Source organism: Hypanus sabinus, chromosome 13 (genome assembly GCF_030144855.1).
Source record: "Hypanus sabinus isolate sHypSab1 chromosome 13, sHypSab1.hap1, whole genome shotgun sequence".
Lineage (NCBI taxonomy): Eukaryota > Metazoa > Chordata > Chondrichthyes > Myliobatiformes > Dasyatidae > Hypanus > Hypanus sabinus.
The window spans coordinates 11,682,726-11,754,814 of NC_082718.1; the positions used below are offsets into that span (position 1 = coordinate 11,682,726).

The 72,089-nt window shown below is 42.1% G+C and overlaps 1 protein-coding gene across 1 annotated transcript; it reads right to left on the bottom strand.

Moving 5' to 3' along the window:
- Positions 1-16,254: 16,254 nt before the first annotated feature.
- LOC132403440 (C-type lectin mannose-binding isoform-like) lies at positions 16,255-50,717 on the bottom strand. Its single transcript, XM_059986842.1, has 6 exons — positions 50,660-50,717; positions 30,756-30,826; positions 27,730-27,899; positions 25,340-25,480; positions 19,168-19,282; positions 16,255-16,454 (listed from the first exon to the last, which is right to left on the bottom strand). Exons 2-6 carry the CDS (start codon positions 30,808-30,810, stop codon positions 16,384-16,386), a joined length of 552 nt encoding a protein of 183 aa, XP_059842825.1. The 5' UTR covers positions 30,811-30,826; positions 50,660-50,717; the 3' UTR covers positions 16,255-16,383.
- Between the last annotated feature and the right edge of the window lie 21,372 nt (positions 50,718-72,089).

Genomic DNA, 72,089 nt, shown 5'->3' on the forward strand with positions numbered 1-72,089 from the left:
GGACCATGTTTATTTGCTTGAGTCCATTCTCAGTTTTTGACATGAAATAGGGGAGGCCATTGATAATTGGTGAGCTCTGTATTGTATGGAGAGGAAGATAGTAGGCTGATGAGGAGCGTGAAGTGCTTTTTCCAAGCATTGAAGGGACTCGCCCAACTTGGGCTGTGATATCAGCCTCACCCTCCTAGATTACCTCACCCAACTTCTCTTTACACATCACCGACTGATTGGTGGAAGCGAACAAACTCTACTGGTGTAGTAGAAAATTAGAGTGAAATTTTAATTTCAATGTGGTGATTTTTGAAGAGGAGGTGTGAGATGGAAGAGGAGGATTCTAGGCCTAGGCCTACTGACAATTCTGACAAGATTATTGATAAAGAATTACAATCTTCTCAGTTATTTCACTGCACTAGTGCAACAATGGACACAAAAGAGTCAGTCTTTGCAATGAAGCTACTTATCCATGGGTTTTACATGGACTGGTGATCCAAGTTGTCCTATTCCATTGTGCCTGGTCTGTGGCAAACAACAAGCGCAGTTTACACATGCTAGGCCTATATTTGATCCTGATCATGTCACTCAGGAAAAAAATGTTTTCAAACTCTTGTAAAAAGCTGTGTCTTAGGCTATTTATTTATTAATATTATTTTGGCATATGTTTTTTTAGAAACTTTGTGATTCAACATTGTCAATCAATTTTCATGACATAAATAACACTAATTAAAATTAATTTACAACCTTTATTTAAATTAAATCTACTGAGCCTACCTTTAGAAAAATTAAATCCCATTTAGGCTTAAACCAATTATTTAGCAGAAAGTTTTTATGTTTAACTTAAAGGGAAAGAAAGAGATTAATTTCAAGAAAGGTTAACTAAGCCACCTACCTGTTTTTTCAAGAAAAGTTGGCTAAAAAATCATCTTCTACTCAAAAGAGCAATGAAAATTATATTTGATTATTCTATCTACAACTTATTGATCATGCTAATGTACTGTGAGCTGTAGATATAATAATTTTTCCCTGAGACATGAAAATTATTTGGAAAAGGGAAATATCCGATTCTTTTGTTTGATTGGTTTGTGGGTGGTATTTGGCAACAATGAATATTGATGACTTTCTGGCATCGCCAGACCCGGTGTTATTCGCGAAGGCACAAAGAGTGATGTATCTGAGATTGCGAGCAGGTTGGAACTTAAAGGTATTTTGAAGGCTACAACAAGGCCTGTAATTCAGAGAAAAATCACGTTACATTATGTAGAGTCGGGTGGTTTTGAAGAAGTGGTTTTAGATATGTTTCCAATAAGTAATCTAGAGATGCAGTTACAAATCAAACAAATGAAGTTAGAACAATGTAAAGTGGACTTGGAACGAAGTAGGTTAGAAGCTGAAAAATAAAAGGAGGGAATTTGAACTTGCGATGGCGGAATTAAGGTCCGAGAATCAGTCCTCTGGTTCTTGGAAACAATTTGTTGCTAGTCAAAAAGTTATATTAGCTCCTCCATTTAATAAAACAGAAGTGGATACATATTTCTAACATTTTGAAACTGTTGCTCAGATTTCAGAGTGGCCAAAAGAGAATTGGCCAGTAATGTTACAGAGTGTAATTAAAGGCAAGGCACAACAAGTTTATACAGCTTCAACTGTGGAGCAAGCACTTGATTATGATATTGTGAAGCAGCATATATTGAAGGTGTATGAACTGGTTCCAGAAGCTTACAGAGAAAGATTCAGAAATTTGAAGAAATCCATGGAAAAAACTGATGTGGAATTTGCCTACGATAAAGCTGTATGTTTTGAGAGATTGGTTTCCTCTAAAAATGTGATTGGGGAGTATAATAAATTAAAAGAGTTGATTTTAATGGAGGAATTTAAAAGGAGCATCCCTGTTGAAGTAGGAACATACTTAAATGAGAGGGACACCGCTACATTGCAAGAGTCTGCTAACTTAGCTGATGAGTATGCTTTAATCCTTAAGAGTAAATTTCCTCAGGGTAGAACTTCTAAAAGGAAGAATAGCACAGAGAGTTAAGGTAAACTAGAAATTAAATCAGAAGTTAGTGAGAAAGGTAAGGAGGAAGGAAAACATGTGAAGGAAAGACAGTTTCGTCCCATTTGTAATTATTGTAAGAAACTTGGTCACGTAATAGCTGACTGTTTCCGATTGAAGAAGAAGGAGAATGAGGCAGTCCTAGATGCTTGAGGGCAACATATTAAAACACCTGTAAATCCACAGGGTTCAATCGATATAAATGAAGCTTTGTCTGAGTCTGACTAAGCTAAGAGGGTACATGATCATTTAAAAAAAGAAGGATTTGTATCCTTGAAAGAGGAATCCACTCTGGTGCCAATGAAAATCCTCAGGGATACTGGAGCTTCTCAATCATTAATGTTAGACAGTGTGTTAAAGTTTAGTAATGAGTCTGACACCGGTGAGGTAAACTATCTATGAGATGTTGAGAGTGCCCTTATGCCTATATATTTGCATAGACTAAATTTAAGGTCAGGGTTAGTTACAGGATCTGCTAAGATCGGACTGCAACCCAGCTTACCTGTGAATGATGTTTCTCTATTGTTGGGGAATGACTTAGCAGATGGACATGTCTTTCCTGAAGTGCATTTGGAAATAAAGTCAGAGGAACGACGGATGGATTCTAACACAGATTCTTCCTGTGTTGTAACTCGAGTTATGTCCAAAAAGCTTGATAAGCAGGATTACCCAGGACTGTTCAACTCGGGATTCGAATTTTGATGATGCTTCAGAAACTTTCTTACCTTCATTGTTTGATCAAGATTCTTGGAGTAATTCTGACCATGAAGATTTGTCTCTGTCTCGGAAGGAGATGATAACAGAGTAGAGTAGAGACCCTGAGATTATCAAAGTAAAGGAACAAGCTCTCCCGGATAATAAATTTAATAAGGTGCCCGTACGATATTATTCTGAGAAAGGAGTATTAATGAGGAAATGGAGATCACATTCAATTCCTGCAAGTGATGAATGGAAGATTGTTCACCAGTTAGCAGTTACTAAACTTTATCAAAATGAGATTTTAACTTTAGCCCATAGTGTGTCCTTGGGTGGACATCAAGGGGTAAAGAAAACTGAGAACAAGGTTTTTAAACATTTTTACTGGCCTGGTTTGAGAAAAGATGTGGCGACATTTTATAGAGCATGTTGTTCTTGCCAAATTGTGGGTAAACGTAATCATGTTACTCCAGTGGCCCCACTGCAATCTATTCCCGCATTTGGTGAACTGTCTTTTTGGTGAACAGATGGTGTAGGCCCATTGCCAAAAGCTAAAACTGGGTATCTATATTTGCTGACCATTACATGCACAGTGTCTAGGTTTTCAGAGGCAATGCCACTCAGGAATATAATGACTAAAATGTAATAAAGGCTCTTATAAAATTCTTTACTTATTTTGTGTTGTCTAAGGAAATACAATCTGACCAATGTAGTTTATAGACTAGGAGCTAAGCAGATTACCTCGTCTGCATACCATCCAGAATCACAAGAAGCCTTGGAGAGGTTTCATTCTACCCTCAAGACTATGATTAGGATGTATTGTGTAGAAAATGAAAATGATTGGGATGAGGGCATATACTTGCTTTTATTTTCAGTACGGAAGTCAGTACAGGGTTCATTATGTTTTAGTCCACTTGAACTTGTATTTTGGGCACAGAGTTAGAGGACCTTTGGCCTTATTAAAAGAACAATGGCTTAATCAAGAGATACATACTAATCTGCTGGATTATGTTTCAAAATTTAAGGATAGATTACATAAAGATTGTAGCTTAGCCAGGGAAAATTTTAAATCGGTTCAGGAGAAAATGAAAACCTGGTATGATAAAGAAGCTAGGATGAGGACATTTAAGCCTGGAGATAAGGTGCTAGTTCTTTTGCCAGTGCAACTGAATCCTTTACAAGTTAGATTTCATGGTCCTTATGAAATTATGCCTAAAGTTAATGACATGGATTATGTGATTAAAAAAAAGCCAGGTCAAAGAAGACCAACCTAGCTTTGTCATATATACATATATGATAAAACTATATTATGATGGATATAACCAGTAGTGTCAATAACTCTGTTCCTCTATCTAAATATTTAAGGGTAATAAAAAGGTTTGGGAAATGTAGATTTATCTCATATGAAAGTGTTGAATAAATGGTCTCCAGTTTTCTTCAAATTTAACCGAATGGTCAAAAATAACACTTCTGATTTTTTCTAAATTTAAAAAATATATAGTTTGGGAAAACCATTGGAATGTAGTTGGAGAATTAATTTCTTTCCAGTTCAATAGAAAGGATCTTCTAGCCATTAATGTAACAAATGCAATCGTCTGACGAGCTGAAGGGGATATATAACTGTTTTCCACCATTGGTAAGCCAGAAATTGCAGTAATAGGGTGAGGATGTAAATTAATACTCAAAACTGTTGAAATAGTACCAATATTTCTCCAAAAAAGGGCAAGACCAGAACATGTGTGTCAAAGAGGCTACTTCGAAATGGCACCTATCACAGATAGGATTAAATGTGGGAGTAAAAACGAGCAAGTTTGTCCTTAGACATATGGGCCCTATGCACCACCTTAAATTATATCAACGCGTATTTAGCACATGTAGAGAAGAAGTTAACTAAGTGTAAAATTTTCTCCCATTTCTCTGTAGGTAAGTAAAGTTGAAGTTCATTTTCTTATTCATTCTTAATTTTATCTGATTTACCTGCTATATTTTCATGATCATATCATAAATAGTTGCTACTAAACCCTTCTGATAAGGGTTTAAACCTAAAAAAAAATTCCATGATATCGGTTGGGTATGAATTTGGAGAAGTCTGTAACATATTATTCAAAAAAATTCTCATTTGTGAGTATCAAAAAATGCGATCTGGGTAAATTATATTTATTAGACAACTGTTCGAAAGACATGAAACAGTTATCCAAGAATAAGTTGTGAAAACATGTTATACCCTTGGTTTTCCATATCAAAAAGTCTTGGTCCATAACAGAGGGTGGAAAAAGAAGTTAGATATAATAGAGCTCTTACTATCTTTCCTTTTGGTTAGTCCTGACGAAGGGTCTTGGCCCGAAACGTCGACAGTGCTTCTCCCCATAGATACTGCCTGGCCTGCTGTGTTCCACCAGCAGTTTGTGTGTGTTGTTGTTTGAATTTCCAGCATCTGCAGATTTCCTCGTGTTTGCTCTTTAGATATAATAGGGCTTGATAAAATAAACTTATTCAAATAAAAACTTTAGGAAATTGAAACCATATTCGTAATGTATATTTAATTATTGGATTAACCATTTGTTTATTTAATTTAGAAAGAACAAAGGAAAGTGAAGTCCCTAAAATAGAAACCAATGAGAAGCCTTTTACAGATTTACATTCAAGGTTTATCCATTGTGGTCTTCGTATTGCCACTTAGTCTTGTGTCCAAAATATTAAATACCGAACATTAATTGCCCTATAGTAAAATCTTCAATTTGGCAATGCCAAACCACCTTCCTTTTCAGACTTCTGTAAATATTTTTTTACTTAATCTAGGATTTTTATTCTGCCATATATGTGAAGAAATTTTAGAGTCAACAATGTCAAAAAAGGATTTAGAAATAAAAATAAATAGAACATCCAGATGGTCTCTTGTAAACTGGGGATGTGCAGCAATGAATTTTTTGGACAGCAGTTGTTTCCTCTGTTGTGTCCTTCCATGAAAACCATTCATGTTCAGTTTTTTTTATATAGAGGACAGATGAACAGAGAACTTAGCAAGTTCCAGAGAATTCTGTAGGCCTTTTGTTATTACCCTTGGGTTCTTTTTCACCCGCTTCAGCACTGCATGTTTTACTTTTGGTGTAATCTTTGTAGGATGCCTACTCCTATGGAGAGTAGCAACAGTATTGGGTTTCCTCCATTTGTAGACAATTTCTCTTACTGTGAACTGATGAACACGCAGGTCTTTCGAAATGCTTTTGTAGCCTTTTCCAGCTTCTTTCATTTCTACAGTTCTTCTTCTAAAGTCCTCTGAAAGCTGTTTTGATTGAGGCATGACGCGCATAAACAGATCTTTCTTGAGAAGAGCAGGCTCCATCAGCAACCTGACTTAGTGTGTGTCTATTTTTTTTATAGGGCAGAGCACCTCTTCAACCTACACCTCCAATCTCATCTCATTGATTTCAGCACCTGACCTCAAATAGCTTTTATAGAAGGCATTACCCAGAGGATCACATACTTTTTACAAATAATACATGTGATTTTGGAACATTTTTCTTAATAAATAAATGAACAAGAACAATGTTTTTGCTGCTATTTATTTAATTGTGTTCTCTTTATCTAGTTTTAGGATTTACTTGAAGATCTGATCACATTTTAGGTTATATTTATGCAGTAATAGTAAAAATTCTCCAAGATTCACAAACTTTCTAGCATCACTGTATTGAGTATTTATATAATTATAAACTACATTTCGAGATACAGGACATTAAGAGGCCCTACTGGCCCAATGAGCTTCTGCTGCCCAAATGAACAATTAATTTACTAACCCTTATGTCTTTGGAATGAAAGTTGAAACCTGGGGCATCTGGAGGAAACCCATGTTGTCATGGGCCTGGGAAACATACAAATTATTTACATATAGCAACAGAATTGAACCCTGGCCACTGGTACTGTAATACTTTACACTATTGCTACTTAGTAGAAAAGCAGTAGCTTTTTCTTTGGGATGAAATGTCTAATAGCACAGGATAAACATTTAAGGTGAGAGGGGATACGTTTTAAGGGGATGTGCAGGGTAATTTTTGTTATGTAGTGAATAGTGGATGCTTTGAATGCGGTGCCAAGGTTGGTAACGGAGACAAATACAATGGAAGTGTTCAGGCTCTTAGATAGAGATTAAATGTGCAGAGAACAAAGGGATACGTACAATGTGGAGGCTGATGGGACTCATGTAGTGGGGTTGTAATAACTAACATTGTGGGCTGAAGGGCCTGTTCCTGACCTGTACTGTTTCATGAGGGTCTCCCAGCTCTCCGAGATGATGAGATAGTAAATGCTACTGCACATCGATCCGTATTTTCCAGTAACTGGGACTCTCGGCCAGGCAGCTGGATTACTAACCCGATGGGGAGATCTTAGAGAATTGGCAGGTGGATGAGAGGTGAGAGGAGCAATCAATGCTGCTCAGGAAGTTGCCATGATCTGAAATACACTGATTGAAAGGCTGGAGGAAGCAGAGACAGTAATAAATATCAAAGGATATGGCTAAATGTGTGAAGGAACAATTCCTTCAGGAATTCACTTTCCTTGTTTTACTCCCCAGGCTGCAGAGGAAGCCTGTTTTGTTTGAGTGTTATTTTCTCTCTCTTCCTGTGAAGACAGTGCAGCAGTTTTCCAACCCTCGTCTGTTTCCACTCTCCTTTCAGTGGGTCCCACCTGCTGCTCAATCACACTGTTTACACATTTACCTTGAATTCAATGGTGGAGCTGAAGCATTTACTATTGTCTGTGTTTATCCTTTTTTCCATTGCATGAATCTCTACCTTACCACCTCTTTAATTTTCCTTTCTTCACCTCAGTAATTATTCCTTTAATAAAACCAAGCATGAAGAGGGACAAAATGCTGTTCTCCTTCAGGCAGCCAGGCTCCCCTGCTGGCAAGACAGCAACATGACATCAAATGGCAGAATAACACAGTGAAGTACAGGTCTCAATATACTGCACTCTTCTTCTTTTTCATTCTCTCCATATATCTCTCTCTTTCTCACTAACCCTTCATCCCTTTATGCCTATTTCCCTGTCTGTCTCTCTCTGTCCTGCTCTCTCCCACTCTCTCTCTCTCATTGTCCCTCGGGCCATATTTCTTTCTATCTCTCTTTCAGTTAACTTTCCCAGTCATGTCCTCACTTGTCTCCATATCTCTAACTTGTTCTCTTTCTCTCAATAATAATCTCTATTGGAGCAATACAAAACTGGAGACAGCCCTGTGAGCGAAGCCTTCTTGTTTTACTGAGATCAAAAACAAGGGAATGATGAGGATGAGAGTAGGACCATACAAGAAATTTATGTTTGGAGTCATGAGATATTAGAAAAGTACTAAATGAATAATTTTCATCTGTTTTCTTCAAGGAGTAAGACATGGAGTTTGGAGAGATCTGTGTGGGTGTTCTGATATTGTAGGATGTTTTGAGATCAAGCCAAAGATGGATCTTCTGGAAATCATTAAAGTGCATGAATCACTAGGGTCTGAAAGGATCTATGGTGGGACTCTAATGGGAACTTTCTTTTTGAGTAGTGCTGGAGAGAATTCTTGGGGATAGGAAGAATGAGGAAGAATGTGGGTTGATGTAGGACAGTCAACAAGTTTGAGTAAATTATTTGAGGAAAATGACTAAACAGGGAATGGAGGGATATGAATTGGTGGTAATAATTATTTTAATTTGGCATTATGCTGAGCAGCTGTGCTGTTCTCAGTTATTTTCCTCCTCCAGACACCCCCTGCTCAACCAGCACAACTCAATACACTGCACATCTCCCCTTTGGCTTAAACTTCACTTAACTAAAGTAAAGAGTTCATAACCATTCATCAAACGAACAGAACAATTACTAAATCCTGTGCTGAAATAGTTGTTTCAACCATGTCAGGGAATTATTCAGAGTGTTTCAATGAAGGGTCTTTGATCTGAAATGTAGACTCTGAATCTTCTTTCCACATTCACTGCCTGACCTGCTGAGAGTTTCTACCATGTTGTGCTTTTATTTCAGGAAATTGTTCTGTCTAGTACTGAGCTTGTTGGCAAAAGGAGAAGCAGAGTCAGCTTTGTCTGATACAAAGATCAAGATCCTCGGGGGGGCTTCCATTGCCATACACAGTGTGGTGAAGAATATTGGTGAAGGGTACACGGTGCAGTGTGCTGTACAAGGATGGTGAGGAATGAACAGAAGAGTTCCTTTCTCTCTGAGTGTTACAGAACATCGGGGAAAAGTCACATTAGTAATGTTTGGGGAAGAGAAAGACTCTCTATTCTATAGAGAAACACCTGGGAATTTTTTTAGCCTTTGGGTATCTTTTGTTCAGGGATCTTCATGAATTAATTTCTTAAAAAGTAGTTTCTCAGTTGCAGAAATGCTTTGTGGAAAGAATAAAGAGGAGTCTTAATTGATCCTGTTTAGTTCCCTGTCATGCCTGCTGCAGGTAAGCACAAAAACTTGGTGCCTTTCACAGTGTCCAAGCAGTTTATGAAAATGTCAGATTTCTTGACCATGATAACACCCAGACCATTTGTTCTATCAATGCTGGTGGAGTGATGGATTCTGACCAGGACATGAGGAGAACTCTTCAGCCAGTGGATTTGTGGACATTCTTTCACAAGTGTACAGGGAATTAAGATTTCTTCAGAGCAGGTAAAATTGTGAGTAATCTCAGAATAATGGTTGATATTTATTCATTATCTGTACTGCTAATCTGCCTGAGTAATGTCTGACTCTTCATTGATTTGTGGTGGGTAAAATAACAGGGGGGCACTTCTCTCAGTACACTCTAACTGAAGCCAAACCTGCTCTCACATCGCTAGGAGTCCAAGAAACTCTTGAGGTCTTCTTGCTTTCCAACCAGATGCATTTTGCAGACACTGAGGGGGGAAGAGGTTCCTGAGATTGCAACTGGAGTCAAAACCCTAGAGCCCTGGATGGCAGAACTATACAGGGAGTAGAGAGGTCAAGGGAGCAGCAGTACTGGGAATTTACCAGCTGTGGACAGACATGTGAGTGTGTTTGGGTGCATTGTGGTTCAAGGTGGTTCACTGTCTCCTGGTGTCAGGGCTAGGACATCACAGTGACCGCAGATAGTTCTGGATGTTCAAAAAGTGAACAGTTAGAGGTTGTGGTCCATATTGGTACCAATCACATTGATGGAAGAAGGAATATATAGAACACTGCAGCTCATAACAGATCATTCAGTCGATAATTTTTGCACCAATCGATGCCAATTTTTACTAATCCTCTCCTACAGTGTATCATCCATCATCCATCTTCCTCTATTCACTCCATATTCAGGAGGCCAGCTAAAAGCCTTTTAAACTCCACCAAACTGCCTGGATCTATTACTACTCTGGTACTCCATTCCAGACACCTAACAGTAATTATATGAACAACTTGCCCGACATGTCATCTTTAAACATCTCAATGCACGTCTTCTGACTCATTATGTATTTTCTGTGGCTTTTGAATCTCTGCAATTTCTCTGCAAAATTTGCTCTTTATCATCCTTCCCTCTGGTCAATGATCTTTTGTCTGAATCATATGACCCCAGCTTTTATTTTATTTATAATTATTTTTCTTGATCATCTCCAGTGCAGGAATATTGCTGTCAGAACTGCTGCTGCCCACTGCCATCTGTTCAGAATATTTGGGACTTTTCCTTTATTTGGATGTAGCCCTGCCACAAAAACCGCATCTCTGTCTCCCCACCTTGCTTCATATGTTCTTGTGTTTAGGTCTCAGCACTGCCAAATATTTTTTTTACCTTCTTGTATTTGTCATCTAGTCTTATCTAATAATAAGTAATTTTTGCTGTGGAGCTTTTATTTCTCCTGGTAATTTTGCCCATTTCACCAAGTCAGTGCCACTGGAGTGGTCAAGAAGACCAGAGAACAGCCAATGTTGTTCCTTTGTTTTACACCATAAGACCATAAGATAATGGAGCCATTAGGCCATTAGGCCCAGCAAGTCTGCTCAGCCATTTTGTCATAGCTGATCCATTTTTCCTCTCAGCTCCAATCTCTTATCTTCCCCTGTATCCCTTCATGCCAAGATCAGTCAAGAATTATGTCAAACTTTGACTTCTAATCCTCTTGAAATGAATGCTAACATTGCATTTACCTTCCTTGCCACAGACACAACCTGCAAGTTAACCTTTGAGAATCCTGCACAAGGACTCCCATATTGCTTTGTGCCTCAGATTTTTGTACTTTCTCTCCATTTAGAAAATAGTCAACCCGTTCATATCTTCTACCAAGGTGCATGACCATATATATCCCAACACTGCATTCTATCTGAAACTTCTTTGCCTATTCTCCTAATCTACTTCAGTCCATCTGTAGCCTCTCTATTTCTTCATCACTACCTGCCCCTCCACCTATTTTCATAATATCTGCAGACTTTGCAACAAAGCTATTAATTCCATCATCTAAATCATTGACACATAGCTTTAACACAGGCCCCAGTGGAACATCACTAGTCACTGGTAGCAACCCAGAAAAGGCTCCCTTTATTCCCACTCTTTGCCTCCTGCCAAACAGCCACTGCTTTATACCTGCTAGAATCTTTCCTGTAATACCATGGGCTTGTAGCTTGTTAAGCAGCCTCATATGTGGCAGTTTGTCAAAGATCTTCTGAAAATCCAAATGCACGGCATCAACCAATTCTGCTTTGTCTATCCTGCTTGCTATTTCTTCAAAGAATTCCATCAGAATTTCCTTTGAGGAAACCATGCTGACTATGGCCTCCAAGTACCCTGAAACCACAATTGACTCTATCATCTTCCCAACCGCTGAGGTCAGAATAACTGTCCTATAATTTCCCTTCTTCTGCCTCTCTCCCTATCGAGTGACATTTACAATCTTCAGTCTTTTGAAACCATTCCAGCATCTAGCAATTTTAGAATGATCATTACTTATGCCTCCAAAATCCCTTTAGTCACTCTTTCTGAATCCTTGGGTGTACAGCATTAGCTCCAGGTAGCATATTTACCTTCAGACCTTTCAGTTTCCAAGAACCTTCTCTCTAGTAATGGTAACTTCACACAATTCATGCCCCCTGACATGGGGAATCCCACAGTGAAGACTGATGCAAAATACTTCTCATGTTCATCTGCCATTTTGTTGCCCCCCTCCCCTTCAGCATCGCTTTCCAATGGTCTGACATCTACTCTTGCCTCTTTTTTACACTTCATGTGTCTGAAGGAACTTTTGGTATCATCTTTAATCTTATTGGAAAGCTTACTTTCGTATTCCATCTTTATCTTTTAATTAGTTTTTTAGTTGCCTTCTGTATGGAGAGGTCTCACCTCCCATTTTATGGTATACTCTGAAGGCTGTCTTAAGAGGGAAAATTATAGCGATATCTCATTTAAGACAAAAATAAGGAATAAAACATTAGAGGAATTACAAAATAGGCTGAAGGAACTAGAGAAAAACACAAATTGAATTTGGCACAGGATACATGGCACAGGGGAAATTTAAAAAATTAGGAATGAATTAATATTTTGGCTACACAAGAAATCAGGAAAAATTTAATGTTTCTGAAACAGAGACATTATGAAAGTGGATCAAAGTCTATGAAAATATTGGCATGGAAACTGATTAAAAAAAAGATAGCAGAAAATAGAATTCATAGAATTAGGGACCCAAGAACGAAAATGATAAAAAATAAGGTAAGTGAAATTCAAGAAGCTTTTGAAGTGTTGTACGAAACTCTATATTCCAAAGCTCCAGGGGGAAGCATAACCCAAATTGACACTTTCTTGAATTCTCTAGAGTGACCCTCTTTAAGTGAAGAACAAAAGATGACTGCTGACATAACTGAAGTTGAATTAAAAGCTGCAATTAGTAGGCTTAAATTAAGAAAGTCACCAGGATCAGATGTGTATACAGCAGAGTGGTACCAAGAATATAATCTAGAGGGAGAGATTGCAATTCTTAAATGGTATGCATATGACTTAGATTTTACTCCAAATAAATTGGATGCTAGATTTAAGGACTGGACAGCTAAAGGAATAAAAGTTCTTTGCAACATAATGAAAGAAGGAACACTATTCAGTATTGAAATGCTTAAAGAGAAACACTTATTAGAAAAACAAGATTTTTATCGGCATTTACAGATGCAGTAATACGTTAACAAGATGCTTAAAAATGTAACCAAGGCAAGCACATACTTGATAGAGCTACTTAGAAAAGCCTATAATTCAAATAACGGTAGTAGAATCATTTCAAGCATGTACAAGGGGTTGTCAGATCTTAAAACACATTCAACTTCATACATTAAAACAAAATGGGAGAAGGAAAGAGGGATAATTACATTTGAGGAAGAAAGGACAATAATATGGAGGTATCAATGGAAGTGTACCAGTTCACAGAAATGGAAGGAATTGCGATGGAAAAACCTGATAAGATATTTTATTACAGCCTCTCAGAAATCCCATTATGATAGTAACGTCCCTGTTTGCTGGAGAAAATGTAGAAATCAAAATGCAAATCATTATCATATTTTTTGGGACTGCCCTGTTATCAAAGACTATTGGAGGGGGATACAAAATGACCTACCAGGCATCTTTAAATGTGAAATACCCTTAGAGAGTAAGACCATATATTTTGGATATATACCTCAAGAATGGTTGAAAAGAGATAAATATTTAATGAATATACTGTTGGTGGCTGGTAAAAAGACTCTTCCTAGGAAATGGTTATCACAGGAGAGCCCAACTTTAATGCATGAATGGAAATTACAATGGACATTTACAAAATGGAGAAGATAACAGCATCTGTTAATCATAACCTGGAACAATTTGATTCATACTGGGAAAAATGGTTTCACTGCATAATGCCTCATAGGGCTGATTTTATTCTCACAAATCAATGAATATGTTGTAAAAAAATCACTCCCTACTTGTACATAGTAATCAGTTCTGGCCAATTCCTTTCTCAGTCCTCTATAATTCTTTTTACTCCACTGTAATACTGATATATCTGACTTTAGTTTCTCCTTCTCAAATTTCCGGGTGAATCTAGTTATATTGTGATCAATATCCCCTGAGGGTTGTTTTACCTTAAGCTGTCTAATCAATTCCGCTTCATTGCGCAACACCCAATTCAGAATAGCTGATCTCCTCGTGTACTCAACCACGAGCTGCTCTAAAAGAACATCTTATAGGCATTTGAGAAATTCTCCCTCTTGGAATCCCCACCAACCTACCTGCATATTGAAATCCCCCATTACTATCATAACATTGTCCTTTTGGCATGCATTTTCTGTCTCCCATTGTAATTTGTAGGCCACATCCTTATTACTGTTTCAGGGTTTGTATTCAACTCACATCAGGAAGTTTTTAACCTTGCAGTTCTTTAGCTTTATCCACAATTATTCAACTCCATTTGATCCTATGTCCCCCCTGACTAATGATTTGATCTCATTTTTTATCAACAGAGACCCTCTGCCTTCTTGCTCGTCCTTTCAATACAATGTGTATCATTGGACATTAAGCTCCCATCTATCATCTTCTTTCAGCCATGATTCAGTGATGCCTGCATCATACCCGCCAACCTGTACCTGTGTTATAGTTCATCAGACTTATTCTTATACTGCACACATTAAAATATAACACCTTTAGTCCTGTATTCGCCCTTTTCAATTTTGTCCGCCTTTTACGTTGCAACTCATCCTGTCAACTGCAATTTTGCCCTTTCATCAGCCTCTCCTTGCTAGGAGTCTCACTGCACATTGCCTCCATTTGTAATCCAACTACTCATCTTCCGTACTATCACTCCACTTCCCATCCCCCTGCCAAATTAGTTTCAACCCACCTAAACAACTCAAGCAAACCATTCCACAAGGATATTGGACCTCCTCGGGTTGAGGTGTAACTGGTCCCTTTCGTACTCATCATACCTTCCTCAGACGAGATCCCAATGATCCACAAATCTGAACCCCTGCCCCCGATCTCATTCCACAGTCACACATTCACCTGACTAATCACTCGCTTCTTACCCTCACTGGTTCATGATATGGGCAACAATCCAGAGATGACTACCCTGGAAGTTCTGCTTCTGAGCTTTCTACCTAGATCCTTAAAATCTCTCTTCAGGACCTTGTCTACCTATATCATTGGTGCCAATGTGTACCAAGACATCTGGCTGCTCACCATCCCCCCTGAGAATGCCATGGACACGATCCCAGACTTCCCACAAAACCACATATCGTACAAAATATTGCCCCTGGAGCTATTCTCACTATACTATGCTCTAATAGATGAGGAATGAACAAAGATAACTTACAAGACAATTTACCTCACCCACCGCCTACTCTCACCTAAACCTGATGAGCCAAAGCCACTCTAGTGACTGGCACACTCCCAAAGAATGGCCACTCTGCTTGCACATGAATTATTTTTCTTGGCCCTTTCTAATGAATCCCTCTTGCTGATTGGTCTCTCCTGAACTTGGACATACTGCTGTGAAACTCTGCCTTTAAAGTCTCAATCACCACTCCAACTTAAAATTAGCTCTTTTTACTCACAAACAAAATAATCTGCAGATGCTAAAAATCCAAGCAGCACACACAAGATGTTGGAGGAACTCAACAGGCCAGGCAGCATCTATGGAAAAGAGAATAGATGCTGTTTCAGGCTGAGACCCTTCATGAGGACCCCTGTCAAGGTTGATCCAGGTAGTGGGAGGTGGTATGCAGATAGAACATGGGAGGGTGTGAATGTTGATGGGAGGAGATTGGAGGAAGTGATAAAGGGATGACACCAATAGGTGATGAAGGTAGAACAGGGAATAAAGTGAGGAGCTGGGGAGAGCAAATGGGAACAGAGGGAGAAGGGATCCAGTTGGAAGAAATTGAGGGTGATGGGCAGATGGAGAAGGTTAAGGAGGGGAATGGGTCATGGTGATAGGACTCAGGTAGATCTGGAGGGGAGAACTAATGGACAGAGGGAGAGGATTTGCCAGAAGGTAGAAAATTCAATGTTCATAGTACCAGGTTTCAGCATGTGATGCCCAGGCAGAATATCTGTCATTTTTCCTGCAAACTTGAGTACATGCTGTTTATTCTGTGAGTAAAGAATGACTGTTGTCCTTCAACATCTCTTGGCAGATGAGGTTTCCCTCCTGCAATGTGGTCACGTCGCTTGGGGAAGTTTTAATCTGGAAACAGGGTGATCGGAAACAGGAAAATCTCGTTGGAAGGTCAGGAGTAGAATCCTGTGAGGAGTGTCACAGTTCCTAGAATTCTATGGGAAATCATCTCTTTCACATTTCTGTCAATTATCTATTGAACAGAGATCCTTTATTTCACTCTCATGTGCTGTTGCCAGAACCCAGCACACCAATTGTGGCCAAAATGAATGGGTTAATTTTGCAAAGTCTGTGTTGAATTCCCCTCATTTCAGCATTGAGTGTTGAGGTGGTGAGGAAGCAACAGTGAGACAGGAAGGCTGCTGGAAACTGGACTCAAACAACAACAACACACACAGCTCAGGATGCAATTCTCTTTATTATTGGCTGAGAAACTATGTGAGTACAGACACCACAGACAGTGAGAGCAGCTACAAAGAAATCAGGGCACTGAATCCACTGTTTGAAATCATGAGTGGATGGTTCTGGAGTCTTCCAATTTCATTGCAGTTTGTACGAACAAACAAAACCATGTGACTCGTCACAGTCATAATCATTCCACTTTTCAGAATCTTGAAACAGGAAAAAGAAATCCAGATTGACCTGTTAGTCCACAAGCATAACATTGCAGAGGCTGAAAATCTGAAAATAGTACTTGAAATACTCAGTAGGTCAGGCAGCATGTATAGTGAGAGAAACAGGAAAGTCATTGATGAAGATTTAAACTCTGTTCTCTCTCTGTAGGTGCTGCCTCACCAGCTCAGTGTTGCAATCACAAGGTCACAGAACAATACATCATGGATAGAAGTGTTTCAGACTAGTAAGTCCACGTTAACCATGATTTCCAACCATTTGGTCTCAATTTCCTGCATTTGGCCTGTACCATTCAAAGCCCCATCCCTCTCTGTACTGATCCAAGTCCTTTTAATATGAGAATACTGACCCAGCCTCAATCACTGATGCTGGTAGCTCATTCTATATCCTCACCTCTGTCTGATTGAAGAAATTGTCCTCTGTTCTCTTTAAAATCATTCCCCTCAAACCTAATTCTCTGCCTCCTAATTTTCTCCTCCCCTAAACTGGGGAATAGACTTACCATCCATCTTTTCTATGCCTCTCATACGTTTAAACATTTTGTTCAGGTCACTTTGGAATGTCAGACTGGACTACTCAAATATTCCGAGGAATAGAGGTCCAGTCTGGCAAATCGCTCCCTTCAAACCCGTCCCTCTACTCCTGGCAACATCCTTCTAAATACTTTATCTGTCCTTTCCAATGAAGACTAGTGTGCTAAGAGCCTTTTTCAGCACTCTTTGTACCTGTGAAGCTGCTGTCAATGAACCATGCACATGTGCTCCTCTGTTCCTCTGTCCCACTGTAATCCAGAATGCCTGACCATACATAGACCAGATTGAATTTCCAAAATGAATCAGTTCTCCCTCCCTGGCCCAATTTCTGAACTGAAGTAGATCCCCCTGTAATCTATAATAACCTCTTTCACTATGATCAACACCTCCCTAATCTTGTGACTTCTGAAAACCTATTGAATTGAATTGAGGTGATTTTATTACTTACATCCGTCATATACATGAGGAGTAAAAATCTTTACATTACATCCATGTCTAAATGTGCAATGTGCAACTTGTAGCAATCTATAATAAATATTACATACAATAGGATAGTCAGTATAACATAGAAATACAGTTGCATCTGCATGAATTAATCAGTCTGATGGCCTGGTGGAAGAAACTGTCCGGAGCCTGTTGGTCCTGGCTTTTATCCCACGGTTCTGTTTCCTGGATGGAAGCAGCTGGAACAGTTTGTGGTTGGGGTGACTCGGGTCCCCAAAGATCCTTGGGGCCCTTTTAATACACCTGTCTTTGTAAATGTCCTGAATAGTGGGAAATTCCCATCTACAGATGCACTGGGTTGTCTGCACCACTCTCTGCAGAATCCTGTGATTGAGGGAAGTACAGTTCCCATACCAGACAGTGATGCAGCCAATCAGGATGCTCTCAATTGTGCCCCTATAGAAAGTTCTTAGGATTTGGGGGCCCATACCAAACTTCTTCAACCATTTCAGGTGAAAGAGGAGCTGTTGAACATTTTCACCACACAGCCGATATGTACAGGCCATGTGAGATCTTCGGTGAAGTTTATGCCGAGGAACTTAAAGCTGTTAAAGCTTAAAGCTTAACCCCGGATCCATTGATGTCAATAGGGGCAAAACTGTCTTCATTCCTTGTGCATTTGCATCCGGATAATTTAGATAACTAATGAATAACAAAGGTTCCGATATTGATAGTATAATGGCAAAATCAATCTCCAAAACAAGAAACAGACTTCAATCATCAGCCTCTACCTTCCACTACAAAGCCATTTGAATCTACCTTTCCAGCTCAGACCGGATTCAATGCGACTTAATGTTATAGAGCAGCCTACAACGCGGAAAGTTATCAAAGGCCTGGTTAAGCTGCCCAGCATTTTCAATTTTCAGATTTGTTTAAGTGTTTATTGTCTGTGAGCCATGAAGTTTCCCTGACCATGTTCCATGACGTTGCCTTGTGAATAAAGGGAATCACTTCCTGTGGACCATGTGCAGTCAGAGTGTGTGTTGCTCAAATCGGACATCATGCAATATTCACCGGGGATTGAACTGTTTCAAACTGAGTGCTCGGTTCACCCTGGTTTGGAACTCCATGTGTGAGCTGGAATATATGACTGTCCCATCAGAGATAATCTGAGCCCTCCCCATTCCATTGACCTCACATAATGGGGACAGAGTTTGTAATCCATTGAATAGTTTAATATACCATATGGAGTGATGCAGAAGTTGAACATTATATTTCAGGTTTCAATTTCACACTGATAACTTTACGCTTCTTCATGTTTTTGACTTTCTTTATCTGCAGTGGCACATTGTTGATCTTGCAAACCGGGTATTACATCCCTTATACATCGCTCCACATACAAGGTAATACTGAGTTGAACCTGACCAAGTTCTCAATGTGAAATATTAACTCTGTGTTTCTCTCCGTACTTGCTGCCTGACCTGCTGAGTGTTTGTGAAAATCCAGGTTTTATCTCAGATTCCCAGCATGGGAAGTGTCTTTTCTCATCTTCATACATGGACAGTTCCCTTATCCTTGCAATACATCCCATTTATCCTCCTCTAACTGGGCAATGAGTCCAGTTCTGCTGAGCATGGGGTTGGTTCATTCCTTCTGCAATACTGCGTCTGAAATGGACTTGAAAAAATAACATTTCTCTCACTGCTGCACTTACCTGAAAAAAAATGAATCTGCACACAGTCTTCATAGAAATGTTGATCATTGGGTTCAGAGTCAGCCCAATTGCTATAGCTGTAGATAGTTCCATCACTCCATGTGAAATTCCCTTCCTGTGGGACATAAATCAGTGATTATTCCTGTGGGATCGTTCAGAAACCTGTCACTTAATGGTACAAGGAGGAGCTGTACCCGAGTCAGAGTGAGATCAGAATATGAGCAAACAGGGCAGTGAATGAGATTTTAAATGACGGACTGTCAGGGTGGGGGAAATCTCATGGAAGTAACAGAATCCTGGGAACAAAAGAAACCGGACCTGAGAGTAAAAGTCAGGGAAAATGAATAATGACAACTCGGACAATGAGTCATTGAGCACAAATACACAGTCTGATCTCATAAACACAAGAGGGAGAAAGGACAGAAGAACTTCACATGAATGAACACAAACTACAAAACCAAATGGGATTTGGAGACATGAAAATTTGTGACACACTCAGATCCTGTGTACAGTTCTGGTCTCCAATGTATCAATAGGGTATGGAGACACCACTGAAAGTGAGATATTTGCAGGGAAAGGACCAAAAATGAGAATTCATACTTATCAATAAAGTTTGAGCAAACTTGAACATTGTCATCCCTCAATGACTGAGTTTGGTATCTCTCTCTGTTTCTCTATTTCCCTCTATCTCTGTCTGTCTGTCTGTCTGTCTCTCTCTCTCACTCTCTTTCTGAATAGCTACCTGCTCTAGCTGTAGAGCCAGAGCTAAAATTAACACTTGGATGTTAAAGCCAGATGATTGTATGTGGAATGGCCAAGCAGCTCACTGGGATTCTCCCTCAAATGTGAAGAGTCAACAAGCTCAGCATGGAGAAAAGTTTCTACTTGAGGTGCAGAACAATAAATAAAGGAGAGTCATTAATCAATCCATATAAACATAAAAAACCTACAGCACAATGCAGGTCCTTCGGCCCACAAAGCTGTGCCGAAGATGTCCCTACCTTAGCACTACCTAGGCTTTACCCATAGCCCTCTATTTTTCTAAGCTCAATGTAGCCATGGAGGAGAATCTTAAACAACCCTATCATTTCCGCCTCCACCACTGCCGCTGGCAGCCCATTCTATGCACTCACCACTCTCTGTGTAAAACACTTACCCCTTACATTTCTCCTGTACCTTAAAACTATGCCCTTTCGTGCTAACTATTTCAGCCCTGGGGTAAAGTCTCGGACTATCCACATGATCAATGCCTCTCATCATCTTGTACGCCTGAATCAGGCCTCCTTTCATCCTCTGTCACTCTAAGGATGGTCCTCTGTCACTCATTGGTCCCTTAGAGAATCAGAGTGGACAGCTATGTGTGGAGCCAAAAGAGATGGGGGAGATTTTGAACAATTTCTTTTCTTTGGTATTCACTAAGGAGAAGGATATTGAATTGTATAAGGTAAAGGAAACAAGTAGGGAAGTTATGGAAACTATGGCAATTAAAGAAGAGGAAATACTGGCACTTTTAAGGAATATAAATGTGGATAAATCTCTGAATCCTGACAGGATATTCCCTGGGACCTTGAGGGAAGTTAGTGTAGAAATAGCAGGGACTCTGACAGAAATATTTCAAATGTCATTAGAAACGGGGATGGTGCCAGAGGGTTGGCATATTGCTCATGTTGTTCCATTGTTTAAAAAGGTTTCTAAAAATAAACCTAGCAATTATAGGCCTGTAAGTTTGACGTCAGTGGTGGGTAAATTAATGGAAAGTATTTTTAGAAATGGTATATATGATTATCTGGATAAACAGGGTCAGATTAGGAACAGTCAGCATGGATTTGTGCATGGAAGGTCATGTTTGAGAAATTTAATAGAATTTTTTGAAGAGGTTATGAGGAAAGTTGACGAGGGTAAAGCAGTGGATGTTGTCTATGTAAGCTCCAGTAAGGCCTTTGACAAGGTTCTGCACGGAAGGTTAGTTACGAAGGTTGACTCATTAGGTATTAATATTGAAGTAGTAAAATGGATTCAACAGTGGCTGGATGGGAGATGCCAGAGAGTAGTGCTGATTAACTGTTTGTCAGGTTGGAGGCCGGTGACTAGTGGTGTGCCTCAGGGATCTGTACTGGGTTCAATGCTGTTTGTCATATGATTTGCATGATGGGGTGGTAAATTGGATTAGTAAGTATGCAGATAGGTGTTGTTGTGGATAATGAAGTAAGTTTTCAAAGCTTGCAGAGAGATATAGGCCAGTTAGAAGAGTGGGCTGAAAGATGGCAGATGGAGTTTATTGCTGATAAGTGTGAGGTGCTACATTTTGGTAGGACTAATCAAAATAGGACATACATGGTAACTGGTAGAGCATTGAGGAATGCAGTGGAACAGAGTGATTTAAAATAATGGTGCTTATTTCCTTGATGGTGGAATCTCATGTGGACAGGGTGGTGAAGAAAGCTTTTGGTATGCTGGCCTTTATAAATCAGAGCATTGAGTATAGGAGTTGGGATGTAATGTTAAAATTGTACAAGGCATTGGTAAGGCCGAATTTGGAGTATTGTGTACAGTCCTGATCACCGAATTATAGGAAAGATGTCAACAAAATAGAGCGAGTACAGAGGAGATTTTCTAGAATGTTACCTGGGTTTCAGCATCTAAGTTACAGAGAAAGGTTGAACAAATTAGGTCTCTATTCTTTAGAGTGTAGAAGGCTGAGGGGGGGACTTGACAGAGGTATATAAAATTATGAGGGGGATAGATAGAGTTGAAGTGGTTAGGCTTTTTAAATTGAGAGTAGGGCGGATTCAAACAAGAGGACATGAGTTGAAAGTTAGGGGGCAAAACTTTAGGGGTAACACGAGGGGGATTTTCTTTACTTAGAGAGTGGTAGCTGTGTGGAATGAGCTTCCAGTAGAAGTGGTAGAGGCAGGTTCAATATTGTCATTTAAAGTAAAATTGGACAGGTATATGGACAGGAAAGGAATGGAGGGTTATGTGCTGAGTGCAGGTCGGTGGGACTAGGTGAGAGTAAGCGTTTGGCACGGACTAGAAGGGCCGAGTTGGCCTGTTTCCGTGCTGTAATTGTTATATGGTTATAAGGAGAAAAGGCTGAGTTCAACCCATTCTCATAAGGCATGCTTCCCAATCCAGGCAACATCCTTGTAAATCTCCCCTTTTCCCCCATTTTTATGGTTTCCACGTTCTTCCTGTAGTGAGGCGACCAGAATTGAGCACAGTTCTCCAAATGGTGTCTGACTAGAGTCCCCTGTAGCTGCAACATTACCTCTCAGCTCTTAAACTCAATTCCATGATTGATGAAGGCCAATGTATTGTATGCCTTCTTAACCACAGAGTCAACCTGCATAACAGCTTTAAAAGTACTGTGGACTCGGACCTCAAGATCCCTCTAATCCTCCACATTGCAAAGAGTCTTACCATAAATATCATATTCTGCCATCATATTTGACCTACCAAAATGAACCACCTCACACTTACCTGAGTTGAACACCATATGCCACTTCACAACCCAGTTTTGTATCCTATCAATGTCCAACTGTAACATCTGACAGTCCTTCACGCTGTCCACAACACCTCCAACCTTTGTGTCATCAGCAAATTTACAAACCCAACCCTCCACTTCCTCATCCAGGTCATTTATAAAAATCACAAAGAGTATGGGTCCCAGAACAGATCCCTGAGGCACGCCACTGGTCACCGGCCTCCATGCAGAATATGACTGGTCTACAACCACACTTTCCCTTCTGTGGGCAAGCGAGTTTTGGATCCACAAAGCAATGTCCTCATGCATCCCATGCCCCCTTATTTTCTTAATAAGCCTTGCATGGGGTACCTTATCAAATGCCTTGCTAAAATCCGTATACACTACATCTATGGTTCTACCTTCATCAATGTGATAAATCACATCCTCAAAAAATTCAATCAGGCTCATATGGCATCACCTGCCTTTGACAATGCCATTCTGACTATTCCTAATCATGTTATGTCTCTCCAAATGTTCATAAATCCTGCCTCTCAGGATCATTTCCATCAACTTACCAACCACTGAAGTAAGACTTACTGGTCTATAATTTCCTGGGCTATCCCTACTCCCTTTCTTGAATAAGGGAACAACATCCACAACCCTCCAATCTACTGGAACCTCTCCCATCCTCATTGATGATGCAAAGATCATTGCCAGAGGCTCAGCAATCTCCTCCCTCACTTCCCACAGTAGGCTGGGGTACATCCTGTCCTGCCCTGGTGACTTACCTGTCTTGATACTTTCCATAAGCTCCAGCACATCTTCTTCCTTAATATCTACATGCTTAAGCTTTGCAGTCTATTGCAAGTCATCCCTACAATCACTAGAATCCTTTTCCGTAGTGAATACTGAAGTAAAATATTCATTCAGTACCTCCGCTATTTCCTCTGGTTACATACACACTTTTCCATTATCACACTTGATTGGTCCTATTCTCTCACATCCTGTCCTCGTGCTCTTCACATACTTGTAGAGTGTCTCGGGGTTTTTCTAAATCCTTTCCGCCAAGGCCTTTCCATGGCCCCTTCTGGCTCTCCTAATTTCATTCTTAAGCTTCTTCCTGCGAGCCTTATATTCTTATAGTTTCCTATAATTACCTATTTTCTTGAACCTTTTGTAAGCTCTTCTTTTTTTCTTGATTAGATTTACAACAGCCTTTATACACCACGGATCTTGCACCCTACTCTCCTTTCCAGGTCTCACTGGAAAGTACCTACTCAGAACCCCACACAAATATCCCCTGAACAGTTGCCATATTTCTTCCATACATTTCCCTGAGAACATCTGTTTCCAGTTTATGCTTCTAGATTCCTGCCTGATAGCCTTATATTTCCCCTTACTCCAATTAAACTTTTCCCTAACTTGCCTGTTCCTATCCCTCTCCAATGTTTTGGAAAAGGAGATAGAATTGCGATCATTATCTCCAAAACCCTCTCCCAGTGAGAGACCTGACACCTGACCAGGTTCATTTCCCAATGCCAGATCAAGTGCAGCCTTTCCTCTTGTAGGCTTATCTACATAATGTGTCAAAAAACTTTCCTGAACACACCTAACAAACTCTATCCCATCTAAGCCCCCCACTCTAGGGAGATGCAATCAATATTTGGGTAATTAAAAATCTCCCACCACAACAACCCTGTTATTATTACTCCTTTTTCAGAATCTGTCTCTTTATCTGCTCCTCAATGTCCCTGTTACTATTGGGTGGTCTATAAAAAACACCCAGTAGAGTTATTGACCCCTTCTTGCTCTTAATTTCCACCCACAGATACTCTGTAAACAATCCCTCCATGACTTCCTCCTTTACTGCAGCCGTGACACTATCTCTCATCAACAGTGCCACGCCCCCACCTCTTTTACCCCCCCCTCCCTATCGTTTCTGAAATACCTAAAGCCTGACCCCTGCCCCTGCACCATCCAAGACTCTGTAATGGCCACAATATCATAGCTCTAAGTGCTGATCCATACTCTAAGCTCATCCGCTTTATTCATAATACTCCTCGCATTAAAATTGACACATCTCAAACTATCGGTCTGAGCAGGTCCCTTCTTTATCATCTGCCTATCCTCCCTTTCACACTATGTCCAAGCTTCCTCTATTTGAGAGCCAACCTCTCTTTCCTCCGTCAATTCAGTTCAGTTCCCACTAACAGGCTCCTCGAGAGAAACCCTTCTCTCCAGACTGTCAGGATGTGACTTATTGGGGTCAACGTTCGGTGACGAAAAGATGGAGAAAGGAAAGTCACACAGATCGTGTCAGATGAAGAAGGGAGAGAGAAGGCTCATGTGGAGAGAAACAGGGTCATAAAAATGTGGGATTTATTTGTTCACTGGACTCAGTGACGCTGTGAACAACCAGCATTTATTGTTCTTCTCTGATCATCGTCTGACTATTTCATACGGCAGCTAAGATTCTACACACTGGAGTCACAGTGAGGCCAGACAGGGGAATTATTGGATTTACTGCATTTTATTTACTTGGATCCAAGTTCCTGGATGCTGGAATGGGATTCAAACTCATGTCCCTGGATCATTCGGATACACCCAGTGACTTCACGCTCACACTGCCATATCCGAGTTACTCAGCAGGTTGTCCAGTGTAATTCTATCTGTGGTAACAGTGTAACACGTCATCATGAACTTTACCTTCCATATGTCATTCAGGCCAATCCACGTCCCTGGCGTGTTTTCATCCACATAACTGATCACTTTTGAAATGAATTTGTTGTGTCTGTTTGAGGTCACAGTTGCCAGATTTCCATAATGTGAGTATCGATTGCAGAATTTCTATAAATAAAAGAGTATCATTATCTTTAATCCTCACACTGGGTCCTCAGTAAATCATCTGACCTGTTGTTAGGAATTTCCTTAAACAGACTTGTTTTTCTTCAAAGTGTTTGCTGTCAAAAGAAACACTGTGTTAACTCCACTGGTTGTGGAGTTTCTCCTAAATTATCCTGTGTCTGATCCCCTATAATAAGTAGATTGATTTGTTTACTCTCGGGGCTGGGGCGTGGGGTAGGATAAACTATCAAGTGGAAGCTGCAGCAACCAGGTCACTGGCACTGAGTCTGTCTCTGTGGTTCAGAAGGGATGGGGGTCAAGAGGAGTGCAGTAGTGATAGGGGATTCCATTTTAGAAGAGCTGAAAGCAGATTCTGTGGACCTGAAAAAAAACACCCAGACAGTACGTTGCCTCCCAGTTGCCAGGGTTAGAGGTGTCTCAGACTGGGTCACAACATTCTAAAGGGGGAGGGTGAACAATCAAAAGTTGGGCAACATATTGGTACCAAAGACAGAGATAAGAAAAGTGAGGAGTTCCTGAAAAGAGAATATAGGGGGTTAGGCAGAAACCTAAAAAGCAGAACCTCCAGGGTAGTGATCTCTGGATTGCTGCCAGTGCCACATGACTGTGGGGGTGGGGGGGGGGGAGGGGTAAGAATAGGATGAATTGGCACATGAATGTGTGGCTTGAGAATTGGTATAGCTGATATTATCCTGAACAGTGGTTGGAAAGATATTGGAGTCTGTCATTAAAAACAAGCTTTTGGGGTACTTAAAAGCAAATGATAATATAGGCCAAAGTCAGTCTGGTTTTCTAAAGGGGAAGTATTGTCTGACAAATCTGTTGGAATTCTTTTAGGAAATAACAGGCTTGATACTCAAAGGAGACTCAGTGCATGTTGTTTCTTTGGATTTTCAGAAGGACATTTCTGCACATGAGGCTGCCTAACATGATAAGAGTCTGTGGTAATACAGGAAATGTTCTAGCATGGATAGAAGATTGACTGACAGGAGGCATAACAGGGGCCTTTCCTGGTTGGCTGCTGGTGACTAGTGGTGTGCACAGGGGTCGTGTTGGGACTGCTTCTTTTCTCATTATATGTCAATGATTTGCTTGAAGGAATTCATGGATTTGTTGCCAAGTTTGTGAACGATATGAAAATAGGTGGAGTGGCAGATAGTGCTCAGGAAGCAGGGTGTGTACAGAAGGACTTAGACAGTTTGGGAAAAGGGCATAGAAGTGGCAGATAGAATACAGAGGAGGACAGGCATGATCATGCACTTTGGCAGAAGGAATAAAGATATGGACTATATTCTAACTGAGGAGAACATTCAAACATCAGAGCTGCAAGGGAGGAGGGAGCAGTCATGCAGGATTCCCTAAAGGTTAACTCGCAGATTGAGTCAGTGGTAAGCAAGGCAAATGCAATGATAACATTCATTTAAAGAGGACTGGAATACAAAAGCAAGGACGAAATTCTGAGGATTTATAAGCCACTGGTCAGACTGAACTTTGAGTATTGTGAACAGCTTAGGACCTCCTTTCTTAGAACAGATGCACTGTGATTTGAGAGCATCCAAAGGAGGTTCATGAGAATGATGCCAGAAATGAAGGAGTAACATTTGATGTTTTGGGCCTTAATTCACTTGAGTTTCGAAGAAAGAAAGGAGGTCTCATTGAATCCTATCAAGTCTTGAAATGCCGAGATGCAGTTGATGTAGAGAGGATGTATCCAGTAGTGAAGGAGTTAAGGACTAGAGGGCACAGCTTCATGATTGTGGGACAGGGATTTGGAGCAGGGATGAGGACAAATTTCTTAGCCAGAGGATGGTGAATCTGGAATTCAGACAACTTTCCAGATAAAGTGACTGGGTATATTTAAGGTGAAGTTTGATAGTATTGATTAGTCAGGGTTTTGAGGGTTGCAGGAGAAGGCAGGAGAATGGGATTGAGAGGGATAACAAATCAGCCAATGGTGGAATGGTGGAGCAGATTTGATGGGCTGAATGGCCTGACTCTGATCCTGTGACTTTGGATCTTATTGTTTTACATTCTTTATTTCCCAGTTTTCTCGACATTGATCTGACTGATAGGAAGCGGAGCCCATAACCACAGTGAAGCACACCCTGTAACACAAGAACCCATCATTGACAATTCAACTAGAGTCTGTGCTGTGAGTTAATGGGAATAAACCAGCAGAGCCCAACATTCTCCAGGCCTTGATGTACTATTGCTGGGTTTCAGGGACTTACCTCAGCTTCATTCCATGTCATTAGGTAATGGTAATACCGGAAACAGGAGTTTAGATCAGAAAAATAAAACCAATTTTCATCACAATGTCCTTGGTTTAGAACGTAATACGGGGTCCATCGCTGCTTCATGTCCACGGGATCATTCCCATTTTGTTGGATAGGAATTGAGACTTAAAACAGATAGAATAATGAAACAATTTCCATTAGTCACAACACCAGACACACTGTGGATTTGCTGAAGATGGCCAGTGCTCTTTACCCACATCATGGCCCCAGGGGACTGAGGGCTTTCTGGACGGACACCATTCTTTGTAACAGGGACACTGGTTAAACCTGACAACAACAAATGACTGTCTGACACTGGTGGTGGGAAATGTTTACAAACAGTTCTGATGGATGGAAAAGTTCATATTTAGTGTTTAGCAGGTTAATCCACAATAAAACATTTTGTAAAGAGATGGCTTTATCTGATGAGAAATTGAATTTTTGGAGGCTATAATTCAGTAAGGATAGAAGGTTTCATGTGGCAAGCATGGATTTTAACAAAATGTTTGAGAAAGTCTCATTCAGTTGATTCAAGTAGATCTAAGAGAAACAAATTTATGAAACATTTTGTTCAGTTCACACCTGGAGTTTATTATTGCACAGGAGAGAGTGCAGAGGAGAGTCACTGAGATGTTGCCCAAGGTGGAGTGTTTCAGATTCGAGAAGGGACTGGATGGAATTGGTTTGTTTCCCTGGAGTGGAGGAGGCTGAATGAAGACCTGATAGAGATACACAATATAATGAGAGGCATCAATTGGGTGGTGGTGAGAAAATATTCATCAGTACAGAGACTTCTAAAATGAGTGGAAATTGTTTAAGGTGAGGGATAAGAAATTCAAAGGGGATCTAAGGATTTTTTCACTAAAAGTGTGAATGCCATTTAGGATTCACTTTCTGAGATGGTGGGAGAGGTGGGTACACTCACAGCACTTGGAAACATTGGAGAAATATTTGAATCAAAATGGCACGATGGATGGCGACAAGCCGTGCGTGGTGAAGGGGGTGAGGAGAATTGTACTTGATTGTTGACATGGATATGGTGGCCAATAGCTTTCTTGTTGTATAATCTGTAAAATTATAGATTAGCTGAGGGTTAGTATTGGAAGGAAGCGCATGCGCTGGCCATGCATGTAGCCTGTTACTGCCGCTCTGACTAGTTTTCTTACTTTTCTACTTGGCATGATTAACTTATTATTATTTAATTATTTATGGTTTTACATTGGTATATTTCTACACTATTCTTGATTGGTGCGGCTGTAACGAAACCCAACTTCCCTCAGGATAAATAAAATATGTCTGTCTGTCTGTCTCATGTGTGATACACGGCAGGACCTCTACTTTCTTAGTATTTTGCATAGATTTGGCCTGTCATCTAGACTTTGACAAACTGTTATAGATGCATACAGGAGAGGATCCTGACTGGTTTTCTAAAAAAACTACAGAAAGTTGTGGATACAGCTCAGTTCATCACAGGAAAAGCCCACCTGAAAATTTAACGCATTAAGCAGATTGCTGCCATAAGGAACCTGCATCCATTTTCAAGACCCCACCACCCACTATCCAGGTCATGCTCTGTTCTTGCTTCAACTTTTGCGCAAACAGCATAGGAAACTTCAGCACCACACCACCAGGTTTATGAACAGTTATTACCCTGCAACCCGCAGGCTCCTGAACTAGCATGGATAATGTAAAACAGCTCAACTCTGAACTCATTCCACAACCTACCGACCTCGAAAGGGTGTCTGCACAAGTGTGATTCTACAATTCATGTTCTCAGTATTCTATACAGTTTCTCTTGTTTTGCAACTTTGTTGTTCATCTGACTTAAAATACATCAAATTTGCAATAATTCAGTTGTGTTTTTATTGACTGAAGGAAAATGATAATCAGGGTAGCAATAGCTGACCTATACATAATTTGAGAATAAAGTTTCTTTGACTTTGACAATGAAGATGTTTGCTGATGATTCTAAAGCTGACATTCTTGTAGACAGGATAGAATAATGATTAGGTTACAGGAAGACATTTGTCGACTGGTCAGGTAGGAACAAAAGTGGAAGTGGAAATCAATCCTCAGAGAATGTGGCCATGCATTTGTTGGGATCTAACAGTACAAGGGTACTTATGGGGAATGGTGGGATAGTAAGCAGTCGGAGCACAAACTTTCAAGACAAGCTCTGCAGAGGGTCAAAAGCCAAAGGGATGGATACAAGTCATTGCTCACAGGATTCATGTGTGAGGGAGAGAAATATTTTCAGCACATAGGCTCTGTATCTTTCTGATTCTCTGCCTTGTCCTACATACTGGCATCTAAACTACAGCCCTCCATATCAATCTTATCCATATACCAATCCAAACTTCTCTAAAATGTTGCAATTGAATCCATTTTTGCCACTGCTGGCAGCTCAGTCCACACGTGTACCCCCTCAGAAATAGTTAACCTTCAGATTTGCCATAAATATTTCAACTTTCACCCTAAACTTCTGACCTCTGGTACTACTCTCACCCACCCCCAGGGTAAAAAGCCTGCATGCACTCACCCCATCTATGGTCGTTATCGTTTGCTATTCTTCTCTGACATTTCCCCTCACTCTCCTGTGCTCCAGGGCCTGATGTCCTAGCCAATTGAACCTATTCCTGTAACTCAGGTCCTCCCAAAGTACAACACCTCACACTTGTCTACCGTAAATCTACCTGCTATTTTTCAGTCTAGTTTCCCAGCTGGTTCAGATCATGCTGCAAGATTTGATAACATTCCTCACTGTCTGCTATGCATCAGTCTTGATATAATCTGATGTCTTTGTCTCCTGATCTCTAGGAGAGTCTCTGACTCATCTTCCATCTCAATAGATCAAAGTTGAATGTCCCAAACAAGACATTTCCTACCATACCCCAACCGGACCCAATGCCCACAAATTCCCATGTCCCACAGTCCCAACACAGATATATATCTCTAAAGTTCCTTGAATCAATGGGCTTTACCTGCCACATCACTGACAAGCAGTGTGGTCACCACCAAAATCCACATCAGCATCATGGTTCTTCCCTCAGACCTGAAACACAAGAAAATAATTCAACATTAGTGTCAGGTTTCTCAGTGAAGGTAGGGATATCCTGCTGCCACTCCCACCTCTCTCTCTCCCAGCTCTCTGTGTCGAATAGATTTTCAATCCTGAGGCAGTCCTATTTATGTGCAGGTCTTAGATATTGGAGGTTTCACGAACCATTGAAATCAAACCCAATTGGCTGGACCCACCTGCATAAAAAATTCTGCAAACCAATCACTGAAAGATCTGAACATGATGATTGGGAAACCACAGGAATGTCTTGTGAGCTTCAAGTGTGACTGTGGAATGTTCCTCTGTAACTGAACACTGAGAAACAGAGGCTGCCTAAAACATTTATGTTCCCATGATGTTTTTCATGAAATCAGATCTCAATAAATATTATAAATAACAACAATTACAATGTAATTTTCAGGTGAATACTTCATCAGCTACAGCTTATGATGAACGCACTCATACATACAATTGTCCTGGTCTTTTTCTCATCCATTTCCCATCGTGGGGGATGATCTTTCTCTGTCACTGACTCTGGAAAGTTTGCAATCCATTTGTAAGGATTGGGTTCAATTTAGAATCATGGTCACTGTCCAAAAAAAGGTTGCAGTGAACTCTACTCAGACGGAGCATGGAAGGATGTGGAGATAATAGATTGCTTGATACTTGATGTTTTTCCAGGGACAGTTCTGGAAGGTGTATGAACTAACCTGATGTGGGAATGAATCCATTGATCTCCAGTGGAGTGAGACTGATGGGCCAAACAGATCTTCCTTTCCCTGGATCTTCTCTTGTTCCCCAATCATGTTCTATCAGTAGATTTCCGATCCTGACAACTCCCTGATCAAAAGTGATTCCTCCTGTCACCTTTGATCACCACTTACCAATTATCTAAGATCTCTACCCTCTAGTTAATGTCCCCACTGCCAAGCAGTAGGCTGTAGGAAGTTATTGATAAATCAGCTGATGATGGTTGTGTCTGAGACACTGACCTAAGCAATTCAGGCAATGATGTTCTAGGCTGGAATACTCTACCAGCCAACTTACATTGAGCGAGTAATAAATCCAACCATTGAAATATTTTCTCCATTATACCCCCTGTTGTAGAATGACCAGGTCTCCTCAGTGCTGCATTCAGTGAAATGCTGCCATATTTTAAATGAGTGACGCTGTGACTTCAGCACTTCACCAGTGGAATCTGGCTGTTTGTTCTGCATTTGGACCATGGCTGTGAAAGGTTTCATCTTCATGAAACTGACAAGAAGAAGGCATTAACAATTTCCTGAGATTTTGTTCAAAAGAACACAAAACTAATCCTTATTCGGAAGAAAAAATGTATAGATGTTGTAAGTCTGATATAAAAAGGCTGCAAATATTGCTCATTATAGAGTATTTGCACAGGAAGACATGGGAAAGTAAAGATAAATATGCACTGTAACTGTAGAACAAGGGTTAAAGGAAAGTTTGTGGATTGTTGATTGGAGAGTAACTGAACAAGTTGAACAAAACTGAAGTGGATGTCAGATTGTGAGAGAAGATTTGCAGAGCAGGTTATTTTTTAACTCATATTCTTCTTTGTTCTACACAGGTCTCTTGTTTTTTCTCTCTCTGTGATAGTTGAGATGTATTAATAAGATCTTGTTGATAAACTAATATTTCCTGTACTATCTAATTGCTGGAAAGTGCAGATAATGCAAAGCTTTAAAATAGTATTGTACATTTTCCTTACATCTGAATGAATTTAATGAACTCCAAGTGAGGTCTCAATGTAACAGTGTAGAATATCGGTGAGACTTCCTTGTTTCTGTTCTCCAAAGTCCAACAATAATTGACCTGCTGCTGTATGACTTCATAATATCTCATTTAACTGACAGATTAAGTTTCTGCATCATTTGAACCAGAATGCCAGAGCTCATTCACACACCATCATTGGCTGGTTCCATTCAGTGCAGCACCTTCTGTTTCGCTATTTCTCCCATCAAACAACCAACTCCTCAATTCCCTACCGTACTCTCCAAGTGTAGCATTTACCAATTCATCTTCAATATAAGCTCGTTCAGGAAATTGTCTGTGACTGCAATATTGACTGTCAGTACATGTCTGATGGATATTGATACACAGGTTTATTGGATAATTTTCAAATAAAGTATAAGAAAATAATAGTTAAAGTGCTGTCTGTCCCAGTGAATCGACACCACTCCAGTACAGTCTTTCAGCTCCACTGACAAACCTCAGTACATTCAATATGCACATGTTTCTGTGTAGTTCACCTCCTTCCATGAACTCATTGTGATCAGTTTGGTTATTTTACACAGGACCTTGCATGGTTGGAATTTATTCATTTCTGACATGAAGGCAGCTCAGTCAATGTGTGAGGTGTGAAGATATGCTGCAGTAGTCAACAAGAGGAGCAAAATGTATTGAAATGTTAAACAAGAAATTGGCAACCACCCTGCAGAGAGTGTAACACAGAGCAGCAAATGCACAGAGGGAGATCTGGAGTCAGTAATAAATTACACAGGTCTGAGCAGGTCTAGATTCAGTGTTATGCGAGGAATTTGTGCAGTTTGGCGGAGTATTGTTGGAAGATGGATGGGAGCATAAGGGTTAGCATAACACTTTACAGTAGGAGTGACCGGGGTTGAATTTCCACCACCGTCTTTAAGGAATTTGTATGTTCTCCCCGTGATAATGCAAGTTTCCTCCAGTTACTACGGATATCTCCCGCAGTCCAAAGTCGTATAGGACCAATCAGCGGCATCAACCAAGCTCTATGCAGAGATATTTCTCGCAGGTCAGCAGCAGTTATTTAAAAAGCTGTCTTCACGGGCATTTGTCCATTCTACGAGGCCTATCAGCAGAATCAACAGACCTCTACGAACTAAATAAAAGTACAGAAGGGATAAGCCAAGTGGCCATTGTCAGAATGGACATTGTTGGAATGGCCATTGTTGACAGTAGGCCAGTGGTAAGAGTAGAAGTGACAGGCTTTGGCTCGGAAGAGGCATCGGCTCTGTATAAAGCATCTGTTAAAGTTTCCTTTTCATCTTCTTTTCTTCTCTTCTTGTCCCATTTAAGTGGCTGTGGTGTGTTCTTCATGCCAGATGTTGGAGAACTGGGAGACCCAAAGTCTCCCAGGAAACTACATCTGCATGAGGTGCATCCAGCTGCAGCTCCTTGAAGACCGTGTTAGGGATCTGGAGCAGCAGCTGGATGACCTTTGGCTTATACGGGAGAGTGAGGATATGACGGATCAAAGTTACAGGGAAGTAGTCACCCCGAAGTTGCAGGAGGCAAGCAGCTGGCTGACTGTCAGGAGAAATGAAAATAGGCAGTGAGAGCAGAGCACCCCTCTGGCCATTCCCCTGAAAAACAAGTATACCAATTTGGATACTTGTGTGAGGGATGACCTCCCGGGAGAATCCCATGCCAACCGTGTTACAGGCACTGAGCATGGGACCATGGTGCACAAGGGAAAGAGGGAGAAGAGCAGAGTGGTAGTGATCAGGGACTCAATAGTGAGGGGAACAGACAGGAGATTCTGTGGATGTGAAGGGGACAACCAGATGGTGTGTTGACCAAAATGTTGATTGCTCATTTCAACGGATGCTGTCCGACCTCTGAGTTCATCCAACTTGTTTGTACGGATGGTGTGTTGCCTCTCAGGTGCCAGGGTCAGGGATGTCTCAGAACGCATCCACAACATTTTGGAGAGGGAGGGTCAGCAGCCAGATGTTTTGGTACATATTGGTACCAATGGCATAGGAAGGAAAAGCAATTAGGTCCTGAAAAGAGAATTTAGTGAGTTGGGTAGAAAGCTGAGAAGCAAGCCCTCCTGGATAATAATTTCTGGATTGCTGCCTGTGCCATGCCCCAGTGAGAGCAGAAAGAGGATGATTGGGCAGATAAATGCATGGCTGAGAAGCTGGTGCAGGGGGCAGGGTTTCAGGTTCTTGAATCACTGGCATCTCTTTTGGGGGAGCGAAGACCTGTTCCAAAGTGATGGGTTGCGCCTGAACCCGAGGGAGACCAATATTCTTGCAGGCACGTTTGATGGGGCTGTTGGTGGGGGGTTTAAAGTAATTTGGCAGAGGGATGGGAACTGGAGTGAAGGGACTCAGGATAGTCCAGATGGTAAAAAAGTAAAGCTAGCATGCAGTCAGACTGTCAGGGAGGACGGGCAGGTGATGGGACTTAGTTGCAGCCACCAGGCTGAGTATCAAATCATTAGTGATACAGAATCAGAAAGGACAGCAAATACAGTACTCAAGGTGCTGTATCTAAGTGTATGGAGTATAAGAAATAAGGTGAATGATCTTGTTGCACTATTACAGATTGGCAGACATGATGCTGTGGCCGTCATGGGAGATTTTAACATGCATGTTAAATGTGAAAATCAGGTTGGTCATAGATCTCAAGAGAGTGAGTTTGTTGAATGCCTAAGTGATAGCTATTTAGAGTAGTTTGTCATTGAGCCTACTAGGGGACCAGCTGTACTGGAATGGGTGTGATGTAATGAACTGGAGGCGATTAGGGAGATTGAGGTAAAAGAACCTTTAGGAACCAGAGATCACAATATGATTATATTCAACTTGAAATATGATAAGGAGAAAGTAATGCCTGATGTAGCAGTATTTCAGTGGAGTAAGGGAAATTACAGCAGTATGAGAGAGGAGTTGGCCAAAGTAAATTGGAAGGAACTGCTGGCAGGGATGTCAGTAGAGCAGCAATGGCATGCACTTCTGGGAAAAGTGAGGAAGGTGCTGGACATGTATATTCTAAAAATAAAGAAATACTCGAATGGTAAAATAGTACAACTGTGGCTGACAAGTGAAGTCAAAGCTATTGTAAAAGCAAAAGAAAAGGCATACAACAAAGCAAAAATTAGATTGGGAAATTTTTAAAAACCTACAGAGAGCAACTAAAATATCATCAGAAGAGAAAGCATAAAATGTGAAAGCAAGGAAGCAAGTAATATCATAGTGGATAGTAAAAGTACTTTTCAAGTATGTTAAGAATAAAAGAGTGGATATAGGACTGCTAGAAAATGAGGCAGGAGAAATAATAATGGGGAGAAGGAGATGGCTGATGAACTTATTGAGTACTTTGCATCAGTCTTCACCGTGGAAGACACGAGCAGCATGCCTGATGTTGTAGTGTGTGAAGGAAGAGAAGTGGGTGCTGTTTCTTTTACAAGAGAGAAGGTACTGAAAAAACTGTAAGACCTGAAGTTACATAAGTCACACGGACCAAATGAATTACATCCGAGGGTTCTGAAAGAGGTTGTGTTAGAGTTTGTGGTGGCATTAGAAATAATCTTTCAAAAATTTTTGGACTCTGGTGTGGTGCCAGAGGACGGGAAAACTGCAAATATCACTCCACTCTTTAAGAAAGGAGGAAGGCAGCAAAAACTAAACTGTAGAATAGTTAGCCTGATCTTAGTAGTTGGGAAGATGTTTGAGTCAATTGTTAAGAATCAGGTGATAGAGTACTTGGTTACACAGGACAAGATAGTACAAAGTCAGTATGGTTTCCTTCAGGGAAAATCCTGCCTGACGAACCTGTTGGAAATCTGTAAGGAGATTACAAGTAGGATAGATAAAGGGGATGCAGTGGATGTTGTATATTTGGACTTTCAGAAGGTCTTTGACAAGGTGCCACACATGAGGCTGCTTACCAAGTTAAGAGCCCATGTTCTTATAGGAAAGTTACTAAAATGGTTAGAGCAAACACAAGGAAATCTGCACAAGGAGGGTTGAAGATGGGAGAAGGGGTCATCGGTGGTGGTAGGAGAGCCCTTGTCAAAGAAGTAAGCTCGGAGACGGAGCTGGCGGAAGAAGAGTTCAGTGTCATGGAATACGCGGAACTCGCTGAGGTGTGGGTGAAAGGGGACAAAGCTGAGGCCCTTACTGAGGTCAGAGCGCTCTGCTTCAGAGAGTTGAAGGTCGGAGGGAATGGTAAAGACCTGGCACGGATGAGAGATGGGATCAGAGGGGGGAGGGAGGCTGGTAGTGTCAGTGGAGAGGGAAGGATTGGGCTGAGAGGAAGATGGTGCCTCTGAGGGCCCAGGAGTTGACGATGGGATCTGAGGGAGAGGGGATTGCAGAGTGGTGGTGGGGGAAGGGGAGACGGGAGTCACAATTGCAGCATGTGAAGACCCGGCCTGGAGTTCAAGGCTGGAGTCGCAGTTGGTGGTTGCGCAATCGCTTTGAATCTGTCCATGGTTGTTGGAACCCGCGTTGATGGTGCTGGAGTCCGGGTTTTGAATATGCCCTGGGTTGCTGGGGCAGCCAATATCGATGGCCGGGGTCGGGGCCATGAAACGAAGTCCATGCTCTGGGGTCTGCAGATGGAAGATCTTCCGATCCTTGCAGGAAGTGATAAAGTCAAAGAAACGGCGATTGCACGCATGGATCCGACAGAGGATGAAGTAACAGACAGGTCCATTGCAAACGGAGAAAAAGGTGTCCCGGAGGTGTGGAAGGGATTGTGATAGGGATGCCAGGTACCTTCTCATGGCAGAAAGTGTCGCCCTCAGAGCTCGATGGGAGAAACAACGGGAGGCAGAGACAATTAAATGTGAGTACCTGGGATCCTCAGAAGGTCCAAGTTGAGAAGCTCGAAAGCAGATCCTGAAGCCAACTGGAGTCAGTTGGCAGTGCAGACACGTTCCAAGGAAGGATATATGGCTGTAATAGTGGGTCTGGGTCAAAATATGATTGAAAAGTTGAAGGGCTGAAGGAATTATAGATGGGGAGCAGTGAGAGAGGGTTTCCCTGAACTCCCGTCAAAGAGAAGATTTAAACTTCTTCAGTTTAGGCATCACTGGCATAGGCTTCGCAGTAGAATTTAAAGAGCAAACACGAGGAAATCTGCAGATGCTGGAAATTCAAACAACAATACACACAAAATGCTGGTGGAGCACAGCAGGCCAGGCCGCATCTATAAGGAGAAGCGCTGTTGATGTTTCAGGCCAAGACCCTTCGTCAGGACTAACCGAAAGGAAAGGTAGTAAGAGATTTGAAAGTAGTGGGGGGAGGGGGAAATGCAAAATGATAGGAGAAGACCGGAGGGGGTAGGATGAAGCTAAGAGCTGGAAAGGTGATTGGTGAAAGTGATACTGAGCTGGAGAAGGGAAAGGATCATGGGATGGGAGGCCTCGGGAGAAAGAAAGGAGGAGGGGGGGACACCAGAGGGAGATGGAGAACAGGCAAACAACTAAATATGTCAGGGATGGGGACTGTTCATGGACAACCCGCTCTGGCCTGCTCTGGATCTCTTTATTACTAATTGCCAACGGGACATCAATGGTCTCGACTTCACCACACCCTGTTCCAATTCCAATCTCACTCCTTCCCACCCTGTCTCTTGCAAAAATGCTATCCCCTTCTCACAATTCCTCCGTCTCTGCCGCATCAGCTCTCAGGATGAGGCTTTTCATTCCAGGACGAAGGAGATGTCTTCCTTTTTTAAACAAAGGGGCTTCCCTTTGTCCACCAACAACTCTGCTCTCAAACGCATCTCTCCCATTTCCCGCACATCTGCCCTCACCCCATCCATCTGCCACCCCTGCTTTGTGTGGTAACAAATTGTATGTGTCCATAATAATATATATTGTGCAGAAACATGAGAACAACCAACCATTCACACTTAAATGTGGCAATGAATCTTGTATGGCAAAGCAATCAGGCTGCTCCAGTCAGGATTGATCATTGTAGGACCCCAGCTACCACAAGAGCACCACAGTGCAGTGAGGGCCAGAGGGACATGTGTGGGAGAAAGGAAGGGCAGATAGAGTGATTATTAGAAGATTCTGGCAAAAAGGTTACTCTAGTACCAGGTTACAGACACATGGAGGTAGTTTTTAATTTGACTTGTTTTGTGACCTCCCAGTTTTGTGGGGATTTTACTAATCATCTTTTACTGGTTAAACAAGTTACTCATGGTGAGTTCAGAACGAAAAGGCAGGGAAGTAAAATGAGCTTGATAGAGTTGTTAGGAGTAGGTATGTCCACAGTCAATACCTTAGGTATTACAGATACACAAATCAGTTCCCTTTGGCAGAAATTGAAGAGGGCCACAAGACAAAATGATGATGATCTGGGACAAACTAGTAGAATAGGGAAACAAGGGGTAGAAGTGGAATTGGGAACTTTCCAGTTCTTGCAGACATTTAAGGACATAATTGAAGAAGTTATTGTTAGAGGGAATAAAGGCACACAAAGGCATGATAAAATGCAGTGCTGCCTGGAATTTGTCTGTAGTTGGAGGGAGCGTGTCTATCTCTAAGCAATACACATGCCTTTGTAATGGAGTTATACAAGTCTGATGATCTTTTGATCATCAGGAAGAATAACGAAATTATTAGCAACTGTTGAAAAGTGTAAAGGGTCATGAGAATAGCACCAAAAGTGGCGCTATTGGTGGGCTGGTTTAAAGTGAACTACATAAATACACTTGGAGTTACCCCTCTTAATTATGATAACATTCTTTTCTCTCCATTCCAAAACACAGAACTAGGCTATCGTAAGGGGGCGTAAGGGGATATTGGTTTGCATCATGGCAGACAAAGCAAAGGAGATGGAACGTAGGTCAACAGGAACCCAAGACTGCTGTATGCCATGATGGGAGGTAGGAATAGATGCAAAGGACTCAAATTTACTGAGGAGGGAGGAATGCTGTTGAGAGGCCAACCAGGTCATTGTGCCATCCAGAATAACATCACCTGGCACTCGTAATGGTTGTCCCTATAATAACTCAGCCGTCAATGACCACTTTTGGAGCAGTTATGAGCTTCAATGGGACCACTGGGTGAAAATTATGCCAACACCCATCCACTGGGGAATTCCTCAAAGCAGCCTTTGAGGATCAGTGAAACTGCCCACACAGACCATTGGACTAGGGATGATATACTGTAATGTGATTTAGCCTAAAACCAAGGTTCGGAGACATCATAGCCCAGAGGTCTGAGATGAGTTGGGGACTGTGGTCAGAGGAAATATCAGATGGGGTGACGAAGTGACCAACCCAGGTGCTGATAAAAGCCTGAGTCACTTCTGCAGCCTTCCTCGATGCCAGTGGGACTGCCCCGGTTACTTGGTTTTCCAGTCCACCAAGGTAAGAATGTGCATGATACCGTGGAAAGTGGAAATAGGACCAACAAGGTCCACATTGACATGGTCAAACTGTCGCTCAGGGAGCTTAAAAGGTGTCAGTGGTGCCTGAAGGTAACGGTTATTTTTTGCGCTCTGATACTCCACACAGGCTGCAGTCTGATTGTGAATGTACTCTCTAAGGCCGTGCCACACAGACAGTAGAGCAACCAGTTTCTGAGAGGCCTTCTGGCCCTGATGCTAGAGGCCAATTTGTGGAGTCAAAAACAGTCCGTCTCCAGTTTGTGGGGCAGGGTCAACCAGTTGAGACATTGAACAGGAGAGAAACGCAGCTTTCTTGAACTTAGTATCAGGCCCATGATGCTGATCAGTACGCCTGGACCTCTGGGTCAGTAGCTCGTTCAGCTGCCATGCCAGCATAGTCAACCCCCATGGGTATGGCCTCAATGGCTTGCCCTGAGAGGCAATCAGCCACAGGATTGTCTTTCCCTTCATATAAGGCGGCACGGCATGGCAGCAGCGGCCTTTCAGACCTGGTATTACATTAATTTAATTTTCTATTTTAAGTTTGATACTGAATTTTTGATTAGGGCACATGGATAACAGAGTGGGTATCTACCATCGCCAGATACTACTACAATACAGAGATCATCCAAAAACAAACCTCCACAAAGATCTGCTGGCTGAATTACGCGACGTCGGCTTGCTGAGGGGAACGGGCCTACAATCCTTGGACTTACCTGATGCTGGGAGCCGGAGATGGAGATGTCGAAAGCGATGTGCGAGGAAGCAGAAGTGAGGCAAATGGGCAGGGGTCCGTGCCAGGCTAAAAGCAAACCCTAGCCGGCCGGCTGTCCCGTCCATTCTGCTCTCCAATGTCCACTCCCTGGACAATAAAATGGACTACATCCGATTCCAACGTAATACTCAGTGGGATTACAGAGTTTCCTACGCGTATGTCTTCACGGAGACATGGCTCACTGATGGAATTTCGGACGCTGCCATCTAACTAGACGGGCTAGCTTTGTTTCATTCAGACGAGATGCAGCTGTCTCCAGTAAGGCTCGCGGTGGCGGTGTGTGTGTTTACTTCAACACAGAATGGTCTAAGAACTCTACTGGTTTCCAGACACTGCTCATCGTTAGTGGAGTTTGTGACAGTTCAATGCAGACCATTTTATTTGCCACGGGAATCCTGTCCTTATATTAGGTGTCTACATTCCCCCCAGTGTTAATGCTAAGGAGGCGCTCTGTGAACTGTACGGGGCTATTAGCAAACTGCAGAACGCACACCCTGAAGGTCTGTTTATTGTCGCCGGTGACTTGAACTACGCGAACCTTAAGTCAGTGCTCCCCAAATTCCATCAGTATGTGGACTTTGCAACGAGGGGGGAGAACGCATTGGACCTGGTTTACACAAACATTCCTGGCGCGTACCGGGCAGAGCCTCGCCCCCACCTCGGATACTCAGACCACATCTCTGTTATGCTAATTCCAGCAGACAGACCGCTTGTTAGGTGCTCCAGACCAGTTCAGAAGCAGGTGAAAACCTGGCCAGCAGGAGCCATCTCTGCTCTTCAAGACTGCTTTAAGCACACTGACTGGTACATGTTCAGGGAGGCTGCAACCGATGGCGACTCTCCCAACTTAGAGGAGTACACAGCATCATTGACCAGCTACATCAGCAAGTGCACTGATGATGTTACTCTGTCCAAGACCATCACTATACGTGCCAACCAGAAGACATGGATGACCGCAGAGGTGCGTGCGCTGCTGAGGTCCTGTGACTCTGCCTTCAGAGCAGGTGACAAGGCAGCTCTGACAACAGCAGGGGCCAAACTGTCCTGAGCCATCAGAGGGGCAAAGCGTCTACATGCCCAGCTAATCCACAGCCACTTCCAGGACAGCGGCGACACACGGCACATGTGGAAGGTGTTACGGATTCAGCAACAATAAATATATGAGTGATGCAGGGTTTTGATAATAAACAAAAACATTTATTAAAAACTGAAAAACAAATCCCCCAAAAGTAAACAAATTACTAATGTAACCGGGAATCAGCTGCTGTGCGGCAGCTTAAACAGTTCTTAAAACAATGTTGCAAAAGTTCAAAATGCTTACAGTCCATTTAAGGGAGAGACATTTTAAGACGATTTAAATTCTCTTTCACGTCGTCTTGCTGTGATTCCCAGTTGAACTACTTTTCCTACAAAGAATTTGCGAAGATGAAAATGAAACGGCTTAAAGGCACTGACCTTTCCTTTACAAAACTGTTCCCAATCCTTTCTGCTATTCACAGGGATTAACACGGGGACAGTCAAGGAATTCCTTCCAAATGAGGATCAAACAAGGTCGAACCTGTTTCACCGTCGAAATCAACTTTCCTCGATCTTTTAATTCCCGAACTCCGATCTTTGCTCTCCACTGATTCTCAACTAGCAGTATTATAAAGAAACTGCTGGCAATGACTTTTCAAACTTTAGGCATAAAATAAAACTCCATCTTTCAACCACACTGTGTCATGATATTAAATCACGCAGTGGCATGAAGTCAACATGGCAAATCCAGCCACGAACTTCCCCTCGTCACAGGGAGGGGTCCTCGTTTTATACCCTGTAAAAAAACCTGTCACATGACCTCTACTGGCGGGAAAATGATGTCACTCCACCATCACAAGACCATTACCTCAAGTCCAGTATAGCTTCAACACCTGTCACGTGACAAGTACACCACTGTCACATGTCACAGGTACGTAACAAAGGGCATCCAGGACATCACCAATTACAGGACAACATCACCTGACTGTACGGGTGATGCCTCCCTCCCAAATGCACTGAATAACTTCTATGCCCGGTTTGAGGCGGAAAATGATGTGGCGGCAAGGAAGTCCACCCCTCCTGCGAATGACCAGGTGCTGTGTCTCACCGTGGCCGACGTGAGAAGATCCCAGTGCAGGATCAACCCACGGAGGGCTGCTGGACTAGACAACATTCCTGGTAGAGTGCTCAGAGGATGTGCAGACCAGCTAGCAGATGTTCTCACCGACATCTTCAACATCTCCCTGAGCAGCGCCACCATTCTAATGTGCTCCAAGGCTGCCACCATTGTCCCCGTACTGAAAAAGTCTTCAGTGTCCTGCCTAAATGACTACCGTCCCGTTGCACTTGCATCCATCATCATGAAGTGTTTTGAGAGGCTCGTCATGAGGCATATCAAGACCCTGCTGCCCCCCCCCCCCCACTGGACCCCCTGCAGTTTGCGTACCATCCCAACCGCTCAACAGATGATGCCATTGCCATCACCCTCCACCTGGCCCTAAACCACCTGGACAAAAAAGTCACATACGTTCAAATGCTGTTCATAGACTTCAGTTCAGCATTCAACACAATCATCCCTCAGCACCTGATTGGAAAGCTGAGCCTACTGGGCCTGAACACCTTCCTCCGCAACTGGATCCTAGACTTCCTGACTGGCAGATCTCAGTCAGTCCGGATCAGGAGCAGCATCTCCAAAACCATCACACTGAGCATAGGGGCTCCCCAGGGCTGCGTGCTCAGTCCACTGCTGTTCACTCTGCTGACCCACGACTGTGCTGCAACACACAGCTGGAACCATATTATCAAGTTCGCCGATGACACGACCGTGGTGGGTCTCATCAGCAAGAACAACGAGTCAGCTTACAGAGAGGAGGTGCAGTGGCTAACGGACTGATGCAGAGCCAACAAACTGTCTCTTAATGCCTGCACTGTTTTTGTGCACTTTATGCAGTCCATTGTAGGTCTGTAGTCTAGTATAGCTTTCTCTTTATTTTATTACGTAGTTCAGCCTAGTTCTTTGTACTGTGTCATGTAACACCATGGTCCTGAAAAACTTTGTCTCATTTTTTTCTATGCACTGTATCAGCAGTTATGGTAGAAATTACAATAAAAGTTGACTTGACTTGACTTGACTTGATATGTTGTGTCCCAGTTGTGAACCGATATGTAGGCTCGTTGACATTGCTGCATACAGACCAGTCTACGCATGTGGCCATGGATTAATGGACTGTGCTTAACTCCAGGTTTTGTGACTGTAGTGTTGAATGTGGGCTTGGTGAGGTCTGGGAATTCATCTTGCAGTAGAGTAAACTCGCATGCAGTGTTGCATGTGCTTGACAGAGTCTTTGTGGGGAACATACTGCGGTGCAGGATAATAACCCAAAGACATTGATAGCCACAAGCCAGCAGTTCTTAAGATCAACAAACAGTCCTTGGACACACAGGAAATCTAGAGGTCTGGCCACTTTACCCAGGATGAAGTCCCATATGTAATGTTACTCACTGAAGAAGAGTGTCTCCCATCGTGTCCTGTAAGTCTGTATCCTGCTGTCATTGGCAGCCTCCAGCGAGGTTTTGTCGCTCTTTGTTTCTCATCGATAGGCGATACAGGCAGCACACTCACTTGAGCACTCACATCACACAGGAAGCGTTGCCATGAAAGGGTGTTTGTAATGAACAATAGATGTCCCTGGCAGCTGGAGCCCGCAGTGTTCACAGATCTCTGATGTTCCAGTGCACTGGCACTAGCGTTCGTACCTAAGTGAGCTTGGCAAAAACACAGGTCCAGTGTCATCTGTTTCACAGCTGTGGGCATCCTTATTTTGGGGGCCTTGCAGATGGGCTTATTGAGGTACCTAAATGAAGAATGATGCACCACTGCCTGGCTGACTGTGGACTGTCAGCCATTGTAACAAGCTCCCTGTCATCCTTCACGGGTGCATTAGTGAGGGCTACGCCAATTTGATCAGACATTTGCTAGATGGATTTCTTTAAGAAGAAAACAAGGATAGTGATTCCCCAAGTGAGACAGCATGTGGTATATTAGATCCAACAGCTGAGCATTGCTGAGGCCAAGCAAGCAGAGCAGCTGTTTCGTGAGCTCAGAATCCAGTTGTCCAAAATTCTGTGAAAGGTGAGTTTTCAGTGATCAGTATTTATTGTGTTCAGGGAGATAGTCAAGTAGACTCACCATCTCTCAGTCACAGAGAGAATAGAAATAGAAATAATTGGTGTTGTCTGCATCAATTACTGGCAAGGTGAATTGGGTCTCATCTTGTACAATCCAGGTAATGGCATATTGCTCCCAGAACACCAACAGTTTCAAAGCAACTGCAGTGACCAATAGATTCAAGAGCTCTGCAATTGTCCAAGAGCATCGGGATCACCAATGCAGGTTTTCACAAATAAAAAGAGTGGAGATGTTTTATGTTCAAGAAAAAAACAGAACAATTCATTTATTGGACTATACTCCAAACACTGAACACAAATCATGGTAAAACTTCTTTATATAATTACACCATCATGTCAGACCAGCCTCTTAAAGTGAACCCCAACTTAATGTTGGTGGCTGTGAATTAAGTATGTTTCCACCAATTACATTACCATCCATTTCCACTTCCTCTCTGTACTGCAACTTGAAGTTGTTGGTAAGGCCAACCATTGTGGTGCCATCTGCAAACTTGATGACATAGTCTGCGGAGAGGTCCTGATGTATTGGTTCTCCAGATGCAGAAGCTTAATCTGTGGTTGGAACCAGCAATTTATGATGTCAAATAGCATTTTGTCTGTTACTGTAGGAGCGTTGGAGAAAAAAGGCAATTGGGTTGGAGGAGCAATAACTCATATCCTGTCTGGGTAGCTTCCAACCTGATGGCATGAAAATGGATTTCTGTAATTTCCAGCTGTTTCTTCTCCTTCTCATTCTCCCTTTTTGCATTCCACTTTCTGGTACCCTCCCACCCTTTCTTTTCCCCACAACTGCCTATTACGTCCCTGTGATATCCTTCCTCCCTCCCTTTTCTCGATGGTCCACTATTCTCTCCTATTAGACTCCTTCCTCTTCAGCCCTTTACCTCAGCCTCCCATCATCTCCCAGCTTCTTAATTCCCATCACTCTTCCACCACTCAAATACCTTCCCCTGGTAACCTGCCTACTTGTGCTTTTTCCCCTCATCTCTCCTTAATCTGGCTTCTACCCACTTCCTCTCCAGTCCTGATGAAGGGTCTCTGCCTAAAATGTTAACTGTTTATTCCCCTCCATAGATGCTGCCAGACTTGCTGAGTTTCTCCAGCATTTTGTGTCTGGTGCTCAAGGAAGTCTCCCTGATACTCTGCAGTGTGACTGTAAAGCATCATCTAGAAGATAGAATGTAGAACACTGAAATTTACAGCCCATTACAGGCCCTTTGGCCCACAATTTTATGCCGACCATGTAACCTACTCTAGAGACTGCCTAAAATACCCCTAGCACTTAGCCCTCTATTTTTCGAAGCTCCATGTTCCTATCTCAGAGGCTCTTAGAAGACCCTATTGTATCTGCCCCCACCACTGCTGACAGCAGTGTATTTCATACACCGGACACTCTCTGTGTGAAAATGTTACCCCTGACATCCCCTTGGTACCCATTTCCAAGCACCTTAAAATTATGACCCCTCATGTTAGCCATTTCAGCCCTGGGAAAAAACCTCTGGTTATTCACACAATCGGTGCCCCTCGTGATATTATACTCCCCTATCAGGTCACCTCTCATCCTCCGTCACTCCAAGGACAAAAGGCCAAGTACACTCAACTTATTCTCATAAGGTACACCATCTAATCCAGGCAACATTCTTGTAAATCTCCTCTGCACTCTCTCTATAGTATCCACATCCTTCCTGTAGTGAGGTGACCAGAATTGTACACAGTACTCCAAGTGGGTTCTGACCAAAGTCTTATATAGCTTGAGCTCAATCTCATGGTTGATGGACGTCATCACACTATATACTTTTGTAACAACTCTGTCAACCTGTGCAGCAGCTTTGAGTGTCCTATAGGCATGGACATGAACCCCAAGATCTCTAAAATCCTCCATACTGACAAGAAACTTATCATTTTTATTATAGTCTGTCTTCAAATTTGATCTGCCAAAATGAACCACTTCATACTTATCTTCTCAGCCCAGTTCTACATCCTATCAATGTTCTGCTGTAATCTCTGACAACCCTCCAGTCTATCCACAACACCTCCAACCATTGTGTTATCAGCAGACTTACTTACTCACCCTTCTACTTCTTCATCCAGGTCATTTATAAAAATCACAAAGAGGAGAAGTCCCAGAACAGATCCCTGTGGAACACATTTGGTCACTGATCTCCATGCAGAATATCTACAAGCATCCTTTCGCTTCTGTGGGCAAGCCAATTCTGGATCCACAAAGCAAGGTCTCCATGGATCCCATGCCTAATTACTTTCTGAAGGAGGCTTGCATGGGGAACCTTATCAAATGCCTTACTGAAATCCACATACACTACATCCACTGCTCTACCTTCATCAATGCTTTTGTTACATTCTGAAAGAATTCAATCTGGCATGTAAGGCATGACCTGCCCTTGACAAAGCCATGCTGACTATCCCTAATCAGATTATGTCTCTCCAAATGCTCATAAGTCCTGCCTGTCATGATCTTCTTCTCCAAAAACCTAACCACCACTGAAGTCAGACTCTCTTGTCTATAATTTCCTGGGTTATCTCTACTCCCTTTCTTGAACAAAGGAACAACAGTTGCAACGCTCTAATTCTCTGGTACTTCTCATGTTCCTATTTGAGAAGCAATGATCATTGCAACAGTCTCAGCAATCTCCTCCGTCGCTTCCCACAGTAGCCTGGGGTATATCTTATCCGGTCCCGGTGACCCATCTAACTTAATGCTTTTCAAAAGTTCATTGCGCATCCTTTTTCTTAGTGTCTTTATGCTCAAGTGTTTCAGTCCCCTGTAAGTCATCCCCACAATTGCCAAGGTCTTTTTCCCTGGTGAATACTGAAGCAAAGTATTCATTAAGTACTTCCGCTACATCCTCTGGCTCCATGCACATGTTTCCACTATTAGACCTGATTTGTCCTATTCTCACTCGGCTCATTCTCTTGCTCTACACATACTTGTAGAAGGGGTTTTCCTTAATCCTGCTCAACGAGGCACTTCTCATGGCTGCTTCTGGCTCTCCTAATTCCGTTCTTAAGCTCCTTCTCAGCAAACTTGTAATTTTCTAGAGCTCTGACAGTGCCTAGTTTCTTGAAACTTTCGTAAGCTTTTCTTTTCTTCTTAAGATTTTCTACATAACTTGTACACCATGATTCTTTAACTCTACCATCCTTTCCCTGCCTCAATGGAACATGCCTATGCAGAACTCCATGCAAATGTTCCCTGAACATTTGCCACATTCCAGCTGTGCATTTCCCTGAGAACATCTGCTCCCAATTTATGCTGCCCAATAGCATCATATTTCCCCCTACCCAAATTAAATGTTTTCCTAGATTGCTCCTAACTCTCTCCAGCGCTATGGTGAAGAAGATAGAGTTGTGGTCATTGCCTCCAAAATGCTCTCCTACTGAGAGGTCTGACACTTGACGAGGTTTGTTTCCCAATACTTGATCAAGTACAGCCTCTCCTCTTGTAGGCTTATCTACATATTGCCTCAGGAAACCTTCCTGAACACAGCTAACAAACTTCACCTCATCTGAACCACTTGCGCTAAGGAGATGCTAATCAATAAAAGGAAAATTAAATTCTCCCATCAGAACAATCCTATTATTATTGCATCATTCTGGAATCTGCCTCCCTATCTGTTCCTTAACATCGCTGTTATTGGGGGGGGGGGGAGTCTATAAAAAAGCACCCAGTTATTGTCCCTTTGGAGTTCATACGTTGCTTTGGTCTGTGTACCGAAGACAGGAAATATTTGCTTGGAATATTGATTATCAGATGGATTTTTGGAGAGAGGGCAAGGTCCACTGAAGACAGATTAATCTGAATTGGTTGAAATGCACTTGAAAAATATGCCAGTGATCATATTGAGAGTTCCAGGATTCTGAAAGGAACTGTGGGGGCATAATGAGAGTCTTTTTCCTCATTCTAGCACAAGGGTGATGTCAACAATTTTGGAAGACAAGTTCCTTTGGAGAGAATTGGGATTTAGATGAATGTTTTTCATGAGAGGGCTGTGATCCCACAGAATGTACAGAATGTCAATATTACTCTACAGAGGCATTTCAGTAAATGGTGCAGCCGGTTGGTAGAAAAAACCTAAACCTAAACCATCCCCTTAGGGTGGGGACTTGCTGGTTATCACCACCCTGCTCTCTGTGTGACACCTGTCCATCATCAAACTGCCTCTCCTTCATTAACTGCCCCAAGAGGTTTTCCAAAAGCCCCACAGATAGATTAAACTCTGCACCAAAAGCATCTCGAAGCAGACAAGCTTTGCCAGAGAATTCCACTATTATCTAGAATCTCACTTCACAAAATCCAGGTAAAACATGTCAGGTATTATAGAGAAAGACAACAGGTACACCTTTCATTGAATATGAGTTGTACACAAATATATTTGTTGTGACATTTGGATGCTGTATCTGGGAGATATCAAAGGTCTTTATTCTCCCTCCTTCGCATCCACCCACACACCCACTCACATACACAGACAGTCCGGTTCATCTACATCACTGCTGAATGCTTATCTTTCAGTTTGTTCTCTCCAGCTCTCAATCAGTCCGTTGACCCAAATTTATTTGTTTTTCATTTGCCTTAGTTCATTAGTATATTCCTTATTCAATTAATGTAGTTGTTCTGATCCAATCCTGGAGCCAACAACACTGATTTCTCTATTATCTGAACATATCTAAACCCTCTTCCTTCTCTTGGTTTCCATTTCCCATTCTGGCACTCTTTTAAACCTTCTCTTCTCAGCACTTGCCCATTACTTCCACTCAGTGCCACTCTCCCTTCCCTTTCTCTCATTGTCCTTTACTATTTCCATCAGATTAAATCTACTTTTGCCCTTTACCTCTTCCATCTCTCACCTCCTAACTTCGAAACTCATACCTCTCCCTCTCTGTTTTCATGTTCCAATGGTGTCAGATCTTCAAGTATTTTCTATACTGTGAATTTTCACTTCAGCGATCTAAAGACTAACCCAATGAAACAGTGTGTGACAAAGTTAACTGTATGATCAGCCATTGATAACCATTCACAAATCTAAACTCACAGTACACTGCAGATGCTGTGGTCAAATCAACACATACAAAACAAGCTGGATGAACTCAGCAGGTCGGGCAGCATTTGTTGAAAGTAGCAGTCAACGTTTCGGGCCGAGACCCTTCGTCAGGACTGAAGAAGGAGGGGGCAGGGGCCCTATAAAGAAGGTGGGGGGAGGGGGAAGGTGCAGGTGGAAAACCAATCAGAGGAAAGTTCAAGGGGTGAGGGAAGGGAATGTAAGGGTATACTATGGGTTGTAGAAGGAGGCGGAATCATGAGAGAAGTGATAGGCAGCTAGAAGAGGAGGCAGAGTGAAAGTGTGATAGGGGAAGGAGAGCGAGGGAATTACCAGAAGCTGGAGAATTCAATGTTCATGCCAAGGGGCTGGAGACTACCCAGATGATATATGAGGTGTTGCCCCTCTAACCTGAGCTTGGCCTCATCATGGCAGTAGAGGAGGCCATGTACGGACTTATCCGAATAGGAATATGAAGCAGAGTTGAAGTAGGTGGCAACCGGGAGATCCTGTCTGTTGTGGCGACGGAGCATAGGTGCTCAACGAAGCGATCCCCCAATATGTGTCGGATCTCACCGATGTAGAGGAGGCCACAACGGGAGCACCGGATGCAATAGATGACCCCAACAGACTCACAAGTGAAGTGTTGACTCACCTGTAAAGGGATATCCATGTCTGATCATCCAGTCAATTACATCACATGCTGTCTCCACCTTGTCAGTATTTAGATCACTGAAGAGAAAGTTCACAGTGCAGAAAATATGAGAAGTTCAGAGATCATCAGGATCAAAAGTACAGAAAGGGAGAGGGGATGAAGTTAGGAGCTGGGAGATGATAGTTGGAAGAGGTATAGGGCTGAATAAGAAGGAATCTGATAGGAGAGGATAGTGGACCATGGGAGAAAAGGCACTGAAGGGAAGTAATGGGCAGGTGCAGAGAGGACAAGGGTTGAAAACTCTGTGTCGGAATGGGAAATGGAAAAAGAGAGATGGGAGTCGGTTAAAAATGACCAGAAAGGAGAGAAATTAATGATTATGCCATCAAATTATTGGCTCCCAGTCTCTGAGGTGTTGTTGTTCATACCTGAGAGTGGCGTCATCATCGCAGTAGAGCAGGATGTGAACAAACATGTTGGAATGCGAATGGAAGACCTTTCTGTACCAGGCAATTTCTGCAGCCCCAAACTGCATGCATGGTTGGTGTGTTGCCTCTCAGACACAAGAGTCAGCGATGACTCAAAGTGGCAACAGGCATTCTGGAAAACAATGGAATGTGACAAAATGATATTGATGATAAAGTATTCAAATTCACCAGGTGAAGTTCGATTCAAATTCACCAGGTGTGAAAACTAGACAACTGACTTAGTAATTTTCTGTTGGAACTTGGGTCAGAACAGCTACATTAATTCGATAAGGGATATACTAATGTAGTCAGGCAAATGGAAAGAAGTTAATTCAGGTCAACAGGTCAACCAGTTGAGAGATGGAGAGAACAAACTGGAAAGATGAAACATTCAGGAGTGATGCGGATGATCCAGACTGTCTGTGTTTTTGTACAGATTTGACAGACTGAACATCTCCTTAGCTCAGCAACCATTCTGTAAGTTTAAGATCCCAAAACCGTGGAACCAAAAACCAATATCTGATTGTAGGGAAACTGAACTTTAGGCTCTTGATTCCTCAGTGATTTTAGACCTGGCTCAGAAATGAATTTGTATGTGGTGAGACACACAGCAAAGTGGTGCTAATCCCAATGTACCAACCGTATTTAAATACAGTCTTTCAGATTCATTGAGATATCTCATCTTTCACAAAATTGCAGGGCATTTATCTGTGCAATTCACCTCCCTCTGTGAACGCAGAGTGATAAGGTTTGTTTATTTTTTCACAGCAAGTTCCATGTTGGTTTTATTGAATGTTTCATCTTCTTCATCAGCATGATTCCATGCAGAAAAGAGAGAGGAAAATCAGGAACAGTATATACCAGTTGGGCTAACAGGAGCTGTACAATAAATGTTCAAATCTACCAGTGAGGAAATGGGTGCCAGCAGGATGAAAAATCTGGGCATGATGAAGGAGAACGAATAAAGATTTGTGAATGATTATCCATGGCTGATCATACAGTTAAGGATGTCACACACTGTTTCCCTGGGTTAGTATTTAGATCACTGAAGTGAAGATTCACAGTACAGAAAATACTTGAAGATCAGACACCATCAGAACATGAAAACACAGAGAGGGAGAGGTATGAAGTTAGAAGCTAGGAGGTGAGAGGTGGAAGAGGTAAGGGGCTAAAGTAGATTTAATCTGATAGGAAAGGATAGTGCACCATGAGAAAGAGGGAAGGAAGTGTGGCACTGAAGTGAACTAGTGAGCAAGTGCAGAGAAGAGAAGGGTTTAAAAGTGTGCTAGAGTGGGAAATGGAAAACTAGAGAAGGAAGAGGGGTTAGTAATAATCAGATGTTAGAGATATCAAAGTTGTTGGCTCCAGGACTTAATAGGATGCGTTGTTCCTCCAACCTGAGAGTTGCCTCATCATTGCAGTAGAGGAGGTCATGGACTAAGATGCTGGAATGGGAGTGGGAGATTCTGTATATAAAGACGTTCCTGTAGCCACAAGCCGGTCTCCCAGTTGGTATGTCACCTCCCAGGTGCAAGGATATGGGATATCTTTCAGCAGCATCAAGGCATGCTGATAAGCAACGCACGATCACAAAACAAAGCTGATAATAAAATATTTGCTAAAACTGAATTTGTATCACACTGACCAGGTGTAACCACTAGAGCAGTGATATAGTCAGTAGTTCTCTGATGGAACTTGAGCTGCCTGGATCCGAACAACGACATTAATTCAACTAGGAATATACTGATGAAGTGGACAAATGGAAAGAAGTAAATTCTGGTGAACAGACTGATTGAGAGATGGAGGGAAGAAACTGAAAGACTAAGCATGCAGGACTGATGTGTATGGACCAGACTGTCTGGGTGTGTGAGTGGGTGAAAAGGGGTTTATTTTGCTGTTGCTGTCTTGTTGCTTGTTGTCTTCTGTTGTTGTTGCTTGTGTGGTACTGCTGAGCATTGTGGGCACACTTTGTTGGTGTTAGAATGTGTGATGATTAATACAGCATCTTTTTTTAACACTAACAACATATTTCAGTGCATGCTTAGAACTACATGGGAAAGATAAATGAATCTGAATCTGAACATTTGTCCTCAGATTCTGGAAAATGAATGCGAAGGACCTGTTTAAGCAATTGCTCTGTCTGTGGTGCAGTGAGAATGATAGGGAAAGCACTTACACTGAACCCATGTTCCCATGGTCTACAATCGTCTGAGTGGAAATACTCTCAACATGTACTTTTTTGAGAACTCTCAAGATCCAGTCATTTGATTGTAAGGTTCCCGCTGTCGACATTGTTTATCTTGATATTTAACCCACAACACTGGTCAAGAATGCCCTTGTGGGAGAATACCATGAGGACATTGCTCGCACTACTGTAGTGATGAATGTTCTAATGTAGATCATTCATGTGAAAGATCTTTTAACAGAAATGACAAACTATCTTTCTGTGCCAGGGAAGGTGTGTGAGGGGCATGTGGAGCAATGGAAATATGTCTGGTGTTGCAAGAACTAATCAATGCAGTGGAGACGTTTGCCATGGAAAGAGATGTCATTGCTTTGCAGAGTGACGAGGGAGAAAGGGATGTGCAGAGCTGTGGGCAGCGCATGGTGGAGTTGAAGTACCTGGATCAGGTCAAACATCTCCTAAGCTGCTGCAACTGTTCTGTAAGTTTGAGATCCCAAAATCATGGAACCAAAAACCAATATCTGATTGTAGAGAAACTGAACTTCAGGCTTTTGATTCCTCAATGATTTTAGACCTTGCTCAGAAATGAATTTGTATGTGGTGAGACACACATCAAAGTGGTGCCATTCCCAATGTATCAACCGTATTCGAATATAGTTTTCCAGATCCATTGAGATATCTGAATATGCACAAAATAGCAAAAGATTCTTCTGTGTAATTTACCCCTTCTGTCAACACAGAGTAATAAGGTTTGTTTATTTTTTCACAGCAAGTTCCATGTTTTCTTTATTAAATATTTCATCTTCTCTGTCAGCATGATTCCATGCAAAAAAAAAGAGGAAAATCAGCAACTATATATCAATTGGGTTAACAGGAGCTGTACAATAAATGTTAAAATCTACCAATGAGGAAATGGGGGCCAGGTGAAAGGAAAATCTAGGCATGGTGAGGGGGAACCAACATATACCTTATATACCATCTGGGTAGTCTCCAACCCCTTGGTATGAACATCGAATTGTCTAACTTCCGGTAATTCCCTCCTCTCCCTTCCCCTATCACACTTACATATTGAAAGTATTAAGTGCATATCGAGAGTATTTGCTTTCAGACATATGTAGATGAAGGGCAGAAACAGGATGATTTGACTGAGAAGCTGATGCAGTAGTAAGGGCTTCAGGTTCTTGAATAATTGGGATCTCTTCTGGGGAAGTATGACCTGTTCAAAAGTGATGGATTTCACCTGAACCTGAACGGGACGAATATTCTCCCAGGTAGGTTTGTTAGAGTTGTTGGGGAGGGTTTGAATGAACTTGGCAGGGGGGGCATTGTTCTGGTAGTCATGGGAGATTTTGACATGCAGGATGGTAGTGGATCTCAAGAAAGAGTGTTTGTTGAATGCCTGAGAGATAGTTTTTCAGAGCAGTTTGTCATTGAGCCTAATAGGGGACCAGCAAAACTGGATAGGGTGTTGTGTCATTAACAGGAGGCGATTAGCGAGCTGAAGGTAAAAGAACTCTTAGGAACCAGCAATCACAATATCATTGTATTCAACCTGAAATTTGATAAGGAGAAAGTACAGTCTGATGTAGCAGTGTTTTAGTGGAGTAAAGGAAAATACAGTGGTATGAGAGAGGAGATGGTCAAAGTAAGTTGTAAATTGGCAGGGCTGTCAGCAGAACAGCAATGGTCTGTGCTTCTGGGAAAAATGAGGGAGTGCAGGACATGTGTATTCCAAAAATGAAGAAATACTCAAATAGTAAAATAGTCCCACCATGAATGACAAGAGAAGTCAAAACTATTTTAAAAGCGAATGAAAGGGCATACAACAAAGCAAAAAATTAAAGAGAAGATAGAGGATTGGGAAGCTTTTAAAAACTTAAAGAGAGCAACTAAAAAATAATTAGAAGGGAAAAGATGAAATACGAAAGCAAGCTAGCAACTTATATCAAAGTGCATAGTAAAAGTTTTTTCATGTATATTAAAAATAAAAGAGAAATGATGGAGGATATGGGACTGCTAGAGAGTGAGGCAGGAGAAATAATAACAGGAGACAAGGAGATGGCTGATGAACTAAGTGAACAAATGAGTATTTTACATCAGGCTTCTCTGTAGAAGACACTAGCAGTATGCATGTTGTTGTAGTGCTTGAAGGGAGAGAAGTGTTACTGTTACCAGAGGGAAGGTGCTCAAAAAGCTGAAGGACCTAAAGGTATGTAAGTCACCCAGATCAGAGGAACTGCCCCCTAGGGTGCTGAAAGAGGTAATGTGAGATCGTGGTGGCATTAGAAATAATCTTTCAAATATGACTGGATTCAGGCATTGTGCCAGAGGTCAGGAAAACTCAAAATGTTACTCCACTCTTTAAGAAAGGAGTAAGGCAGCAGACAGGAAATTATAGACCATTTGCCTGACGTCAGTGGTTGGGAAGATGTTAGAGTCAATTGTTAAGGATGAGGTGATGGAGTACTTGGTGACAAGGGACAAGATCGTACAAAGTCAGCATGGTTTCCTTCAGGGAAAATATCGCCTGATAAACCCGTTGGAAGTCTTTGAGGAGATTACAAGTAAGATAGATAAAGGCAATGTTGTGGATTTGGTATACTTGGACTTTTAGTAGGCCTTTGACAAGGTGCCACGCATGAGGTTGCTTACCAAGTTAAGAGCTCATGGTATCATAGGAACATTACTAACATGGTTAGAGCATTAGCTGATTGGTAGGAGGCAGTGGTTGGGAATAAAAGGACTCTTTTCTGGTTGGCTGCCAGTGACTAATTGTGTTCTGCAGGGGTTGGTGTTGGGACCACTTGCTTTTGTGCTGTATATAAATGAGTTAGATGATGGACTAGATAGCTTTGTTACCAAGTTTGCAGATGACACAAAGATTGGTGGAGGTCCAGGTAATGTTGAGGAAACAGGTAGGATGCAGAAGGACTTAGACAGATTAGGAGAATGGGCAAGAAAGTGGCAAATGAGATACAATGTTAGAAAATGCACGGTCATGCACTTTGATAGTAGAAATAAATGTGCGGACTATTTTCTAAATGGAGAGAAAATCCAAAAATCCGAGATGTAAAGTGACTTGGGAGACTTTGTGCAGAACATCCTAAAGGTTAACTTGCAGGTAGAATCGGTGGTGAAGAAGGCAAATGCCATGTTAGCATTCGTTTCAGGTGGTTTTGGATACAAAAGCAAGGACGTGATGCTGAGGCTGTATATGGCACAGGAGAGATCTCACCTTGAATATTCTGAACAGCTTTTGGCCAGTCATCTTCGAAAAGATGTGCTTGTACTGGAGAGGGTCCAGAGGAGGTTCACAAGGATGATTCCAGGAATGAAAACGTTATCATACGAAGGACGTTTGAAGGCTCTGGGTCTGTACTCACTGGAATTCAACAGGATGATCTCATTGAAACCTTTTAAATGCTGAAAGGCCGAGACAGATTAGATGTGAAAAGGACAAGATTTATTAAGTTAATTGCATCTAGAACAGGAAAACAGTATGTGGAAAAGTTGGTAGCTGTAACCTTTAGTAAATATTTTATCATCAGTGTTATTTGGTGACTTTGCTTTGCTTTCTCGAATGCCCTACTACCACTGTGAGACATCCCTAACTCTTTCATCCAGGAGGTGACACACCATCTCGTTTTGGCCATAGAAGCTCCTGTTTACACAATCTGCCATTCCCTTTCCATCTTGTTGTTCCTTTGCCTCCTCTGCTGTGATGATGAGGCCACTCTCAAGTAGGAGTAGCAGCACCTCCGATTCCATCTGATGGCCTTGAACCTGATGGCTTGAACATTGATTTCTGTAACTTCTGGTAATTTCACTCCCTTGCTCCTTCTCCCATTTCCTTTCCCCATTCAGTTTCCCCTCTTACCCCTTCTCTTCTCCTCACCTGCTCATCAGCTCCCGCTGGTGCTGTTCCTCCCTCACTTTCCCCCACAGTCCACTCTCCTCTCCTGTCAGATTCCTTCTTCTTCAGCCTTTCATCTCTTCTACCTGTCACCTCCCAGATTCTCTATTCATTCCCTTTCACCCTCATCTAATTTCACTTATCACTTGTTAGTTTGCACTTTGTTACACAAAATTCTTATCCTGGCTTCTCCTGCCTCCCTTTCTGGTTCTCATGGAGGGTCTCGGTCCAGCTGTGAATTGTTTCTTCTCCTCCATAGATGCTGCCTGACATTTTGAGCTTCTCTACTTCTTTTATGTGAACCTCCCAATCAATCTCTCTCTCTCCATCTCCATCTCTATGTCTACCTCTCCATCTATCTCTACCTCTACTCTGTCTCTGCATCTCCATCGTTGCCTTTGCTTCTATCACCATCTCTAGCTCCTCCTCTATTGCCATCACCTTCTCTATACCTATCTCTGCATTTCTATCTCTATCCTCTTGTGTTTCACTTGTGACTTGCCTTGTCTGATTATGGATGCTTGAATGTTTCATCCTTTAGTTTGTTCTCTTTATCTCATTGCCGTGTTGCCTTAATTTCTTTGTACACTTTCTCTCGAGAGGATCTGCCATAATGATGCATCACCATGTTCTCTCGCATCAACAGCAGCATCATCTGTGCCATCCAGACTGACCTGCTCATCTCTGTCCCACTGACATTCTCTTTGTTCCCCCACCCTGCTCCCTCCCTGCACCTTTGATACATTTGTTTTCCAAATGCTGATGAAAGGCGTTGATCTGTTGCCTGAACTTTCTTGTCCAAATCCTAATGCCATCTGATATGTTGAGTGTTTTGTGTAGTTATGAATTTTCAGTTTAGTGATCTAAGTGCGGACACACTGAAAGCAACATTTCCATTGTGCTTCATTGCTGGTGGCATCCTCAAAAACATGACTGATGCTCAGACGTCGATTTCTCTTCACAAATCCAAGTTGTTCATGGTCTGCTCCTTCACAGTAAAGCCCTCCCCCACCTTTGGCCGCATCTACATAGATCGCTGTCGCAAGAAAACACCATTCATTGCAACACACCCCCACCATTCAGGCCATGCTGCCATCAGGAAGAAGAAGCAAGAGCCTCGGGATCTAAACCATCAGATTCAGGAACAGCTCTCAACCATCAGGATGTTGAATCAGAGGGGATAACTTCACTCATCACCATTCACCCCATCAGTGCAATGGTCCCATAACATATGGACACATTAAGGACTCTTCATCTCATGTTTTTGATATTTATAGCTTACTTATTATTATATATCTTCATATAACCAGATAACCATATAACAATCACAGCATGGAAACAGGCCATCTTGGCCCTCCTAGTCCGTGCCGAACCCTTAATCTCACCTAGTCCAACCTACCCGCACTCAGCCCATAACCCTCCACTCCTTTCCTGCACATATATCTATACAATTTTACCTTAAGTGACACAACTGAACTGTCCTCTACTACTTCTACAGGAAGCTCATTCCACACAGCTATCAGCCTCTGAGTAAAGAAACACCCCCTCGTGTTTCCCTTAAACTTCTGCCCACTAACCCTCAAATCATGTCCTCTCGTTTGACTCTCCCCTACTGTCGATGGAAACAGCCTATTCATGCCAACTCTATCTATCCCTCTCAAAATTTTAAATACCTCGATCAAATTCTCCCTCAACCTTCTACGCACCAATGAATAGAGACCTAACTTGTTCAACCTTTCTCTGTGACTTAAGTGCTGAAACCCAGGTAACATCCTAGTAAATTGTCTCTGCACTCTCTCTAATTTATTGATATCTTTCCTATAATTCGGTGACCAGAACTGCACACAATATTCCAAATTTGGTCTTACCAATGCCTTGTACAATTTTAACATTACATCCCAACTTCTGAACTCAATGCTTTGATTTATAAAGGCCAGCATTCCAAAAGCCTTCTTCACCACCCTATCTACATGAGACTCCACCTTCAGGGAACTATGCACTGTTATTCCTAGATCTCTCTGTTCCTCTGCATTCCTCAATGCCCTACCATTTACCCTGTATGTTCTATTTGGATTATTCCTGCCAAAATGTAGAACCTCACACTTCTCAGCATTAAACTCCATCTGCCAACGTTCAGCCCATTCTTCTAACCGGCATAAATCTGCCTGCAAGCTTTGAAAATCCACCTCATTATCCACAACACCTCCTACCTTAGTATCAAGGCATACTTACTAATCCAATTTACCACCCCATCATCCAGATCATTTATGTATATTACAAACAACATTGGGCCCAAAACAGATCCCTAGTCACCGGCCTCCATCCCGATAAACAATTATCCACCACTACTCTCTGGCATCTCCCATCTAGCCACTGTTGAATCCATTTTATTACTCCAGCATTAATACCTAATGACTGAACCTTCTTAACCAACCTTCCATGTGGAACTTTGTCAAAGGCTTTGCTGAAGTCCATATAGACTACATCCACTGCCTCACCCTCATCAACATTCCTCGTAACTTCTTCAAAAAATTCAATAAGGTTTGTCAAACATGACCTTCCACGCACAAATCCATGCTGGCTACTCCTAATCAGATCCTGTCTATCCAGATAATTATTAACACTATCTCTAAGAATACTTTCCATTAATTTACCCACCACTGATGTCAAACTGGCAGGTCTATAATTGCAAGGCTTCCTTCTAGAACCCTTTTTAAACAATGGAACCACATGAGCAATGTGCCAATCCTCCGGCACAATCCCCGTTTCTAATGACATCTTAAAGATCTCCGTCAGAGCTCTTGCTATTTCTACACAAACTTCCCTCAAGGTCCTGGGGAATATCCTGTCAGGACCTGGAGATTTATCCACTTTTAAATTTCTTAAAAGCGCCAGTACCTCCACCTCTTTAATTGTCATAGGTTCCATAACTTCCTTACTTGTTTCCCACACTCACACAATTCAATATCCTTCTCCTGAGTGAATACCGAAGAGAAGAAATCATTCAAAATCTCTCCCATCTCCTTCGGCTCCACACATAGCTGACCACTCTGATTCTCTAAGGGGCCAATTTTATCCCTCACTATCCTCTTGCTTTTAATATAACTGTAGAAGCCTTTCAGATTTACTTTCACCTTATTTGCCAAACCAACCTCATATCTTCTTTTAGCTTTTCTAATCTCTTTCTTAAGATTCCTTTTACATTCTTTATATTCCTCGAGCAATTCCTTTACTCCATGCTGCCTATATCTATTGTAGACATCCCTCTTTTCCCAAACCAAATTTCTAATATCCCTTGAAAACCATGGTGCTTTCAAACCTTTAACCTTTCCTTTCAACCTAACAGGAACATAAAGGTTCTGTACCCTCATAATTTCACCCTTAAATGACCTCCATTTCTCTATTCCATCCTTCCCATAAAACAACTTGACCTAATCCACTCTCTCTAAAATCCTTCGCATCTCCTCAAAGTTAGCCTTTCTCCAATCAAAAAACTCAATTCTAGGTCCTGTCCTGTCCTGTCCTTCTCCATAATTATATTGAAGAATTGAAGCTAATGCTATTGTCATCACTGGACCCGAAGTGCTCCCCAACACATACATCTGTCAGCTGACCTCTCGCATTCCCTAACAGGACTCTTATCTTATGATATCTTATGATATTTTATTTTTTTTCTCAGCTCAATGTAGAAGATCTGAGGGATGTTATGGGGTCACTCATTTGTGAAGTGCCAGAAACTTTCGAATGAGTCTAGTGGTGTTTAGTATTGTTGCTTTTAAATATTTCAAAGGTACATTTAATGTCAGAGAAATGCATGCAATATACATCCTAAAATTCTTTTTCTTCACAAACATCCACATAATCGAGGAGTGCCACGAAGAATGAATGACAGTTAAATGTTAAAACCCCAAGGTCACCCCCAGCTTCCCACCCACACAAAGAACCAATTCTACCTCCCCTACCAGCAAAAGAAACATTGGTGCCCCCCGATCGGGCACTCCAGTGTGCAGCAAAGCCTCAATAAAATCACAGCCTGACAGTACATCAAAGACTTTTCAATCACCCAGTGATTCGACATACCACGGGCTCTCTCCCTCTCATGAAAATTTTTTCACCCGAAGGTATAGCAGGAAATGGGAAGTTGTGCTTTTTGAAGGAAGAATTAGCAAGCAAAACATTTTACAGGGTGAGACTCATTGATGTGGGGATGTGTCCTGGTATGCTAGTTCACATAATGAAGAAACTTAATCTACAGGTGTATTGCACAATTATAAAGTCAATTAACACACTGAGTGTTAGTGTAAGAGCTTGGAGAACAAAAACAAGGATGTCTCGTTGAATTGTTTTTGATCTCTATAAAAAAAGACAGGAAATACTTGCCTTGGAGTCAGTGCAGAATTGATTCACTACATAGATTTTTGGAATGACAAAAGTGTTTATCAAAAAGCGGTTGAGAAAAATTACACTAACTTTACTGCAATTTAGAAAGAATAAACTGCAAGTGATCTCTCTGTGTGTTCCAGGATTCAGAGAGGGAGCAAGGAAAGACAATAGGACCCTATTTTCTCAGTCTGAAGAGTCCAGAACTAGCATGGTGTTTACATTTTGGGATTTAGAAAAGGGGACTTGTTGGGAATCTTTGCAATGTTCTGTCTCAGAGGGTCCTGGATAGTCAAAATGTATGGACTTGGATTATTACCTGATGGGGTAACCTCAACCAATGATACTGTCAATCTGCAGTGAGCACTGAACATCTTAGTTAACCATCTGGTTACCCCCACATCAAACCTTGACCAAGGATCTTCTCCCTTTACTGAGTGCTCTCAGAAAGTACCTATAAAGATACAGTGACATCTCAAAACTTTGCAACAACACCAACTTTCAACAATAGTTTTTATGGTAAAAACCTGCTTTATCAAAAATCTCATGTCACAACATCAATATTATCACACCAGAAATTCAAAAGGGAAAAACACAGTGAACATGCCTTCAGAATGAAGTGAGTTACATTTTTTAAAAGTTGTTGTAGTTGTTTCTATTTTAGATTGTAGAAATGGTTTGGGGGCAGAGGGGGGAGTTAGGGATCACCATAGCATTTAGGGACAAGGATGAAGGGAAATTCGAGGTCAGACTGGAATCTACACTCTGTTCTACGATCAAAGGCCAGCAACGTTGATGAAGAACACCCATAGTCAGATGTCTGATGTTGGTCTGGCAGATCAGTGTGAACGAGGACTGGTGGTCACTTCTCACCCACCCAGAATCTGCAAGTTGTCGGCAGGTTGCCGAGTCTGGGGTTCCATGCAGGGAGGAACAATGAGGTTGATGAGCACCCCCACCCCTCCGGGTAAACAAATCGATGAAAAAAGTGTTTGAGTCCTTGTGTCCTGGGTCCCATCATTGGGGTATTCAGAGTTCAAGACCCTATGTTTGGTGATCAGCAGTTCCTGGGGTTGATGCAGCAGATCAAGGGCCAAAGGTCAATTGGAGGTCTGAAAATCAAAGCCCAACGGCTGGAGCTCTATGTCTGTGAATCTCTGTGAGTGCACTGGGGAAGTGGATGGCCCAACGTTTGTGAATCTGAGTCTGCTAGAGGCTGGAGACTGGAGACAGCCTGTCCTAGTGTTGGAGGATAGTGTATGTGCGTGGGAGGGTGGATGGCCAGCAGGGAGAAATGAGATTTCTTCTGTTGTTGTGTTATATTGTGTTGTTTCACTGATCATTGTGCACATGATATGTTGGCACCAGAATGTGTGATGACACTTGGTGGGTTGCATGAAGCATGTCCTCGGGTGTGTTGCTTATTATGATAAATGAAAGATTTCACTGTATGTTTTGAGATACGTGTGATGAGTAATGAATCTTGAAAATGTTCTGCAAGTCTCCTTCCCTCAACAATTTGATATATGCTGAAGTTGAATTAAACCTTTTCAACCAACCATTCACTTTCCTTTAAGCCTTTCCACATGCTCCTATTGAGCCATTCAAATCATATTTCGAATGAAACTTTTGGGGATTCAGTGGGGCACCCCTTCAAAAGGGGTAAACTGATTTTCTGTTTTTGAAGAAGTGGTGAAGTTTGCTGAGTTTAAAGCTTTGTATGTTATAGGTAAAGAGCGTCTGCTATTAGGAGAGGCTGGACACAATAGTCTTGTTTTCTCTGGAGCAGCAGAGGCAACGAGGAGGAGGGGGTGCTAGTAAGATTATAAATGGTAGAAACAGAGTATTTATATATATCTTTTATTTTACTTAGAGATACAGCATGATAACAGGCCCTTCTGGTCATACAGCAGCAGAGTTGAACCTGGCCACGGTTACTGTAATATGTCACACTAACAGCTACGTTGCTGTGCTGTACAGTAGTCACCCAGTAGCTTTTTCCCAGGGACAAAATGCCTAACACCATAGGGTAAATAAACATTCGAGGTGAGAGGGGTAAAGTTCCAAGGCGATGTGCAGGGTAATTTTTGTTATGTAGTGAATACTGGATGCCCAGAATGAACTGCCAGGGTGGTCACTGGAACCAAATACAATGGAAGTGTTGAGGCTGTTAAATGGAGACTGAATGTGCAGAGAATGAAGGGATATGGACAACATGGAGGCAGATGGGAGTCGAACATTGTTCCTGAGCTGTACTGCTCCATGAGGGTCTCCCAGCTCTCCGGTATGCCATCGATCCATATTTTCTAGTTTCTGGGGCTCTTGGCCAGGCAGCTGGACCACTAACACAATGGGACAGATCTTAGAGAATTGGCAGGTGGATGAGAGGTGAGAGGAGGAATCAATGCTGCTCAGGACGTTGTCATGATCTGAAATCCACTGATTGAAAGGCTGGTGGAGCAGAGGCAATAAAAACAATCAAAGGATTTGGTAAAATGAGGGAAAGAATAATTCCCAGTGGTACAGGGGAAGAGCAGGAGAACTGAACTAAATGGATTTGGCAAAAGAAAGGGTAGTTACAGATATCATGAGGCAAATGGCTTCCATCTATGCAGTATCACTACATCATTCTATGATTCTACCAGGCATTCTGAATGTAGCTGAAAGTACAATGGGTTCAAGAGACCACTTGCCCTACTTGTAAGAAAGTAGTGACAGAAAAAGACCCAGAGAGAGAAAGGGCCATTTGGCCCATCAGTTCAACTTCACTGGAGACTGACAGTCTTGTTCCCACATCAGGTTAGTGCAGGAATCTCCCTGAGATGTCCCTGGAAAAGCATCCAGCATCAAACAGTTAATTAGCTCCGCCTACCTCTGTGTTCCTTCTGAGCAGAAATTCCCTCCAGACACCATGATCCACAAATGAACGATATTTACAAATGGATTACAAACTTTCCAGAGTCAGAGACCAGGCTTCCCTCCAAAATGGGAAATGGAGGGAAACAGACCAGAGCAAGTATATGAATGAGTGAGATGATCTGTGTAAATACTCTGCAATTTTTGAAGTATTCAATTGAATATTACATCTTAACTGTTCATGTTCCTAATTTTTCATGAGGCCAAGTCATTGGGTATGCTTAAGGCAGAGGTTGATAGATTCTTGATTAGTCGGGGTATAGAGCGATACAGGAAGAAGACAGGAGATTGGGGCTGAGAAGGAAAATGGATCATCCATGATGAAATAAAGCACACTTGATGGGGCAAATGACCTAATTCAAAGGTTCAAAAGTTCAAAGGTCGAATTTACTGTCAGAGAAATGTATGCAATATACATTCTGAAGTGCTTTTTCTTCACCACATCCATGATAACAGAGAAGTGTTCTAAAGAATGAACGACAGTTGAACATGAGAACCTCAAAGTCCTCCCCCAGCTCCCCCCCGTGCGTAAGTGGCAGCGACCAATGATCCCCACTCCCCTCACCAGCAAAACAAAATGTACATCGGTTTCATCACTGAGAAGCGTGTGCTAAGCAAAGACAGAGACCAAAGTCACCCAAAAGGCTTTGCATTTCATCCAACATTCAACAAACCACAGGTTCTCTCTCTCCTTGGCAAGGGAGAGGGATGTGTCCCCTGTTTTCACAGTGAGAGGGAGATATAACAACAACCCACTGGTTTACAATGTTAAAAGTCTTTTTCATTGTTTTTTGTCAGCTCTGTGTCCGAAGATCGCAAAGACCTTGGGTCTTCGGGTCCACAGTGACATATTTTCCGGCCTCCCTGCTGACCCTTGGTCCGCCCTTCCCAATGATCCTCGACCTGCTGTGACACAGCCCCTCGATCCACATGCCTCCAGAGGCCTCTGAACATGATTGAGCCTCTCAAGCCAAACCCTTGGCGTGTCAAATAACGGTCAGCCGTGGAACCCTGAGAACTGGACCCATTCCCGCAAAGAATCAAAGCCTGCGTGTAACTCTAGGTCAGGGTCTTCAAAAGAACCCTGAAATGGATTAATAAAGATATTAAAGTTAGAAATAGAGCTGTTTCTGAAGATGAAAGCAAAGGAGTCAGCGTTAGGCACCATTATCCTTTCTAAGCAAATATATATCTCATGTTGTTAAAATTCATTGAGTTCTAATATCAGAAACACACCACAGGATTATAAATCCTTACTGCAGCCTCCATTTTTCAGTGCAAACATGAAAAAATCTGCAGATGCTGGAAATTCAAAAAACACACACAAAATGCTGGTGGAACAGCAGGCCAGGCAGCATCTATAGGAAGAAGCACTGTCGATGTTTCAGGCCGAGACCCTTCCTTTTAAACTTGGAGATGGAGCCGGCAGAAAAAGAGTTTAGTGTCATGGCGTATGCGGAACTCGCTGAGGTATGGGTGAAAGGGGACAAAGCTGAGGCCCTTACTGAGGAGAGAGCGCTCTGCTTCAGAGAGTTGAAGGTCGGAGGGAATGGTAAAGACCTGGCACGGATGAGAGATGGCATCAGAGGGGGGGAGGGAGGCTGGTAGTGTCAGTGGAGAGGGAAGGATTGGGCTGAGAGGAAGATGGAGCCTCTGAGGGCCCAGGAGTTGACGATGGGATCTGAGGGAGAGGGGACTGCAGAGTGGTGGTGGGGGAAGGGGAGACGGGAGTCACAATCGCAGCATGTGAAGACCCGGCCTGGAGTTCAAGGCTGGAGTCGCAGTTGGTGGTTGTGTAATCACTTTGAATCTGTCCATGGTCGTTGGAACCCGCGTTGATGGTGCTGGAGTCTGGATTTTCAAAAACTCCTGTGTCGCTGGGGCAGCCGAGATCGACAGCTGGGGCGAATCCATGGCCATTGGAACGTGCGGTGATGGTGCTGGAGTCCGGTGTTTGAATATGCCCTGGGTTGCTGGGGCAGCCGATGGCTGGGCCCGGGGCCATGATACGAAGTCCATGCTCTGGGGTCTGCAGATGGAAGATCTTGCGATCCTTGCAGGAAGTGATAAAGTCAAAGAAACGGCGATTGCATGCATGGATCCGACGGAGGATGAAATAACGGACAGGTCCATTGCAAACGGAGAAAAGGAAGGGTCTTGGCCCGAAATGTTAATAGTGCTTCTTTCTATAGATGCTGCCTGGCCTGCTGTGTTCCACCAGCATTTTGAGTGTGTTGTCTCCATTTTTCAGTGTTCATTTACAGAGCAACATTCTACAGTCAAACTTGCAGTTCACAAGTTGTTTCTGTGGTTTCCTGGTCACCTTGTTCAAATCAAATCTAATAATCTTGTCTTCGTCTTCTGTCAGTCAATGATTTGTTGGCAAGAAACTTCTACAATGATTGAGCAATTCATTTGGGTTATAATTCAATGGTTTCTGAAGCCTCCAAGATTTAAGATCTATACATATATAGGGATGCAAGGCACTAGAAACCTCATTGACACAGACAGCTGGGAGGGAGAGAGAGAAGGGTGGGAGTTGCAGCAGAATAGCCCGACCTTCATGGCAAATCTTGACATTAATGATCAACACACACGCTAAATGCTGGTTGAACAAAGCAGGCCAGGCAGCATCTATAAGGAGAAGCACTGTCAACGTTTCGGGCCGACGCCCTTTGTCAGTTAATGACGTTAATGATGCTTAGCTTTCTTCTATTCAGGTCTGAGGAGAGAATCGACTTGCTGCTGTTGGTTCTGGTGGTGACTGCACTGTTTGAAAGTGATGTGGCTATTGATTCCAGGAAGTTTAGAAACATATTGCTGTGATAATGATTGTACAGGCCTTGTGTTTGGCCTAAGAGAGATGAGAATTTTTGAGCATTGGGTATGGTCAGAGTGTGGTAGGAAATGTTTTCTGTTTGGAATATTCATCTTTGAGCTATTGTGATATAAGATGAGCCAGAGACTCTCCTTCAGATCAGGATATTCTGTCAGGAACCCAGGGGATACAGAGAAGAGGATTTTACAGGCACTGGTCCAATGCACTGGGTGCAGTGTGCTTGTACCCGTGACAGTCAGGATGAAGGCATGAGGGAGGATATGCACAATGCCTGCAATGGCACAGTGGAATGTGAGGCAGTCCTGGAAAGGGGAGAGAAATAGAAAAGTTGTTGTTGTGCCTCCTGAATTGTTAATTTAAATGACACACAAAATTTCTTCAAAAATGAAAATGCTGCAGATGCTAGCATTTAATCATTATGTAGATGCCCCAAGTAGATAGAGTGAGATACTGGATCTCCTCTTCGGGAAAGAGTCAGTAGAGTTGACAGAAGTGAGTGTAGGGAAGCACTTTGGATTGAGTGATCATGATTTCAATAGTGTCAAGATATTATGCAGAAGAATAGGACTGGTCCTCGGATGATTTTCTAAACTGAAGGAAGGCCAATTTTGATGGATCTGGCAGGTCTAGATTGGGATTGATTGTTTTCCAGCAAAGCGATACTTGCCAAGTGAGGTCCTTGAAAAGTGAAATATTGAGTGCACTTAAACTGTATGTTCCTGTGAAAAGGAAAGGCAAGGCATACAGTTTTAAGAAACATTCGTTATTGAGGATCAAAGATCAAGGAACAACTTTATATTCCATTTGCATTGTCATTTGATTTTCAGTGCTCCTTTGGATCTTGAAAGATATCATAAAAACTTACTTTATCTTCTCCACTATTATCAGATGTTGGACCATAATTATTGAAACTACCATTATTGAAGTGCTCATATGTTGCCCTCAGGCTTTCACCAGAAGTAGTCTGTCCCATAATGCCCAGTATCCCATCAGGATTTTGCTTCCTTTAGCATTTGGTGTTATTCCACACCTCATTCCTGTTTATCATCACCTGAATAGATCATTTTGTATTCATCAGAATCCAAACAACCACTCCCTTTCTAGCTTGTCTCACACATTCCCATGACAAGCATTTAAATCCCAGAATCATTTTTGTGAACCTTCTTTGAACCCTCTCCAAATCAGCACATCTTTTCTACATAATGGGCCCAAAACTTTGATTGGGGTGGTACGTGTGTGAAATGAGCTGTCAGCTGAAGTGGCAGATGTGGATTATATTGCAACATTTCAGAGATGTTTAGATTAGTATGTAGATGAGATTGACATGGAAGTCTGTGGTTTAGGTGCAGGTAGATGGGACCAGACAGAAAACCAGAAAGATACAGAGCAGATGGGCTGAAGTTAATTCTCCATATCACCCATGAATCCTGTGAACAACTACTTGTGTCCATCCCCTTGGTTTTCGACCCTCTGCAGAGCCTGGTCTCCAGATGTCTTGGACATCCGTGTTCCCTCTGCCTACTATCCTGCCATTCTCCATGCTTACCCTTGACTTGTTTTCTCCCTGTAAATACATTACTACACTTTCTCGGGACTGAATTCCACTTCCACTGTTATGTCTACCTGACCAATCCACAGATAACATCCTGTAACCTAATCGTTGTTCTATACTGGCTATAAGACTGTCACCTTTAGAATCAACAGCAAATATATTCATTGTCAGCATTAAAGAAAATTTATTCTCAAAATATACCTCCCTGAGATTCATTTTCTTGTAGGCATTTACAGTAAATAAAAACACAATAGAATTTAGGACAAATTCTACATAAATAAAGGCTGACGAACAAAACCGTTGCAAAAGAAGAGAAATTGTTCAAAAATTCTGAGGACATGAATTGTAGAGTCACACTTGTACACACACACTTTTAAGGTCTGTAGGCTGTGGAATGAGTTCCCAATTGAGTTGAGTTACATTATCAATGCTAGTTCAGGAGCTTGAGGGTTGCAGGGTAATAACTGTCTGGAATGTGCCGGTGTGGTGCCTAAGGCTCCTGTATCTCTTGTCCAATAGTAGAAGCAAGAAGAGAGCATGACCTGGCTAGTCGGGTGGTGGTGGGGTGTGGTGGTGTCCTTGATTATAGATGCAGATTTCTGTGGCAGCATTTCTTGTATATGTGCTCAATTCTCACAAAAGCTTTGCCTGTGAAGGACTGGGGTGTATCCACCACTTTTTGCAGACTTTTCATTCCTGGGATTGTTGTTTACATACCAAACCATGATGAGGCCATTCAGAATACTCTCCTCTATACGTCTATAAATGTTTGTCAAAGTCTTAAATGACATACCAAATCTACACTAAGTTCTAAGGTTGAGCTGCTGTCACGTATCACAGATTCTTCCAATACCAACAAATGTTGTTGATCTTTCCCACATTTTTCCCCTCCATGAACTAACCTTCAAGTTCACTTTAAAGTCAACAGACTGTACAAGACAAAAAACATTAGCCACCATATCCGTGCCAACTGTCAAGTACAATTGATCTTATTCCCTTCACCTACACTTGGCCTGTAGCCATCCATCATGCCATTGTGATTCAAGTGCTTCTCCAATGTTTCCAAGTGCTGTGAGAGAGTAGCTGCCACACTCACCATCGCAGAAAGTGCATGCCAGATTGGAAACACAACTTGGATGAAAAATATCCTCAGATCTGCTCTGAATTATTTGCTTTCACACTATTTTAAATTTACCTATTTAATATACATTAACTTACTATAATAATTTACTGATATATTTATTCATTTCTATTTGTTTTATTCTATACATTATCATGTATTGAAAAAATGGAAGGTTAGCTAGGAAGGTTCAATTGTTAGGTATTAATATTGAAGTAGTAAAATGGATTCAACTGTGGCTGGATGGGAAATGCCAGAGAGTAGTGGTGGATAACTGTTTGTCAGGTTGGAGGCTGGTGACTAGTGGTGTGCCTCAGGGATCTGTACTGGGTCCAATGTTGTTTGTCATATACATTAATGATCTGGATGATGGGGTGGTAAATTGGATTAGTAAGTATGCAGATGATACTAAGGGAGGTAGCGTTGTGGATAATGAAGTGGGTTTTCAAAGCTTGCAGATAGATTTATGCCAGATAGAAGAGTTGGCTGAAAGATGGCAGATGGAGTTTAATGCTGATAAGTGTGAGGTGCTACATTTTGGTAGGAATAAACCAAATAGGACATACATGGTAAATGGTAGGGCATTGAAGAATGCAGTAGAAAAGAGTGATCTAGGAATAATACTGCATAGTTCCCTGAAGGTGGAATCTCATGTGGATGGGGTGGTGAAGAAAGTTTTTGATATGCTGGCCTTTATAAATCAGAGCATTGAGTATAGGAGTTGGGATGTAATGTTAAAATTGTACAAGGCATTGGTAAGGCTGAATTTGGAGTATTGTGTACAGTTCTGGTTACCGAATTATAGGAACGATGTCTACAAAATAGAGTACAGAGAAGATTTACTGGAATGTTACCTGGGTTTCAGCACCTAACTTACAGAGAAAGATTGAACAAGTTAGCTCTTTATTCTTTGGAGTGTAGAAGGTTGAGGGGGGACTTGATAGAGGTATTTAAAATTATGAGGGGTATAGATAGAGTTGACGTGGATAGAATTTTTCCATTGAGAGTAGGGGAGATTCAAACAAGAGGACATGGTTTGAGAGTTAGGGGGCAAAATTTTAAGGGTAACACGAGGGGAAATTTCTTTATTCAGAGAGTGGTAGCTGTGTGGAACGAGCTTCCAGTAGAAGTGGTAGAGGCAGGTTTGGTATTATCATTTAAAGTAAAATTGGATAGATATATAGACAGGAAAGGAATGGAGTGTTATGGGCTGAGTGTGCACCAGTCAGACTAAGTGAGAGTAAGCATTTAGCACGGACTAGAAGGGCCGAGATGGCCTGTTTCCGTGCTGTAGTTGTTATATGGTTATATGTATTGCATTGTACTGCTGCTGCTGCGTTAACAAATTTCATGTCATACGCTGGAGATACTGCACCTGATTCTGATTCTGAAATCTCTTCCAGCTCACTTTAAACCATGTCCTCTGGCTCTAGAAGTCTCTGTACTGGGGCATAGTTTCTCACAACATGGATTTACATGGTAACCCGCTGCGGTTCGCCAACCTGACCCCGACTGTAAACCTGTGGCGACATCATGCTTGACTAATCTGTTGGAGTTTTTTGAGGGTGTAACAAGGATGTTAGACGAGGGTAAGCCAGTGGATGTTGTGTACCTAGATTTTCAGAAGGCATTTGATAAAGTGCCACATAGGAAATTGGTGAGTAAAATCAGAGCTCATGGCATTGGGGGCAGGGTTTCAACATGGATAAAAAACTGGTTGGCAGATAGAAAGCAAAGGGTAGCAGTGAATGGGTGTTTCTCGGACTGGTTGGAGGTGACTAGTGGGGTACCACAGGGCTCTGTATTGGGACCACAGCTCTTTACGATTTATTTCAACGATTTAGATGAGGGCATTGAAAACTATATCAGCAAGTTTGCTGACGATACTAAACTGGTGGCAGTGTGACATGCGAAGAGGACGTTAGGAGAATACAGGGAGACTTGGATAGACTGGGTGAGTGGGCAGATACTTGGCAGATGTCATTCAATGTGAATAAATGTGAAGTTATCCACTTTGGAAGCAGGAACAAGAGGGCAGAGTATTGTCTGAATGGTGCA

Coding starts and splice junctions, on each gene's coding strand:
- LOC132403440 (XM_059986842.1), bottom strand. CDS start 30,810: ATGATGCTGATGTGGATTTTGGTGGTGACCACACTGCTTGTCAGTGAT. Junction 25,481..27,729: donor TGACATGGAATGAAGCTGAG/GTAAGTCCCTGA, acceptor TTTTATTTATAG/AAATTCTGCAATCGATACTC. Junction 16,455..19,167: donor GCAGATTCATTTTTTTTCAG/GTAAGTGCAGCA, acceptor TCCTGTTTCAAG/ATTCTGAAAAGTGGAATGAT.